The 72089-nt window shown below is 42.9% G+C and overlaps 4 protein-coding genes across 4 annotated transcripts; all 4 read right to left on the bottom strand.

Annotated features, from left to right (window-relative positions):
* Positions 1 to 24320: 24320 nt before the first annotated feature.
* On the bottom strand, positions 24321 to 54993 carry LOC309560608 (myosin heavy chain, skeletal muscle-like; the record flags this gene model as incomplete). The annotated part of the gene is made up of 17 exons (XM_082264233.1): positions 24321 to 24338; positions 24430 to 24564; positions 24709 to 24804; positions 24948 to 25052; positions 25142 to 25197; positions 51602 to 51776; positions 51864 to 51989; positions 52084 to 52287; positions 52394 to 52702; positions 52814 to 52938; positions 53054 to 53219; positions 53298 to 53481; positions 53614 to 53810; positions 53911 to 54029; positions 54237 to 54363; positions 54455 to 54810; positions 54969 to 54993. The coding sequence occupies 17 exons, from the start codon at positions 54991 to 54993 to the stop codon at positions 24321 to 24323; spliced, it is 2523 nt and encodes an 840-aa protein (XP_082120359.1).
* LOC309559846 (myosin heavy chain, skeletal muscle-like) lies at positions 25313 to 28538 on the bottom strand (the record flags this gene model as incomplete). Its single annotated transcript, XM_082263277.1, has 11 exons — positions 25313 to 25522; positions 25617 to 25820; positions 25927 to 26235; positions 26347 to 26471; positions 26587 to 26752; positions 26831 to 27014; positions 27147 to 27343; positions 27444 to 27562; positions 27782 to 27908; positions 28000 to 28355; positions 28514 to 28538. The coding sequence occupies 11 exons, from the start codon at positions 28536 to 28538 to the stop codon at positions 25367 to 25369; spliced, it is 1968 nt and encodes a 655-aa protein (XP_082119403.1). The 3' UTR covers positions 25313 to 25366.
* Positions 28662 to 35204, bottom strand: LOC309560711 (myosin-4-like; the record flags this gene model as incomplete). Its single annotated transcript, XM_082264337.1, has 22 exons — positions 28662 to 28811; positions 28895 to 29071; positions 29191 to 29433; positions 29533 to 29788; positions 29885 to 30021; positions 30106 to 30229; positions 30414 to 30531; positions 30627 to 30714; positions 30799 to 30869; positions 30969 to 31275; positions 31369 to 31539; positions 31618 to 31767; positions 31872 to 31990; positions 32089 to 32227; positions 32350 to 32453; positions 32561 to 32659; positions 32742 to 32805; positions 32901 to 32993; positions 34007 to 34146; positions 34235 to 34391; positions 34773 to 34916; positions 35004 to 35204. The coding sequence occupies 22 exons, from the start codon at positions 35202 to 35204 to the stop codon at positions 28662 to 28664; spliced, it is 3252 nt and encodes a 1083-aa protein (XP_082120463.1).
* A 124-nt stretch (positions 54994 to 55117) lies between the features above and the next one.
* LOC309560710 (myosin-4-like) lies at positions 55118 to 61666 on the bottom strand (the record flags this gene model as incomplete). The annotated part of the gene is made up of 22 exons (XM_082264336.1): positions 55118 to 55267; positions 55351 to 55527; positions 55647 to 55889; positions 55990 to 56245; positions 56342 to 56478; positions 56563 to 56686; positions 56871 to 56988; positions 57084 to 57171; positions 57260 to 57330; positions 57430 to 57736; positions 57830 to 58000; positions 58079 to 58228; positions 58333 to 58451; positions 58551 to 58689; positions 58812 to 58915; positions 59023 to 59121; positions 59204 to 59267; positions 59363 to 59455; positions 60469 to 60608; positions 60697 to 60853; positions 61235 to 61378; positions 61466 to 61666. 22 exons carry the CDS (start codon positions 61664 to 61666, stop codon positions 55118 to 55120), a joined length of 3252 nt encoding a protein of 1083 aa, XP_082120462.1.
* Between the last annotated feature and the right edge of the window lie 10423 nt (positions 61667 to 72089).

Below are 72089 nucleotides of genomic sequence, written 5' to 3'. Positions count from 1 at the left end.
TGTAATGTGCTTTGCTGTAATGTGCTGTGTGATGTTCTGTAATGTGCTGTGTGATGTTCTGTAATGTGCTGTGTGATGTTCTGTAATGTGCTGTGTGATGTGCTGTAAACATTTAACCTACTGATGCTTCAGTGTAATTTTATTGGTATCTATTTTTATTTTTAAAATTTACCAGTAGCTGCTGTATTTCCCACCCTAGGCTTATACTCGAGTCAATACGTTTTCCCACTTTTTTGTGGTAAAATTAGGGGTTATATTCGGCTAAATTAGGCTTATATTCGGGTCGGCTTATACTCGAGTATATACGGTATGTTTTTTCTACATTTTTCTTACTATTTAGTTAGGCCTTTGAAGTTCAGCTTAAAACTAACTAACTCTAAGTGCCGGTTCACACTGGTGTGATGCGGTAACCCTGCGATTCCACGGTGGGTTCCTGCATCGCACCCGACTCGCAGGCAGTTCATAGTGATCTATGCGAACTGCTGGGAGTGTCAATACAAAGTTAATGACACCCCCAGATTAGTTAGCATATCACAGTATGAACTATCAATTCTGACAGGAATCGGGTTGCATAGGTGTGAACACCCATGCGATCTAATTCTGGTGCGGACCAAAAAAAAGGGTCCTGCACGACTTTGGCCTGAATGCGATGCAAATTCAGCCATAAAACATGTTGACCCCTTGGCCTCTCTTGCTGTGTTGCCTGTGCTACACACAGTGACAACAGTTACTGGCCAATTATTTGTAGAACTGGTGTGATAGACCAGTGGCCCCCCAATACCACAGATTGAAGCGGGGTGTTATCTACCTTTTTGCAGATATACTGCGATTCTCTAGAGACTTTTGTCACAGGGTAATTAAAAAACATGACAGGCAGAGGAAGAGGCAGAGACGTATGCAGGGGTGGTTTCAAAAGCTGCGTGCAATTACGACAAAGGACGCACCAGACTTGGTTGAGTGGATCACTCAGCCTTCCTCTTCTGCACCCTCCTCATCCTCTCTATCTGCACCCTCTTCACGCTCTGCTGTGTGCACCCCCAAAGACACCACCAGCACATATCCTCCACTTGAGTCACTGGAATTATTTTCTGATCCATCACAAGAGGTTTGCGATGCGCAGCCATTGTTGGAATCGGATCAGGAAGAGGAGGTAGCAACAGCCGCCACTCAGCAGTCTGACGACAGTACCCAGATCAGCCCAAGGAGGTTGGTCCCCGCTGTTGCTACCTACTCCGAGATCTCGAATGTTAGTGGTGGGGAAGATGACGTGGATGATGATGAGTCTATGGACGTCACGTGGGAGTCCACAAGAGAGGAAGAGGAAGGGAGTTCAGAGGGAGAGACGGACCGGCAGATAGGGAGGAGAGGCAGGCAGAACTTGCATTGCACAAGAGGTAGAAAGCAGACTGCAAATGTATCAGGAGCGAGCCATCAACCATGTACAGTCACACCTGGCGCTCCCAGGACGCCGGCACATGGCTCTGCAGTGTGGGCTTTTTTTAATGTGTCAGTTGCTGACAACAGTGTTGCCATCTGCAGCCTTTGCAGTCAACGCGTAAGCCCAACACTCACCCAGGGACAACCGCCTTAAGAAGGCACCTAAACTCCCATCACCGAGCCCAGTGGGAGAAACACCGTCAGAACCCACAAAGCCACACTCCAGACTCTCACCGTCCAGCCCCTTCTCCTTCTGCTTCTCCTTCTCCTCTCTCCTCACATTTGCCCTCCACTCCACCTTCCATGATGCCGTCGTCACGTTGTTGAGATGGTTGTATGAGATCCTTCTTTCAGCCGAACAATCGACAGCTGTACTCCGGATCCAGCATGAGGGAACACCTAGACCGACAGGTGGACACTCTGAGGAGTGATGAACCCCTGGACTACTTGGTGGGCAGGCTTGACCTCTGGCCAGAGCTTGCACAATTTGCAATGGAACTGTTGGCTTGCCCACCGTCCAGTGTCCTGTCCGAAAGGACGTTCAGCGCAGCAGGGGGGATCGTGACTGTAAGAGAACGTTTGCTGTGCAAAGACGTGTTCCCGTTAGGAACCTGACAATGGCTAATCCGCAGCCACGCACCCACGTTCGTGAATACGTAACGTGCGTTAACACTGGCGCCAAATGGGCTATTTAAACCCAGCCCTTACACTGCTCCAGTGCTGCTTTGTCTTCAGCCTTGGATACCTGTTTACCTGCATCTTGTTCCTAGTTCCAGACCCAGCTTGTCCTGAGGATTCTCTGCTCTCCGCCTGTACCGACCTTGGCTTGTCCTGTGACCTCTCTTCCTGTCTGCTCCTACTGGCTTCTACGTTACCGATTGGCTCCTGACCCAGCTTGTCTTACCACGCTTCTGTCATTCCCAGATCCGTCTATCCTGCCCAGGAGGCTCATCAGGCCACTGAATTTAAAAAAAATGCTGCATGCACCTTTTTTCTGCGGAAAATGAGGGCATAGCAGCCCGTTCAAATCAATGGGCTGCTATGCCTGTGCAAATGTGGGCCGCCAACCCGCATACATGTGAACTGCCAACCCGCATACATGTGAACCAGGCCTAAAGCAATAGTAAAGTAATTTATAAATAACAACACCTCCTTCAGGTTTAACCACTTCTTGACCACAAGGATTTGCCCTCTTAATGACCAGGCCATCGGATCGGAGCCGAGCGCCAGGACCAGTTATCACCAGGTAGGCCAGACACTGCTTGATGACCTATTTTAGGCCTGGTTCACAGAGTCTGTACTGACTGACTATATAATAATGTGCATAAGTGAACCAAAACCCCTAAATTCAGCAATGAAATTCAAGTGAGGTAGAAATTTAATAATTTAAATTTAATAATTGAATACCGTGATAATACCGTATACCGTGGCAAAACCTTAATCAATTAATCGCAGCATGAAAATCCGATACCGTCACAAGCCTACCTTTGTTCATACCATATAAAAAGGAGAACCTAGATGTGAGACGACACATTACATTACACAACATACATTACACTTGCATCATACACACTACTACGTCCATCTATAGCAGGGGTGGGGAACCTACGGTTCGGGGGCCGTATGCGGCCCGCGAAGTCATCTGGTCCGGCCCCCTGTGCAGCTGAGTCTGTGTCTCTCAGCTGATCTGTCAGAACAGAGCCGATGCTTCCTGTATAGTTCCTGCTCCGTTATGACAGTCTGAGTGAGTAACAGGAGGAGTGATATCAAATGCACTCCGCCTGTGACCAATACAGGAAACATCACCTCTTCCTCCAGCATGGCGCTGCTACACTTCTCCTAGCCAGCATTTCCCGTCAGCAGCACACACAGCAGTACCAACAAGAGCCAGCAGTACCAGCCAGAAACAGCAGTACCAGCCAGAGCCAGCAGTACTCACAGCAGTACCAGCCAGAACCAGCAGTACACACAGAACTACCAGCCAGAACCAGCAGTACCCACAGCAGAACCAGAAGTAAAAGCCAGAGCCAGCAGTACCAGCCAGAGCCAGCAGTACCCACAGCAGTACCAGCCAGAGTATGCAGTACCCACAACAGTATCAGCCAGCAGTGCCTACAGCACAGTACCAGCCAGCAGTACCACCCTGAGCCAGCAGTACCCACAGCAATACCAGCCAGCAGTACCAGCCTGAGCCAACAGTACCAGCCTGAGCCAGCAGTACCCACCTGAGCCAGCAGTACCAGCCAGCAGTACTGTCACGGAACCATGAACCAAACGTACAACAACAGATAAGTGAAAATAAGAAGGCTTTATTGAAAATCAAGCTGTAAAGCAAAAGTCCAAACGGATGGAAACCGAAGCAGAGTCCTTGCGAAGCCAGAGGTCAGGATCCAGGAGGGTAGTCAGACGAAGCCGGAATCAGGAACCAGCAGGGTAGTCAGACGAAGCCAGGATCAGGAACCAGCAGGATAGTCAGACGAAGCCAGGATCAGGAACCAGCAGGGTAGTCAGACGAAACCAGGATCAGGAACCAGCAGCAGCAGCAGTCTTAGAAGCATGTGAACACAGGAGGACCAAGCAGGGAACTGAAGCCACAGACCACCAATATATATGAGCTAGGCATCCAGCTCCTCCCAGTGGGAAGGAGGAGCCGCAGGGTGGGAGGCTACAAGAAACCCAGAAACCAAGATGGCCGCCAGCACATGTCAAACGAAGGAGAACAGCAAGAAGGTAAGACCATGACAGTACCTCCCCCTCAAGGGCCCCTCCTCCGCGGAGTAAAGAACGGTTTCTGAGGGAAGCGTGCATGGAAGGCTCGGAGCAAGGCAGGAGCATGGACATCTGCGGAGGGAACCCAGGAACGCTCCTCTGGACCATAACCACGCCAATGAACCAAAAACTGCACCCGACCGCGGACCAGGCGTGAGTCCAGGATATTGCTCACCTCATACTCCTCTCGATTGCCCACTTGGACCGGACGAGGCCGAGGAACCGAGGAAGTGAAACGATTACACACCAGTGGCTTCAACAGGGAGACATGAAACACGTTGGAGATCCGCATGCCAGGAGGAAGCGCAAGGGCATAGGCTACCGGGTTTACCCTGCAAAGCACTCGGAAGGGACCAACAAAGCGAGGCGCCAGCTTGGGAGTGGGCACTCGAAGGTTGAGGTTGCGGGTGGACAACCATACACGGTCTCCGGCCTGGTAGGAAGGAGCAGGCGCTCGTCTGCGATCAGCCTGGAGTCGCTGGCGCTGCGCAGAGGCCTCAAGGGACTTCTGGATCTGTACCCAAGAAGCACGTAGGACGGAAAGGTGATCCTCCACAGCCGGAATATCCTGGGGAGAGAATACCTCCGGTAACACGGCAGGTTGGAACCCATAGTTGGCCATGAAGGGAGACGTCCCAGAGGAAGAGTTCACCGCCGTGTTCCTGGCAAACTCAGCCCAAGGCAGGAGGTCAACCCAATTGTCTTGGTGATCGGAGACATAGCAACGAAGGAATTGCTCCAAGGCCTGATTGGATCGTTCTGCGGCCCCATTGGAGGGTGGTAGGCCGAGGAGAAGGAGAGATGAATCCCCAACTGGGAGCAAAAGGCGCGCCAGAACCTGGACACAAACTGACTCCCCCGATCCGACACAATCTCCTTGGGCAAACCGTGCAACCGGAAGACCTCCCTGGCAAAAATCGTGGCCAACTCCTGTGCAGAGGGTAACTTCCTGAGAGGAACACAGTGGCACATTTTGGAAAACCGATCCACAATCATGAGAATGACCGTATGGCCTCGGGATGCAGGGAGGTCCACAATGAAATCCATCCCCAGGTGTGACCATGGGCGCTCCCCGGTGGCTAAGGGTTGCAGAAGGCCCAACGGAAGGTGCCGAGGGGACTTACTCTGGGCACAAACGGAGCATGCCGCTACATATGCGGCGATGTCGGAACGTAGGGAAGGCCACCAGAACAGACGTGAAACAGCCCAGGACAGCTGATTCTTTCCAGGATGCCCCGCGGTCTTGGAGTTATGGTAGGTTTGCAACAACCGAGTGCGCAACTCCTCAGGCACAAAACATCTGCCGTTGGGGCACCCAGAGGGAGCACCAGATTGAGCCGCCAAAATCTGCTCACCCAGGGGAGAGGTCAGGCTGGTGCGAATGGCGGCCAGGATCTGATTCGGAGGTATGACCGAAGTCGGAATCGACTCTTCCCTGGACAGGTCGGAGTACTGCCGTGATAAGGCATCCGCCCTGATGTTCTTGGAACCGGGTAGGTAGGAGACCACGTAATTAAAACGTGACAAGAACAGGGCCCATCTGGCCTGATGTGGTGTCAATCTCTTGGCCTCAGAAAGGTAGGTTAGATTCTTGTGGTCCGTCAGGATGAGGACCGGAACCACCGAACCCTCGAGCAAGTGCCTCCATTCTTTAAGAGCCTGCACGATGGCCAATAACTCCCTGTCACCAATCTGGTAGTTGCACTCCGCGGAAGACAGTTTCCGGGAGTAAAACCCACAAGGAAGCAGAGGACCCTCTGGTGTTCTACGCTGAGACAGAAGGGCGCCTACTCCCATCTCAGACGCGTCCACCTCGAGGACAAAGGGCAACCCAGGGTTGGGATGCGACAGAATCGGAGCCGACACAAAGGCGGACTTTAGAGCCTCAAAAGCTCGGATGGCCTCGGGCGGCCAGACCTGGGAATTACTGCCCTTCCTGGTCAGATCCGTGAGAGGCTTGGCTAGCATGGAAAAGTCCCTGATGAACTTCCGATAATAATTGGCGAAGCCCAAAAAGCGCTGCAGGGAGCGAAGACCACTGGGCTGGGGCCACTGTAAGACAGCCGAAACCTTCTCAGGATCCATGGAGAACCCCTCAGCGGAAATGATGTAACCTAAGAAGGTTACCTGGGATCGGTGAAATTCGCATTTCTCAAGCTTACCGAACAGCTTGTTCTCTCGTAACCGTTGCAACACTCGTTTGACATCCAGAATGTGGGTCTCCATGGACTCAGAGTATACCAAGATGTCATCCAAATAGACCACCACACACTGCTGCAACAGGTCACGGAAAACATTGTTGATGAATTCCTGAAAGACTGCGGGCGCATTGCACAGCCCAAAGGGCATAACCAAGGATTCATAATGACCGGTCCTGGTGTTAAACGCGGTCTTCCACTCATCGCCCGCCTTGATCCTTACGAGGTTATATGCCGCCCTCAGGTCGAGTTTGGTAAAGACCGTGGCCCCTTTAAGGCGATCGAACAGCTCGGAAATCAAGGGTATTGGGTAAGCGTTCTTGATCGTGATGCGATTGAGACCCCTGTAATCGATGCAAGGCCTCAACTCACCGCCCTTCTTTTTCACAAAGAAAAATCCAGCCCCTGCCGGGGACGAGGATTTGCGAATGTGTCCGCGTGAAAGCGCCTCCTTCACGTACTCCTCCATGGCCTCATTCTCCGCTACCGACAGTGGATAGACTTTGCCACGAGGAGGAACGGCACCAGGTTGTAACTCGATGGCACAATCGTATGGGCGGTGCGGAGGTAGGGCAACCGCGCGCACCTTATCGAATACATCCCGGTACTCCTCGTATTCAGGAGGCAACAGAGAGTCCGAGGAAGTACACAGCAACTTGACAGGCCCATGGATGCAACTAGCCCCACACTGCGGTGACCACGAGAGGATCTCGGCCGATCTCCAATCGAAAATCGGATTATGCTTCTGGAGCCAGGGGTACCCCAAGACCACCGAGTAGTGTGGAGACGAAATAACCTGGAAGCAGACCGACTCTCTGTGGACGGCACCAATGGCTAACCCCACTGGAAGGGTCTCATGAGTCACGTGTGGCGGCAGAAGGGGTCTGCCGTCTATCGCCTCAAGAGCCAGAGGAGAACCTCGAGCCTGCAGAGGAATGGAATTGGCGGCAGCGAACACACTATCAATGAACAAACCACCAGCACCAGAGTCCACCAACGCCTGGGTCGTCACCGAGCCCCCGACCCAGGAGAGGACAACAGTGATCAGTGGTTTGTCAACACGGGAAACCGGGGACGAGGAGACTCCACCCAAGATCTGCCCCCGACAGGATCTCAGGTGCGAGCGTTTCCCGGACGGTTCGGACATGCCAACCGAAAATGCCCACTGAGACCACAGTACATGCATCGGCCCTCGCGTCTCCGGAGTACCCTCTCCCCCTCGGACAGGCGAGCAAACCCCAGCTGCATGGGTTCACCCCCAGACAAGTCATCCCCAGGAGGCGTGGGAGGAGAGGGAGGCACGGGTGGGACAGCAAAGGTAGGCGCCAATCTGTTAGGAGGCCTCCGCAGACTCTCCTTAAAGGAAGGTCTCTCCCTGAGTCTGGTGTCAATCAAAATCAGGAAAGAAATAAGAGACTCAAGCTCCACTGGTAGGTCCTTAGCTGCAACCTCATCCTTCAAGGCATCCGAGAGACCATGAGAGAAAGCAGCGACCAGAGCCTCATTATTCCAGCCCACCTCTGCTGCCAGGGTACGAAACTCAATGGCGTATTCAGCTACGGATCGTGAACCCTGTCTGATGGACATAAGGAGCTTCGCAGCAGAGGCAGCACGAGCCGGCACATCGAATACCTTCCGAAGAGAAGCAACAAAACCGGAAAACTCGGCAACCACCGGATTGTTGTTCTCCCATAAAGGGCTGGCCCAGGCCAAGGCCTTGTCCGAGAGCAGAGAGATTAAGAAGCCCACCTTTGATCTCTCAGTAGGAAAGGCATGTGGCAGCAACTCGAAATAAATGCCCACCTGGTTAAGGAAACCTCGGCACTGAGTTGGCTCTCCCCCAAAGCGCTGTGGAAGGGGGGCAGAACCGGACATACCCCGAAACACCGCAGGCGCCACAACAGGTGTCGGGGTAGACTCTGGAGCAACAACCGGAGCGGCAGTAGGAGCGGGCCCAGGAGCGACAACCGACCCATCGGCAACAGGAGCGGAATGAGCCGTGCGTTCAAGCAGGGTTTGCAACGCCACGGCGAACTGACCCAACAGGTGATCCTGCTGATCAAGTCTGGCAACCAGCGTGGGTAGTGAGGATGGCCCTGTACCGTCAGAATTCATGGCCTGTGGTACCGTGCGTTCAAGCAGGGTTTGCAACGCCACGGCGAACTGACCCAACAGGTGATCCTGCTGATCAAGTCTGGCAACCAGCGTGGGTAGTGAGGATGGCCCTGTACCGTCAGAATTCATGGCTTGGTCCTAATGTCACGGAACCATGAACCAAACGTACAACAACAGATAAGTGAAAATAAGAAGGCTTTATTGAAAATCAAGCTGTAAAGCAAAAGTCCAAACGGATGGAAACCGAAGCAGAGTCCTTGCGAAGCCAGAGGTCAGGATCCAGGAGGGTAGTCAGACGAAGGCGGAATCAGGAGCCAGCAGGGTAGTCAGACGAAGCCAGGATCAGGAACCAGCAGGATAGTCAGACGAAGCCAGGATCAGGAACCAGCAGGGTAGTCAGACGAAACCAGGATCAGGAACCAGCAGCAGCAGCAGTCTTAGAAGCATGTGAACACAGGAGGACCAAGCAGGGAACTGAAGCCACAGACCACCAATATATATGAGCTAGGCATCCAGCTCCTCCCAGTGGGAAGGAGGAGCCGCAGGGTGGGAGGCTACAAGAAACCCAGAAACCAAGATGGCCGCCAGCACATGTCAAATGAAGGAGAACAGCAAGAAGGTAAGACCATGACAAGTACCCACAGCACAGTACCAGCCATCAGTACCAGCAGTACCCACAGCAGTACCTACAGCACAGTACCAGCCTGAGTCAGCAGTACCCACAGCAGTACTAGCCTGAGCCAGCAGTACCTACAGCAGTACCAGCCAGCAGTACCCACAGCAGTACCAGCCTGAGCCAGCAGTACCAGCCAGCAGTACCCACAGCACAGTACAAGCCAGCAGTACCAGCCTGAGCCAGCAGTACCCACAGCAGTACCAGCCAGCTGTACCCACCAGCAGTACCAGCCAGCTATACCCACCAACAGTACCAACCAGCAGTACCTGCCAGCAGTTCTTTTCAAAACGTACCACCACAAAAAAGTCGACTGCATTCCAGACTGACCGACGCAAACCTGGAAAACCAGTTGCGAGTAGCAACATCATCAATACCAGCTAACATCACAAACCTCACCAAATAGAAGCAGTTGCAGCCATCACATTAGGGGTCAGTTAATTAAATGTTTGACCAAATATAACAGGCTAATTTTTAAGGTGATAATTTTGTACGGCCCCCCGAATGATTTTATAAATACCCAAATGGCCCTTGGCAGAAAAAAGGTTCCCCACCCCTGATCTATAGACTCATCTAGACATACTCCATCTTGCTCCATCATTTATCTGAAACTTGGAGGGAAGCCACCATCTTAAGAAAGGCATCCATCTTAAGGACTCTGGTAATGACCATTTGAAGCTAGCAGCCATCTTAAGTGTGGTAAATATAACTTTGCTGTGTTATTTGATATTATTCAATTGTTTATTTCCTTCCTTATATGTTTTATATTGCCTATTTAAGGGTAATAAGATTACAATCCCAGCCGTATAAACCATAGTAGATTTTTCTCTAAAAAGCTGATTTTTGTTTTTATACATTTTTATTAATATCAGATTTAGCGCATTATTGCAAATTTAGTCTTCCGTTTTGCATGGCTTATTCTCGCTCCATCTGCAGTGGAATGACTTTCGGCTGTGCGATTCCCAGACAATTGTGGTCTGTTTATATAGAACAATTACCTATGGTTTATGCTATACCTGGGGAAATGGTAATCTTGCTTTCACTTTCATTATTGAGCTAAACATCACATTGCATTGATTGTTTTAAGTCTGTATTTTATGTAGAGTTATCTTTTTGTGTCATTTCCCATTTTGATCATATATTGTGAATACATGTTTTGTGAATAAATATTTTATATATATTCCATACTGTAGACTGTACTCACTAAGATTGGTATATGCTTTTAAAAAGAAATTAATCAATTAAAAAGAATTTGCTACATATTTATTTGTGGAAATAAGTTGAGATTCTCCTACCTCATAGATCTTTGCTTATTAACCATAAATAAACACTGTTATATTCAGAGCAGTATAAATATTCTGACAGTACTAGACTAGTACTATGCCTGACTGCCAGTGCCAGGCCAGCCTATTCGCAAAATAAATCCTGATTTGAATTAAATTGTTGCTGCCAGTGCCAGCCTATTTGCAGAAGAAATCCTGATTTCTTTGAATAAAATTGTTGCTGCCAGTGCCAGCCCAGCCTATAGTTAGTGAGGTTGAAAAAAGACATCCGTCCATCCAGTTCAACCTATGATGTGTGTGTGTGTGTTTGCTGTTAACCGTACATTGTATACCCCTGTATGGTTGTGGTCTTTAAGGTGCCCATCTAATAGTTTTTTGAAACTATCAATGCTCCCTGCTGATACGACTGCTTGTGGAAGAGAATTCCACATCCTTACCGCTCTTACAGTGAAGAACCCCTTAAGCACTTTAAGGTTAAACCGCTTTTCCTCTACTTTTAGTGAGTGGCCACGTGTCTTATTGTATTTCCTTTCTCTGAATAGTTTGTTCCTTATGCTAGGGTCGCCAGTACAGTATTTGTACATTGATATCATATCCCCCCTCAATCGTCTCTTCTCCAGAGAAAATAAGTTCAGTGCTTGTAGTCTTTCCTCATAGCTGATGTCCTCCATTCCCCTAATTATTTTTGTTGCCCTTCTCTGGACTCTTTCCAGTTCCAGCACATCCTTCCTGAGGACCGGTGCCCAGAACTGGACAGCATACTCCAGATGTGGCCGGACCAGAGTCTTGTAGAGTGGGAGAATAATCTCTTTATTTCTGGAGTGAATCCCCTTTTTTATGCATCCCAGTATTCTGTTGGCTTTGCTTGCAGCGGCTATCTGCAAAAGAAATCCCTAAGTAGAAGTCACTCCTCTCTCCAGTCCTCCACTTACCTTGGGTGTGCTGTGCGATGTGGCTGCAGAGTGTTCCCGCTGGACATAGTACAGGAGATGGTCAGAGACTGCAAACATGATACAAGAGATGGTCAGAGACTACGGACCTGATACAAGAGATGGTCAGAGACTACGGACATGATACAGAAGATGGTCAGAGACTGAGGACATGATACAGGAGATGGTCAGAGGCTGAGGACATGATACAGGAGATGGTCAGAGACTGAGGACATGATACAGGAGATGGTCAGAGACTGAGGACATGATGCAAGAGATTGTCAGAGACTGAGGACATGATACAGGAGAAGGTCAGAGACTGAGGAAATGATACAGGAGATGGTCAGAGACTGAGGACACGATACAGGAGACGGTCAGAGACTAAGGACATGATACAGGAGATGGTCAGAGACTGAGGACATGATACAGGAGATGGTCAGAGACTGAGGACATGATACAGGAGATGGTCAGAGACTGAGGACATGATACAGGACATGGTCAGAGACTGAGGACATGATACAGGAGTTGGTCAGAGACGATACAAGAGATGGTCAGAGACTGCAGACGTGATACAAGAGATGGTCAGAGACTGCAGACGTGATACAAGAGATGGTCAGAGACTGCAGACATGATACAATAGATAGTCAGAGACTGCAGACATGATACAAGAGATGGTCAGAGACTGCAGACATGATATAAGAGATGGTCAGAGACTGCAGACATGATACAAGAGATGGTCAGAGACTGCAGACATGATACAGAAGATGGTCAGAGACTGCAGACATGATACAGGAGATGGTCAGAGACTGCAGACATGATACAGGAGATGGTCAGAGACTGCAGACATGATATAAGAGATGGTCAGAGACTGCAGACATGATACAAGAGATGGTCAGAGACTGCAGACATGATACAGAAGATGGTCAGAGACTGCAGACATGATACAGGAGATGGTCAGAGACTGCAGACATGATACAGGAGATGGTCAGATACTGCAGGCATAGTACAGGAGATGGTCAAGAGACTGCGGATGTGATACAAGAGAAGGTCAGAGACTGCAGACATGATAGAAGATCGAAGGACACTAGGGGGGCCGGAGAGCACAGGGAAAGCAGATAGCACTGGAGGAGCTGAAGGACAAGGGGGGGGGACTGGAGAGAATTAAGGGGGGGTTTGGAAAGCATTGCAGGGGGGTTGGAAGGTGCAGGGTGTGGATAGCACTGGGGGGGGGGGGGGCGGGCAGGGAAAACCAGGGGGATGGAGAGTATGGGGGGGGACTGGAGAGCACTGGGGGGGACTGGAAATCAGTAGGGGGGAGCACAGGGGGTGGAGAGCACTGGGGGAGCCAGAGAGCATAGGGGGAGATGAAAAGCACTGTGGGGGCTTGAAGAGCACGGGGGGGGTGGGCTAAGGAGCACAGGTGGGGGCTAAAGAGCACAGGGGGGTTAGGAACACTGGGGGGGGGGTTAAGAGCACTGGGGGAGGGGGGGCTAAGATCACTGGGGGGGAGAATGCCTGCAGAAGGGAGGAGAAGAATCAGGCATCCATCCAGTGGCAGCAGGAGCCAGAATAGGGAAACATCAAATCCTCTATATGAAGCCGCCCCATTCCCCTCCTATTCAGTACACACGGCCGGGGCTGCACAGCACTGCAGGCACTGGAGTCGCACTTACCTTCTCTTCCTGGCCCACCGCCGCTGCCGCCCCCCACGAGCAGCCCAGAGTCGGACTGAAGGAGCTGCCATCTGCAGCTGCTTGGATGCCGAATCTGCCGATGCTGCGGGCTGGGCTGCTGGCCGCGTCGGGCAGGACACCAGCGCGGCGGGAAGGAAAACACTGACTACTGTCTTGACTTCCAGCTCCGCGGCCAATCAGCCTTCTGCTCAGGGGGGTGTGACTCACACCCCCCCCGAGCAGAAGGCTGATTTGCCGCGGAGCCGGTGTAGCTGGCAAGTACACCGGCCGCCGCAGTGAGGGAAATGAACGTCTGACTTCTACTGTGAGTGAGGAGTCGGACTGAGTGAGAGTCGGCGCCGCGGCCCACCGGGAATATGCCCGGTCTGCCCGAGGGACACTTACTTCTGTATCCTGTGAATGCCTAATGTACCTTCAGCCACAGAATACTACATTCTTAGCTGTCAGGTAAACCCATGTGGGCTATTTTTGGTGCCTTTTATTGCCGACATTTACTTCTGTTACCTGTGAATGCCAAATGTACCTTCAGCCACAGAATACTACGTACTTAGCTGTCAGGTAAACCCATGTGGGCTAATGTTTGGGGCCTGGAATGGGCGACACTTACTTCTGTATCCTGTGAATGCCTAATGTACCTTCAGCCACAGAATTCTACATTTATAGCTGTCAGGTAAACCCATGTGGGCTATTTTTTGGTGCCTTTAATGGCCGACACTTACTTCTGTTACCTGTGAATGCCTAATGTACCTTCAGCCACAGAATACTACGTTCTTAGCTGTCAGGTAAACGCATGTGGGCTCATTTTTGGGGCCTGGAACGGCCGACACTTACTTCTTTATCCTGTGAATGCCACATTTTTCAGACTGGAAATGGAAAAACAATGGGTCTGTAAAGGTTCCGCCAAATTGTGGAATGGATGCGGACTCATTTTACAGATGTGTGAATGGACCCAATATGTTTTAGACAATGTATTTACCGGCTGCTGTCAGTTCTGGCTGATTTATGAAAAAAATATATACAGTATATATTTTGCTGTAAAAAAAAAAAAACAATTTAGGGCAACGTTTTCAAATGCAATACTTCTGTTATGACATTGTCCATGTGCTGGGACTATTTGTGCACAGATAGTATGTCTTTTGTGGCTGCAAATATGACAGGTTTTTAAAGTTCGCCTCCCATTAAAGTCAATGGGGCCCGCCGCGAACTCGCGGTTAGAGGACTTTTGAGAAAATTTGCGGCTGGCGTTCGCGAACCGCCCCGGCCGATGTTCGTCCATCACTACATGCGATGTCTGACATCGCTGTAGTGCAAATCAGCACTAAATCTACTTGCAGCAACATTCTAAGACTAACCTATCTAGCCCTGTAAAGAAGAAATAGCTATACATACCTTTTCTAAAGCCGATCCGGTCCAGTCCCACACTAAGCTGTCAGAAGCGGCTTCAGTGTGTGGGAGTGTGCAGGAGGGGCAGTTGAAAACGGTAACCCTATGGGTGACGTCGCTTCCCAGGCATTTTCCAGCTGTTGTCGGTTCTCTCCTGCACACTGCATCCGCAACTGGAGACTGGACCAGATTGCCTTCAGAAAAAGTATGTAAAGCGATTTTTGTTTTACAGAGCTAGATAGGTTGGTCTTAGAATGTGGCTGTGAGTAGATTTAGAGATAGTTAGTTTTAGGGTAAAACTGCTACTTTCATTTCTTTAAAAAAAAAAAAGGGTGAACAAAAAAGGGTACCACGCTCCAGTGACCTTTAAACTCTTTCATGTTGTTCGGGAACATCTCCACATCTCAATGGTTGCCCTCTGCTCCAGGGTGTTCAAAAGAATTAAAGAGGTATGACAACATGTGGACCAGTGGCGGCTGGTGAAGTTTTAAGATGGGGGGGCGCAAGACCCCGCCCTTCTATTTTGACCCCTCCCATTTATCAGAAGCCCCACCCCTTATAGACTCCACCCATTTTGTCCCCTATATTTTGCTTGCGTGAACAAATTCTCCCAATATATCACATATTAAGGGGTCTCTCAGTACTAGTATATCCCATAATAGGGAGCAGGGGCCCTATTATGGGATATACTGTGAGAGACACCCTATTATGGGATACACTGACTGAGAGTGGCACAAACCCCACAGTACAGACCCCACCAGCACAAACCCCACAGTACAGACCCCCTAGCACTAATCCCACAGTACAGGCCTCCTAGCACAAACCCCACAGTACAGGCCCCCTAGCACAAACCCCACAGTACAGACCCCCTAGCACTAATCCCACAGTACAGGCCTCCTAGCACAAACCCCACAGTACAGACCCCCCCCCAGCACAAACCCCACAGTACAGACCCCCTAGCACTAATCCCACAGTACAGGCCTCCTAGCACTAATCCCACAGTACAGGCCTCCTAGCACAAACCCCACAGTACAGGCCTCCTAGCACAAACCCCACAGTACAGACCCCGCCAGCACAAACCCCACAGTACAGACCCCCTAGCACTAATCCCACAGTACAGGCCTCCTAGCACAAACCCCACAGTACAGACCCCCCCCAGCACAAACCCCACAGTACAGACCCCCTAGCACTAATCCCACAGTACAGGCCTCCTAGCACAAACCCCACAGTACAGGCCTCCTAGCACAAACCCCACAGTACAGGCCCCCTAGCACAAACCCCACAGTACAGGCCCCCTAGCACAAACCCCACAGTACAGGCCCCCTAGCACAAACCCCACAGTACAGGCCCCCTAGCACTAATCCCACAGTACAGGCCCCCTAGCACTAATCCCACAGTACAGGCCCCCTAGCACTAATCCCACAGTACAGGCCCCCTAGCACTAATCCTACAGTACAGGCCCCCTAGCACTAACCCCACAGTACAGCCCCCCTAGCACTAACCCCACAGTACAGGCCCCCTAGCACTAATCCCACAGTACATGCCCCCTTTCAATGTAGTGACCAGCGTACATGCCCCCTTTCAATGTAGTGACCAGTGTGCATGCCCCCTTTCAATGTAGTGACCAGCGTACATGCCCCCTTTCAATGTAGTGACCAGCGTACATGCCCCCTTTCAATGTAGTGACCAGCGTACAGGCCCCTTTCAATGTAGTGACCAGCATACATGTCCCTTTCAATGCAGTGACCAGCGTACATGCCCCTTTCAATGTAGTGACCAGCATACATGTCCCTTTCAATGCAGTGACCAGCGTACATGCCCCCTTTCAATGTAGTGACCAGCGTACAGGCCCCTTTCAATGTAGTGACCAGCTTACATGTCCCTTTCAATGTAGTGACCAGCATACATGCCCCTTTCAATGTAGTGACCAGCATACATGCCCCTTTCAATGTAGTGACCAGCGTACAGGCCCCTTTCAATGTAGTGACCAGCATACATGCCCCCTTCAATGTAGTGACCAGCTTACATGCCCCCTTTCAATGTAGTGACCAGCGTACAGGCCCCTTTCAATGTAGTGACCAGCGTACATGCCCCCTTCAATGTAGTGACCAGCGTACATGCCCCCTTTCAATGTAGTGACCAGCGTACAGGCCCCTTTCAATGCAGTGACCAGCGTACATGCCCCTTTCAATGTAGTGACCAGCGTACATGCCCCCTTTCAATGTAGTGACCAGCATACATGCCCCTTTCAATGTAGTGACCAGCTTACATGTCCCTTTCAATGTAGTGACCAGCGTACATGCCCCCTTTCAATGTAGTGACCAGCGTACATGCCCCTTTCAATGTAGTGACCAGCTTACATGTCCCTTTCAATGTAGTGACCAGCATACATGTCCCTTTCAATGTAGTGACCAGCGTACATGCCCCCTTTCAATGCAGTGACCAGCGTACATGCCCCCTTTCAATGTAGTGACCAGCGTACATGCCCCCTTTCAATGTAGTGACCAGCGTACATGCCCCTTTCAATGTAGTGACCAGCGTACATGTCCCTTTCAATGTAGTGACCAGCGTACATGTCCCCTTTCAATGCAGAGACCAGCGTACATGTCCCCTTTCAATGTAGTGACCAGCATACATGTCCTGCCTGTACCTACCTGTTCTGGCATGGGTCTATCCATCCATCATGGATGAATGGACCCAAGCCAGGCCAGAACAGGTAGGTACAGGCAGGTCACCGTGCAAGATTTATCAAGTTACCCAGGCCGGGCCCAGACCAGAGTGTGCAGATATCATTATCATCATGGATGGATGGACCCAGGCCAGGCCAGAACAGGTAGGTACAGGCAGGTCACGGTGCAAGAATAATATCCCAAGCCAGGCCCAGACCAGAGTGTGCAGATATAATTATATATATCATCATGGATGGATGGATCATCCATCCATCCATGATGATATATATAATGATATCTGCACACTCTGGTCTGGGCCCGGCCTGGGTAACTTGATAAATCTTGCACCGTGACCTGCCTGTACCTACCTGTTCTGGCCTGGGTCCGTCCATCCATCCATCCATCCATCCATGATGATGATATCTGCAGCAGATATCATTATCATCATGGATGGCATGGCAGGCAATGGATGGCAATGGCATGGATGGCAGGCAATGGATGGCAATGGCATGGATGGCAGGCAATGGATGGCAATGGCATGGATGGCAGGCAATGGATGGCAATGGCATGGCATGGATGGCAGGCAATGGATGGCAATGGCATGGATGGCAGGCAATGGATGGCAATGGCATGGATGGCAGGCAATGGATGGCAATGACATGGATGGCAGGCAATGGATGGCAATGGCATGGCATGGATGGCAGGCAATGGCATGGCATGGATGGCAGGCAATGGCATGGCATGGATGGCAGGCAATGGATGGCAATGGCATGGATGGCAATGGCATGGATGGCAATGGCATGGATGGATGGCAGTGGCATGGATGGATGGATGGCAATGGCATGGATGGCAATGGCATGGATGACAATGGCATGGATGGATGGCAATGGCATGGATGGCAATGGCATGGATGGATGGCAATGGCATGGATGGATGGCAATGGCATGGATGGCAATGGCATGGATGGCAATGGCATGGATGGATGGCAATGGCATGGATGGCAATGGCATGGATGGCAATGGCAAGGATGGATGGCAATGGCATGGATGGCAATGGCATGGATGGCAATGGCATGGATGGCAATGGCATGGATGGATGGCTGGCAATGGCATGGATGGATGGCAATGGCATGGATGGCAATGGCATGAATGGATGGATGGCGATGGCAATGGCATGGATGGCAATGGCATGGATGGATGGCAATGGCATGGATGGCAATGGCATGGATGGATGGCAATGGCATGGATGGCAATGGCAAGGCATGCATTTTTTTGTGAGTGGACAGAGGCCTGAGGAGGAGGAGGACTGAGGACTTACCGGGCTGCTGCTGCACAGGGCTGGACTCTTCTCTCTCTTCCGACCTGAGGCCTGGATCCGTCCACGAAGAAGGCCCGCCGCCCGATCCGACTCCTGGTCTCCTCCTGGTCCTGCACTGGTCCTCCTGGTCAGGCGCCGACTCAGCGTCGGCGAGTGCTCTGAGCGGACGGGACTCGGGAGTCTTCTATCTTCTCTCAGCCGCGGCCCGGGAAGGAATGGAACCCGGAAGGCGGAAGCGGTGATCGTGACGCCGGGGCAGTGCACCGCCCCACGCGTCACATGACCAGATGATGTCCTTCTGTGATTGGTCCAGGCTGGAGTCTGGACCAATCACAGCCAGGTGGGGGTGGCCAAGCGCTCTTTTCTGCGCCCAGGTTACGCCCCAGAAGGCAGCCAATCGGCGCCTCTTCTGGGTCGTAAACCCCACCCCCCCTTTAGCCACCACATAAGCCGGTCAGGCCGGCGAACCCAATTTTTTTTTTTTCCTAACTTTATTGTTTTTTTTTTTTGTCTTTTTTTTTTTTCCCTTTTTTTTTTAGGGGGGGCGGCGCCCTGGCGCCCCCTATGCACGGGCCGCCACTGATGTGGACAGTTTCTCCAAAATCGTTTGAATGACCCTCTCAGTATGTTAATAAAGATCTGAAATAACTCTTTAGGGTCTTGGAGTGTATTGGCACATTGGAAACGGCGGGTGGTAGTGAGGGGCCCCAGGTCAAGTTTTGCATCAGTGCCCACAAACCTTAAGCCACGCCTCTGGGCTGGATGACTCAGAGAGGCAGGTGTCGCGCACATGGAGATGGAGCCTGGCGTGGAGAGGAAGGCGATCTCTTACACCTCCGGCCTGGTACCCCTGATAAAGTAAACAGGAGGCACAGAAGCCTGGAGTTGCATGAGTGCCTAGAAGTTTAGATGGTGAAGGCTGCAGATGTAAGGTATGTGCGTACTTGGATGCAGGCTGGATTGTGACACAGGGCAGCAGGTACTTGGCAGGCTGGCGGGTGGCAGACAGCAGGTACTTGGCAGACTGGCTGGTCACAGGCAGTAGATGCTTAGCAGCCTGGTAGGTCACAGGCAGCAGGCACTTGGCAGGCTAGCAGGTAGCAGACAGATATAAGGATGTCTGGACACACAGCTGGGTCAGGCAAGCCAGGTCGGTAACTAGCAGACACGTCAGGAACAGAGCAGCCCACTTGGCGCCACTTTAGTGGCGGGCCTGAACGCTGCTGCGTACACGCTATTGCGTATGTGCATGCGCGCACGTTCGCAAGTCATGTAAACGGGAGTTCTCTGTCCGTGGGTTTGGCTAATTGGTTTCTCCATCTATGCAACCACAGGAGCACATTGCTGAGGGTTTTTCAGGTTGTTCCTGTTCACCATTGCCCTGACCTTGCAGTCAAACAACAAAGTGTTGCAAGATGCCATTTCCAAAGCACAGCAAGACAGTAAAAACATTTTTGACAGGAAAAGGAGACAAGACCTATACCTCAAACAACGAGGCAAGGTTTGGCTATCCACCACTAACCTAAAACTGTCATGCCCATCCAAGAAACTGGGGCCTAGATTAGTGGTGCACCGAAATTTCGGCAACGGATTTTCGGAAATGGGTTAAAGATGCCGAAATTAGCGATGGCCGCCGCTGGTGCAGTGCAGGTTTCAAAAGTCCCGCCTCTGGCCGGTGGCCCGCCTCCCTGTTACTACTACAACTGTGTGCATGAATGAACTGACACTCCGGGCGGGCGGGCGAGTGACCGCTAATAGCTATAACTATGTGAGCTGTCAGGCGGGTATCTCCTCTGACACGGAAGTGAAGGGCTCACATAGTTATAGCTATTAGCGGTCGCTCGCCCGCCCGGAGTGTCAGTTCATTCATGCACACAGTTGTAGTAGTGACATCACAGGGAGGCCGGCCAGAGGCGGGACTTTTGAAAGGGTACACTGGAGGAGCGGGGGAGTTTGCCTGTGACATGGAGGTGCCGACAAGGGGGAGGGACGGGGGGGCTGAGGCAAGGTTACCATTGGTATTATGCAGCATGAGGGGTTAATGTATTGCCACTGCTGGTCACTGATGCATTAGTGACTGACCAGTTGCAGTTATTTAACCCCTTTGTGCTGCATTAGTGCAACCAGTGTCAATGCAACCAGAGTTAATTAACACTGATACTGGTTGCACTAATGCAACACAAAAGGTTTAATTAACTGCCACTGGTTGGTCACTAATGCATCAGTGACCAGCAGTGGCAATACATTAACCCCCTCATGCTGCATAATACAAATGCCATTGGTAATTAATTTAACCAGATATTACCAACAGTGCATGTCTAGAAAAAAATAATAATAAAGTATCTGTGGTGGGTGGTCTATTGGGTCATCAGAGTACATTGGAGAATTGTACACTGCACATACGGCGCTGTTCACAGACAACGTTATCTGGGTGCACAGGTCGGGGAGGCCGCTGATTGGCTGGAAGGAGAAACCCAGGACCACCCGGACGTGGACGGATGGGAACCCGCTGGACATCTATTACTAACCTCTACTGACCCACTTGCCGTAAGGTATTGGGGGTGAACACCTTATGGTGAATTGCCTGCACTATATTGCACTAGCACGGAGGGTGACACCACTACTGCACTATTGGAAATTCTCATCTGACCGTTTTTTTATTGGACTTTAATACTGTATTTGTTGCTTGGACACAGGTGTATGTCTCTGCCTGTTTGTGGCGTATGCCCCTGTTCTATCTATTTTAAAATAATTTGGGGGAAAAAAGTCATTTTCGGTTTTCGGCCAAGGGCATCCTGCATTTTCAGTTTCGGCCCAGAATTTTCATTTCGGTGCATCCCTAGCCTAGATATATATCAGTCCATTCCCTGTTAAGAGACAAATCAACCCAGCAGCTTATGAACTTTCACTCTCAGAAACATACAAAATGCACCCTGTCTTTCATGTATCCTTGCTAAAGCCTGCAAGATTAGATTATTTAACTGGCCGCGAGTCAGATCACCACCACCTGCAATAGTCGATGGCAAGGAGGAATACGAAGCCGAGAAAATTGTGGATTGTAGGAAAAAAGGAGTACTATCCAGTACTTGATTAAGTGGAAAGGCTATGGTACAGAAGAAAATTCATGGTAACCAGCATGCACACTTCTTCTTGTGCACACACTAACACCTGTTTGGGTCCAGCTGAACGTCTCTTACACATGTGCAACCAAAAATATTGTTTTTTATTTTCCTTGCGTGTCCCCTTCAGATCTACAGAAACTGCACTTCCAAGTGCACTTACAGTGAACTTGTAGTGCACAGTGGATTTGCCTTTAGTAAATAAAAGCCATTGTCTTCTACTTTAAATCATTACAATATAAAGCACTTCTTTATCAGAAACCAGACTGGTGCCCATTTACTGATACTGAATGATAACAGTGTGCAAAATATCTACTGTATCTCTAATCTCTTAACAGTAATACAGTGTATATTTGCTTAACCTGGTGTGTCATAGAGAATGAAGTTGTTTTTGGAGTCGAGGCACTGAACAGAGAACCCAGATTACTAAACGGCTCCTTCAGTGGTACCGTTACATTTGTATATTTGTATAAAACCGATACAAAAATACAGCCTAACATTGCGGTATATTTATAAAGTAGTAAAAATTACATTCACGTAGATGCCAGCTGTCCAGGATATGCCGGAACAATCCCTCATCTTGGTCCTCTATCCCGATATTGCTGTGTCCCAGGGTTGTGTCTATGCTCAGTAACTCAAGAGTATCATAGGTGCAAGTAGATAGTCCCTACATAATTAGGGGTGGGGCCACCTAGAAAGTGGCCATCATCTAGTCAAGGCCAACTGGAAAGTTAGTGTAATCTGGGCAAGCTGCCTGGGAGGTTGGAGTATCATTTGTGGGCCATGGGTGGGGGTGATTATGGATGGTCTCTACATATCTATGGGTGGCACCACCCAGCAAGTGTGCATGATCTAGGCAGGGTCATCTGGAAAGTGGGCGTAATCTGCGCAGAATTGCTTGGAAGGTGGGCGTAGCAAGTGTGGGCCATTGGCAGGGGTGACAATAGGTGGTCTCTACATTATTAAGGTTGGCACCACCCAGAAAGTGGGCATGATCTAGGCAGGGCCATCTAGAAAGTGGGCGTAATTTGGGCGGAACGTATCAAGCATGGGCCATGGTAAGTGTGGACTGGGACAAAGATGTTGGTAAATATGCATTCACCAAACATTCACTATATCTTCCTAAATCATGTATTTTGAATTTCAATAATTGATTTACCTGCAGTGAATATTTTGTTGACTATCTAAATGTACCCCATTGTGTTTGCTTTCTACATTTAATTTTGTTTGTTATGGGAAAGGGGTTTATCTTAGATTTTGCTTCTAAATTTTGAATGGCAGGATTACCCATATCTATAGGTATGGGCTAGGATGTTTTTGTGGATATTCATAAAGTGTCTACCCACAATTCTCATTGAATACAGTGATCAGCAAATATACACCATTGCATAAGTAGTTCCATTGGGTATAAACATCAAGGTATTGTTTTTTTGGTTAAATATTTATTTTATTACTTTTATGTAGTGTGGAACCCCCCTTAACACACACAATCTGGGCTTCTGTATATTAGTAGGGTTCCTTAAACAGATGCCCTATATTCATGTTCCTTTGTTGAACCAATTTGCTGATTTTTCATAGATTCTGCTTGGAGAACCTTTTAAGTGGTAGGATAGGCTTCCCATTAACCTTTATGGCCAGTAGCAATCCATGCCCACTGCTGTATTTGCCCTCAATCAGGTGTAAACCTATGCAAGTCACAGTGCTTTGCCATTTTGTCTTGGTTTTGGTGTCTCAGCATTGTTCTTAGCATATAGGTTATTTATAGGAATAATATCATACTGTGTATGAAGGAAATCTGTTAATGCTTGTGTTGGCCCAGAGTTATGTTTTAAGTAGCAATTGAAGTTTACCAGTCCTTTAAACATCACCATCAATTTACCAATGCCTTCTATAATCAGCTGATCAATGCCTGTATTTCGTCATAGGAATGTCCAGTTTCTATGAGTGTCAACCCAGCCTCTTCACGAGGAATTAGGGACAATTAAAACCAATGGTTAATGAACTGACTCCAATGTTGACTTGTGGACCAGTTTAGTACTTGATGTCAGCTGAAAAGTAAATGTAGACTGCACCAGTTGCCTTTTTGAAGTGCACTAATATACACCAAGGGCCAGGCAATCATAAAAGCTGAACTCCAGGCCAAATACAGCGATTACTTACTTATTACTTAGAGGTGTTTCACCTTCCAAGAGGTTTGTATTTTTGTCAATCTAGTCCTGAGCTTTACAGTGCCCCACCAGAATGTACAACCAGGCTGGTGACTTTTCACTGTTGCAGTTAAGCAATAAGGCTAGGTCACCTCCCTAGCCCCAGCCTAGGATAGGACAGAGAAGGAGTAGCAGCAGTTTGCCCAATTGCTCACACTGATCTCTCCTCCTGTTTGCATATGCGTGTGCAGCATGCTGATTCACTGCTAGTGCTGACCATCCCTCTACCAGTCTAGGGGAATGCTCTACAAGGAATTATACGATACTGATTTTAGGCCATATTCAGGTAATTACAGTAGCTGCAGAAAAGTCTTTATTATGTTTTAATGAGTTCACAACTGCATTCATTTCTGTGTTTACATCTACCATTAAAGTAGAAACCATTTAAAGTAGAAACCATTACATGAAAATTGTGTTTGATAGAATAAAAAGGCTACAACATATTTTAGGAACTTCAATAATTTATTTAAATATTAGCACAATATAATTTAAATACTCTTCATGTTTCTACAACCATTCGTAAGTATTTACTCTTCGCTCTCCTTCTGCAAAAGATAAAGAAAAAAAATGTAAGGTACAAGAAGTAATTTTAAAACAAATAAGGTGACATAACAGTTTAAAAAAATGCTTCCGTACCTTTCCTCCAATGTCACGGCTCTTGGCCCTGAGCTTGTTGACCTGGGACTCAGCAATGTCAGCTCTCTCTTCAGCTTCTTCAAGCTCATGCTGGACCTTCCTGAAGCGGCCCAGGTGAGCATTGGCTTGTTCCTCCTGAAGTACAAGGTTAATCAATTGTCAAATTGCAAGTTGTATCGAAAATTTGGTCTAAAGTCTAACTTGCTTATAATCAGCCTTATCTATGAAGAAAAGGCTTTTCCAAAATGTTTTTCTACAAGAAATGAAGTTTGCACTTACAGATTCCTCAGCCTGTCTCTTGTAGGCCTTGACCTTCAGCTGCAGTTTGTCTACCAGATCCTGCAACCTCAGGATGTTTTTCCTGTCTTCCTCAGTCTGCAAAAGAAAATGAATATAGAGCATTCAGAATATAAAAGTAATGTTTGTATCAAAAAGGTTTAGCCCAAGAACAACCTAAAAGCAAGCGGTCCTTAGGAATTTTCCATACTGAGTATGTACAGTATACTAAGTTATTTTACCTGGTAGGTCAGTTCCTTAACCCTCCTTTCATATTTGCGAACTCCTTTAATGGACTCAACTCCACGTTTCTGTTCATTGTCCAGCTCATTCTCCAGTTCTCGCACCTATGAGGAACATTTTCAGAAAATAAATATTGTTGGAATTTTTATATTTGTCCTCTAATCTTTATTACTTTTGCATTTAAAATACTTACTCTGGTTTCCAGTTTCTGGAGCTGCTTCTTGCCACCCTTCAATGCCAGCTGTTCAGCTTCATCCAGACGGTGCTGCAGGTCCTTCACAGTCTGTTCAAGGTTCTTCTTCATTCTCTCCAGATGGGCACTGGTGTCCTGCTCCTTCTTCAACTCTTCTGCCATCAGAGCAGCCTTGAGTAGTATGGAAAAACAGTCAGTGGGAATGTTGATTTGGTGTAATCTATGCTATGAGTTTGTAGAAGAATGGATACATACATCAGTGATGGCCTTTTTGGCTTTGTCTTCAGCATTTCTGGATTCCTGAACGGATTCCTCCACTTCATTTGTCAGCTGTGCAATGTCACTTTCTAATTTCTTCTTGCTGTTCAGTAGGCTAGTGTTCTAGCAAAACAAATATTTGGGAAATTTGTTAGCATTTATTGAAACAAGGTAACATTTACTGCTAAATCTAATGATATTTAGTAGAAGATTATACCTGTGAGTGCAGGAGCTGCAGACGTTCACTGGCATCTAGAAGTTCCTGTTCTGCGATCTTGCGAGACCTCTCTGTTTGTTCCAGAGCAGACCTAGACTCTTCAATCTCAGCTTGTTGCAGATTGTTTCTGCGTTCAATCACAGCAACCTGTTCCTTCAGGTCCTCCTGTCCTCTCAAGGCATCATCTAACTGCAGCTGGGCATCCTAGATGACAAAAATGTGTGATCATAAACCAACAATCGGACTACTTTCAATAGAATGAGACTAGAGCTTTGTATTTTATATGATTATTTGAACTTTTTTGGGATACCTTCAGCTGTCCTTGCACATTTCTGAGCTGTTTCTGTGCCTCTGAAGCCTGGCGGTTAGAATGGCTCAGTTGGATCTCAAGTTCATTCAAATCTCCTTCCATCTTCTTCTTCAGTCTCAGAGCATCATTTCTGCTTCTGATTTCAGAGTCCAGTGTGCTCTGCAGGGTGTCAATGGCTCTCTGGCTGTTTCTCTTCAGCTGTTCAATTTCCTCATCCTTCTCTGCAATCTTCCTGTCCACCTCAGATTTGATCTGGTTCAGGTCAAGCTGAACACGGAGGATCTTGGCTTCTTCATGTTCCAATGATCCCTTTAAAAAAGAAACACAATATTTAAAATTAAGTTGGTAGACTGGCACTCAGAAAAGTCATGCCAAAATAAAACCAGTCCATGTTATCAGTGTATTTTTCTAGTTGTATACCTCTGCCTCCTCCAGAGCAGCCTGAAGGTCACTCTTTTCCTGTTCAACCTGCTTCCTGGCCTTCTCCAGTTCATTGATGGACTTTCCAGACTCACCAATCTGTTCAGTCAGATCTGAGATCTCCTCTGGTGAAGAGATGGTCAAACAAATGTTACACATCTATTTAGTGCACATGCCATTCTCATCAATTAAAAGTTATAGAAATAAGTAAGCAAATTTTAAATGTAAGAAATCACATACGTTGCAAGTTCTTGTTCTCGCGTTTCAGGGATTCAACTTGTTCCAGTGCCTCTTCATAAGCATTCTTCAACTTGAAGATCTCAGTGCTCAGGCTGCGAGCCTCTTTCTGAGCAGCCTCCAGTTCAGCCTGACCCTCCTCATACTTCTGCTTCCATTCTGCCAGGACCTGAAAACACGGACATGTATAGGATATGTATCCAAATAATTGAAAGTTATTATAGTTGTATTATGCCTGCACTTTTACCTTATCAAAGTTTCTCTGTTTCTTGTCAAGAGAAGCTGCTGCACTATTCGCTCTCTCCACATCGACCATGAGGTCTTCAACCTCAGACTGCAATCTCTGCTTGGTCTTTTCCAGGGAGGCACACTTGGAGTTCACAGCCTCAACCTGTTCCTCAGCATCCTGCAAACGCTGAGCCAGCTTCTTCCTATAAAGCAAATAAAGAACAATGTTAAGTAATAGTACAATAAGAGTCTGTTGAAAACAAATCTCCCTTTTTTCTATTTTAAAATCAATAAAAATATAAAAATAAAAACACATTTCCTGAGTTTCAACTTACTTGGCCTCCTCCAGCTCCTCTGTGCGCTGAATGGCATCAGTTTCGTATTTGGTCCTCCACTGGGAAACTTCACCATTAGCCTTGGAAAGAGAACGTTGAAGCTCAGCCTTGGCTTCCTGTTCCTCCTCATATTGCTCGCGGAGCAAGTCATTGTCATGGCGAGCAGACTGCAGGGCATGGGCAAGGGCATTCTTGGCCTGGAATATGCAGATAAGAAATATGTGAAATATGTGTAATGACTTTGTCGGAAATGTACTGTTTTAATCTTTTTTGTTTAACTTAACATCACAATGTTACCTTTGACTCTTCTTCAAGCTGTCTCTTGAGTTCCTCAACCTGCTGAGTGAAGCCCTGTTTGCCTCTGGATAACTGAGAAATTAGAGACTCCTTCTCTTCAAGCTGGCGAGACAGCTCACCTAGAATTATATGAAAGCAATATCACATAGCATGAAAAACAATGCATTTAATAGACAGACACATCACATCTCATCAGTGCATGTTGTCAAGTATTTCTTCACTTTTGTGAATACTCTTTGATTTATGCCTTTGGTTTTCTTCAACATTTTATTATATACATATTTCATTATATTGTAAAATGTATTACTTCTATTGTATGAGTACAGTAATTAACCTACCAGTCTCAGTCTGCAGACGAGCCCTCTGGGTAGTGAGGTCATTAAGTAAACGCAGATGTTCATCATCCTTAGACTTAACTTCACTCAGTTGGTCCTCAAGCACACGGTTAACTTTTTCAAGGTTGGCCTACAAGAACATTTAGTAAAATCATTGTCTTCATTCCAGAATAAGAATTAAAAAAGAATAAAGAAACATGTATTTTCAAGAAATGACTTACCTTCCCTTTAGAGATGCTCTCCAGGTTGCTTGCAAGGTCATCAACCTCCATCTTCAGCTCACTCTTCTCTTTCTCCAGCTTCTGCTTAACACGCTGCAGGTTGTCAATCTGTTCCCCAAGCTCAGCAACACTGTCAGCATGCTTTTTGCGCAGAGCAGAAGCAGTGGCTTCATGTTGAAGAGTGGCTTCTTCCAGGTCACGTCTCAGTTTCTGGAATTCAGCTTCACGCTTCTTGTTCACCTCAATCTGGGCAGATGTTGCACCACCAGCTTCCTCAAGTCTTTCACTGATTTCTTCAAGTTCTCTGGAGAGATCAGCTCTCTGTTTCTCAACCTTGGCACGTGCTGCCCTCTCAGCTTCAATTTCCTCCTCAAGTTCTTCAATGCGAGCCTAAATAAAGCAGGTTATTATTATTGGGATTTTAAAATTCATAGTTAAATAATGAGAAATCAGTATAATGATATTAGGATCCTGTAATCCATCCTTTACCTGTAGTTCCTTTATTTTCTTCTGCAGTTGAGATCCAAGGGATTGTTCATCCTCAATCTTTCCCTGCAATTGGCTGACTTCAAAGTCCTTCCTGTGAATCAAGGTTAATACAAATTACCAAGGCTGATTGTATTTTCAGGTTTTTCTTAAAAAAAAATAGATGGGAGCACTCTTTACTTTTTTAGCTTTTCATCAGCTTGCTGCTTATCATTTTCAAGATCCACAACGGTTTCCTGGGACAGTTTTAGGTCACCTTCCAGCTTTCTCTTGGCCCTCTCCAGGTCAAGACGAAGTTTCTTCTCTTGTTCCAGGGAACCTTCCAGCTAGAAGTACATACATTTATTTGCATAATTTGGCCTCTTTTTAAATACACAATAGATTAGAAATTCTGTTTTAAGATACTCACATCATCTACTTGCTGTTCCAGCTTTGTCTTTGCTTTGGTCAAGGAGCTGACTTTGTCTTCCTCAGCTTGAAGGTCATCAAGAGTTTGCTGATGAGCCTCCTGAAGAGCTTTCTTTTCCTTGGTGAGTTTGGAGACATTTTCATCAAGAGATGCCAATTCTTCAGTAAGATTTTTAACCTATAAATAAGGGAACAAAGATTAAAATACATACCGATAATTTTATTGTATTAGGAAGTAGACTTTGCATTTGTGTATTTGAATCAGAAAGTGGACTTTACGTTTCTTGTTGCTTATACCTTATTTTCTGTTGCATGTTTTTCTTTTTCTACTTTTGCCAGAGTGAGTTCCAGGTCATCAATGTCTTTCTTTAGCTCTGAGGTTTCATCTTCCAGTTTCCTTTTCTTAGCTGTCAGTTCAGCGTTGCTTTCTTCTTCATCTTCAAGTCTCTCATTGAGCTCCTTGAGTTTTGATTCAAGTTGAATCTTGTTCTTGATGAGACCTTCACATCTCTCCTCAGCATCAGCCAGAGTCTCAGATTCCTGTTGAAAACAATTTTCTTTTAGGCAACTGGGAATTTTTTGGATGGGTATCACTAAAAATTGTTTTCTAACAGTGTTTTGCTATGTAATTCTACCTACCGACTGGACTTGGAGCTGTAAGTCATTCTTTTCCTGCAGCAAGGAAACCAGTTTCTCCTCTAGTTCCTTCTTCTTGGCCTCTGACTTAGCCAGAGCATCCTTGATCTTTTCAAACTCCTCCTTTATGTTGGCCATTTCCTTCTCAGTCTCAGCACTCTTCAGGAGAGGCTTAATCTTGAAGTACAGCTTCATCCATGGCCAGTGTTTGACATTCATGAATGATCTGACATTGTACTGGATGATAAAGATGGCTTCCCTGTGTAGAAAATAGGTAACATTTTTGGTTGTTTTCTTGCCTTACTAATGAAGGTAGATCTGTACTGCATTCAATTAAGGACATGATAAATGTTACCTTCTTTCCATCATCTTTTTGAACTCAATTCTCATCAAGAAACCTCTGCAGAGGGCCTGAGTACGAGTGATAAGTTCTGCCAGCTTTTCATCTCTCATCTCTTCCAGGGTACCCAGGAGACCAGCTTTGAAGAATACCTTCAGAAAAAAAATAGTCATTTTAAATTAAAATATTAGAAACTGTTAGATTTACCATTTTTTGGGAGTTTCTGTCTGTCATACCTTGGTGTGGCCAAATTTGTACTGAGTGTGGTCAACATCAATGGAGCCCAAGAGTTTTTCTGATGCCTTCTTGCTATCAATAAACTGACCATCTGGGATTGCACTGGCATTCAGGACCTTGTAACTTTAGAAAAAAGAACATTATGGAATGGTTAACGATTATTCTCAAAGTGTATAATAACCCATACATAGCCAAATAATGAAAACGTTCTATTTAACTCCCAAACCTAATGGCACTGTTCACCCCTAATAATTCAATAGTTTCTATAAGATATACAAGTATGTTTACAATGTGCATGAAAATTTACCGTTGCTTAAAGTCAGCATAAATAATTCTGCTGGGGAATCCCTTTCTGCAAATTCTGATACCTTCCAATACACCGTTACATCTCAGTTGGTGAATGATCAGGTGGTTATCCATAATACCTGTGAAAATCATAAATGTCAGTAGTGACCACAAAAACTATAGTGCCTTCCTAATATTTAGTGTTTGCCGCATGAAAAGGATAATAAAATTGTACCTGGAGTTTTGGTCTCATTGGGGATCAGACAACGCACAAAGTGAGGGTGAGTGCTTTTCAAGTTGGTCATAAGCTTGTTCAAGTTTTCCTATAACACACACAATATAAATTAGGATTTTCTGCTATGACAGAAATTACGTAAGTCTTTATGCAGATAAAAAGTAATACTTACTCTGAACAGAGCAGACACAGTCTGGAAGGAGCCTCCCTTCTTCTTCTTTCCTCCTTTGCCACTGCTAGCCTCTGTAAATAAAACACAATGGGAGAGTCATCACAGATCTTAATTTAAATGTAAAAGTACAAAAAAGCTTAAAGTAGGAAAGGAACAGACAAGTTACTCACCATCAGCAGCATTGATGGTGGAGTACAGCAAGGACAGCAGTTTCATTGAAGATTTCTGGTACAGCTGGATAACAGATTCATTCAATGGATCCTTATTCTTGTCAAGCCAGCCAGAGATGTTGTAATCCACAGTACCAGCATAGTGCACAAGAGAGAAGTGAGCCTCAGCCTTTCCTTTGCCAGGTTTGGGCTTCTCAAAGTTCTTGCACTTGCCAAGATGCTGCTCATACAGCTTGTTCTTAAAGGATGTGTCAGTGGCCTTGGGGAACATGCACTCCTCTTCAAGGATGGAGAAGATGCCCATAGGCTGATAATAAATGATCAGTGTTACTTTAAATCTGTCACAACACATAATTCTACATTTTTGGTTTCATAATAACTTTTCCACATGTGAAATTACCTTCTCAATAAGCTCAATGCAGGCAGCCAAGTCCATACCAAAGTCAATGAACTCCCAGTCAATACCTTCCTTCTTGTATTCCTCTTGCTCCAGGACGAACATGTGGTGGTTGAAGAACTGCTGTAACTTCTCATTGGTAAAGTTGATACAGAGCTGTTCCAAGCTGTTATACTGTATGTAAAATAAAGAAATGAGAAATGGTCCTTTGCTTTAAAAGGCATTCAAAGCTCAAACTGTTCAAGAACTTACATCAAAGATTTCAAATCCAGCAATATCCAGCACACCAATAAAGAACTGTCTTGGCTGTTTGGTGTCAAGCTGCTGGTTGATACGAGTGACCATCCACAAGAAGAGTTTTTCAAAAACGGACTTGCAGAGGGCACCAACAGAGTTGTTGACCTAAAGAGGAGAGCAAAAATCATGTGTTTCGTCACAATCATATATTATGGAAAACATAGTTATCTTTGAGAATGTATTTATTTTATTTCTTGATTTTATCATACCTGAGGTACAGTTTGTCCCTTGGTGACAAACTCATTGCCGACCTTTACTCTGGGGTAGCACAAAGCCTTCAGCAAATCAGCAGAGTTGTAACCCATCAGATAAGCAATCTTGTCAGCAACTGGAGATAAGACATATAGAATGAGATAAATCCTAAAATGACATGGGAAGATGAAAAAAAAAAAAATCATAAAATAATTTGAAAAACAAAGGACAAACCCTCAGTGCCATCTGGCTCGGCCTGCTCCTCCCTCTGCTTCTGCTTGAACTTCATGTTGCCGTGATGCATGACTGCACCAGTCAACTTGTAGATGCCGACCTTTTCTTCTGGGGTGAATCCAAGGATGTCAATGGCAGTCTGATGGAAAAATAGCTCTGGTTATTTAGTGCCTAGTAACAGATTCTGTACATCTGTGGAAATTGTACAATCTGTGTAAAACTGAAAAAAGTTTTTTTTGTTCCAAGATCTCAACAACTTACATCTGTGGCGATCAACTCCTCTTCATCATCAATACTCTTCACAACAATTTCACCCTGGCTGATTGAGGGGTAGTCGTATGGGTTGGTGGTAACAAGAAGCATCTCTGAACACAAACACATATAAAATGATAAGTTCTACATTCAATTACACATGCTTATGGTTTGCATTTCTCATTTCTTGTCTATTATCTGAATGGAAATATGAGCTTACCAACAACCTCTGGTTTCTTATTTGTCAAGATCTGGTAGAAGATGTGGTAGCTTCTTTCAGCTGACAGCTGGAATGTTACTCTGGACTTCTCCAGCAGATCTATAAAATTGCATAGTAGTAGTTATGTGAACATATGTGAGAAACTACAAAATGAGAAGAACTTGGAGGATTTCGTTCTTACATGTTTCAATATCAGCTGAAGACAGTTTTCCAGTGGTACCAAAGTGGATTCTGATGAATTTACCCTAAACATGACAAGAGAAGATTAGAAAGGAGTTCATGCAATATGAGTTCCTAGGGATGAGTAACTAATGAACATATAGATCTCATATATACTTACAAAACGAGAGGAGTTGTCATTTCTTACAGTCTTGGCATTACCGAAGGCTTCCAGCAAAGGGTTAGCCTGGATGATTTGATCTTCCAGATTACCCTAAAGATAAAGAAGTACAAAGATTTAGGAGACAAGTAAAACAGGTAAAAGTTATTAGAACAAGCAAAAAGGGAAAGAAAATCAGAAAACGCAAGTCCTATCTGGGGCTACTACATGTTGTACTTTGGTGCATTGATTATACAAGTACAAGGCCTTTTAAACCAGTCTGAGCAAGCAACTTTTTATGTAGTAAATAACATCCCAATTACATTAGCATTTTCACAGTCAGATACCAATATAGTTTGAGTACAGGATACATTAACTGTGAAGGACAGGACTGTAATCGGAGCATAGTTATACTTGTTGTCATACTTGGCTGTCATGAATCTCTGTGTGTTGACACTCAGCACATCTCCAAAATTACATAACTTTGTTAACACATATTTACTAAGTAATATAGTCCCTAAGCACGCAAAGAAAGCATCTAGAATTTTTAATATGAATACTATGACTTTAGTTTGTATTCCAACAAGAGGATGTAGCATGCTATTACTTAGGAGCATTCCACAACCTAACCATGTTGACCTTTAAAAACCCTTCCCAAATTAATAGTAAAATATTATTTTCCTGCTTTGCAGCTTTTTATTCCCTTTTCCTTTTCACAATCATGGTAGAAAATAATGATTTCACAATTTTTTTACATCGATTTTGGATATATCTATGAATTATTAATCACCTTTAACTTGTCTTTTTTCCAAATCGGACAAGTACAGTTTTTATTTTTAACCTTTCCTATCAGGGAGACCTGCCATGCTTTTTACTAATTTAGTTTAGATTGCCTTTGTACTCTCTCTAAATCTTTAAGGTCTTTATAATAGTACATTACCCAAAACTGTATTCCATACTCAAAATGTGATCTTAGTGATTTACGTGGGATAATACCTACATATAGCATGTGTTTTCATCTCATCTCTATACTGCTGCTTGCAATTGAGTGCATTTGTTTAGCTAACCAACTCCTTTTCCAAGATTTTTTTTTATTTTTTAATAATAGTTGAAAGCTGAGTACGCACCTTTATGCTGCTGGCGGAATCCTTCTTCTTAGTGTCGCCAATAGCTGCAATTGTTGCAAAGTACTGGATGACACGCTTGGTGTTGACAGTCTTTCCAGCACCAGATTCACCGGTAATCAGGACAGACTGATTTTCACGATCTGCAAAAAATGCAAATGTGGATTTAAATCATGTATGTGGCTCCTGAAAATATCAAATAAACATTCACAATAAGACAAGCCCAAGTACCTGTGAGCATAAACTGATAAGCGTTATCAGAGATGGAGAAGATGTGTGGTGGAGCTTCCATACGCTTCTTGCCTCTGTAGCCAGCAACCACCTTAGGGTCATACACTGGCAGCCACTTGTAGGGGTTGACAGTGACGCAGAAAAGCCCAGAGTATGTCTGTAATACATTATAAAGTATATGACGTTAGTTTGTAAAACAACTGTGATTTCTTAAAATGTCTTGTTACCTAAACTAAAAATTCATATTTTACCCCAAAATATAAAATCCATTGAAGCTAAGTATCAGAATTTCTTGTATTTTCTTTACATTTAGCAACCAGATTCATACTTTCAGATTAAAGCTGTTATTTTACAGAGTAGGTTTAACTTTATTAGGAAGTTTAAATGCCAGTCATCAACTAATGCAAAAAAAATAATTCTAAAGATTTTTAATATTTTTTTTATATAAATTAGTATGTATTATTAGGATTGTTGCAATAGCTCTTATCTACATTTTATTTTAACTCCTGTTTTTTTTTTTCTAGATATTGGGACTTACGTAGATCATCCAGGCTGCGTAACGTTCTTTGAGGTTATACAGCACAGATGCTTCATTCAGGTGAGTCATCATCGCCATGTCTTCAATTTTATCGTACTTGGGAGGATTCTGGGGGTAAACTTGGCCTTCTTTGACTGTTACAGTCTGAAATAGAAAATAATATGTTTAATACATAGTTTTTAATCATGTTTAGTACTTGATTTATTCAGAAGATTTTGTTATAATAGTTACCCTGCCATCATCAGTCTTCACAGTGATTTTTCCATCTTCGCGAGCGGTGACCAAACCCTTCACGTAAAGTTCCTTTTGGTCATCCACGTAACAGGTGTTCTTGGCATCAAAAGGCTTGTTCTGGGCTTCCAGTCTTTCTTTATCAGTCTTACGGAGGTACTGGGCGGCATCGCCGAAAACCGCCATTTCACCGTCACCCATGGCTGCTGGTTTCTGTGTGAAAATGTATTATTTTTAATAATGCTTTAAGTAAGGTTATTTGTACTGCCTGTTTTGTCCCCTGAAAGCTCGCACCACCGCCTTGAAATGCATGCAAATATAATTGAATAGATCACATTTGACAGGCAGTAATGCCCACTGAACATTTTTGATACGTCAACATGCAAAGCATCACAGTTGCAGCATGTGAATGCTCCGTACAACTGCCTTTACAACTTGGGGGGCCAGTTGGGAGGTGGTAAATTTGCACCTCATCTGCCCATTTTTACTGCCCACCCTTCCAAACTGCAAGTTTGAATTAGGCTGTACTGTCATTGCTAAAGTAAATTTTAAGTGCTTATTAGGGCTCAGCTGTGATAATTTCTCCTATTCCCCTGTGAAGCTATACCTTTGCCATACACTGTACAATTTTCTTTCCTTTAACCATGGGTTAAAGGAAAGAAAATTGCTCGATTTCCCTACCAACACGGTCAGTGTTCATGAGGGAATCCCTCCCACTGTATTGTATTCTGACAGCGGGAGGTTTCCCAACTCTCAGAATACAATGATCACTGCTGGCAGCTATAGGCACCACCAGTAATCAAGCAAAAAAAAAAAAACAGGTTAGTTGTACTTAAGTACCATCAGCTTGCCCATAGATGGAATGAAATACAGTCAGTTCAGCAGGAACCGGACGAATTTGGATCCGCCTATGGCCGGATCAGGAACAACTAGTAAGATTTGACTAGCAAGCCAAAGAGAGACACAAGTGAATCATTGTTGTTCTTGCCCAAACAATACAGTTGCTGGATAGGATGTATGTAAAGCCCGGTACACACAGCCTGATTATCGGGCGGCATCGGCCGGTTAAATAGAAACCGACTGACATTTGCCCTGTGTGTAATGCAGCTGGTCCAACAGAAAGGTCTGCCAACTGGCTCCTGATCAGCGCTCTCAGCCAATGGCTGAAAGCGATGACCGGAGTGTTCTGGTGTGAGAGCCGTCTCCCTGTCAGAACACAATAGAGCAGCTGAGTATATCGCTGTACTAACATCATATTGTTAGTACAGCGGCTCTAAACTGAGCTGTCAGTTTTTTCTTTTCATTCAGCCCACTGGTTTAAACGATAAAATAAAACTAGCCATGTGTACTAGGCTTTAGAACACTGAGTATATTAGGATTAATTTTTGAGGTGGGTACATTTTAGCACACCTTTATGGTCCACATCAGCCAGGAGGCCAGAGGGAACCACAAAACATAACATCAGTTGGGGTAACGGGGCAGTGTTAAAATGGTCATACACTATCAGGCGGAATGAAAAAAAAATCAGATTCCTCCATCCACTCTATACAAAATGAATGGCTGAACCCCCCCCTGACCCCGGTCACAATACCCAAACTGCCATAAACAGTCCTAAATTTTCTGCCTGACTCGCTCAATTTTTTAAAGGATGATGAAAGGGACAGTACCACCCACTATGCAAATTTCATCCAATTTATCAGGAACCAGCCCAAATTATTGCTTCTTTTCTCAGTTGACTTTTCCTTCCTGGTGACATTCAGGGCTTTGCATTACATAGTTAGCCAGCCTGGCTGAAAAAGACATAAGTCCATCTAGTTCAACCAGTGTTGAGCTGAACTGTTCCCCCTTAGGAGCACATTCCCAATATAAACCTATAAAGGTTCTTCTAGGATGCCATTAAAACTATCACCAGCCCTTTAAGCTAAACCTTTGCAAAGAAGGGAAGCAGAAAGTTCAGCTTATGGCAATATGGGGGGAGATTGCTGCACTAATATCTGATCATTAGTCTCCAACCGGACCTGACAGTTTGTTTCTTTTTTGTTTAACCCACTGGGTTGTACAAAAAAAAAGAACTTTTAGTGCGTACCAGGCTTTAGTCTAAAGTGTCCGTAAATCTAAAGTTAATCTATCCAGTGTTTGACCACTTACCTGTTAACACTGCCTAAGATGAAAAAAATACGATGGCCCCCTAAAAAGAGAAAAGAGAGAAAATTCAAACAAATTAATATTTACTACATTTTCATTTGCAAGATCCTGTATTCTACAAATTAATATTTACTACATTTTCATTTGCAAGATCCTATATTCTACAAATTAATATTTACTACATTTTCATTTGCAAGATCCTGTATTCTACAAATTAATATTTACTATATTTTCATTTGCAAGATCCTATATTCTACAAATTAATATTTACTACATTTTCATTTGCAAGATCCTGTATTCTACAAATTATTTTTACTATATTTTCATTTGCAAGATCCTGTATTCTACAAAATAATATTTACTACATTTTCATTTGCAAGATCCTGTATTCTACAAATTAATATTTACTATATTTTCATTTGCAAGATCCTGTATTCTACAAATTATTTTTACTATATTTTCATTTGCAAGATCCTGTATTCTACAAAATAATATTTACTACATTTTCATTTGCAAGATCCTGTATTCTACAAATTAATATTTACTACATTTTCATTTGCAAGATCCTGTATTCTACAAATTATTTTTACTATATTTTCATTTGCAAGATCCTGTATTCTACAAAATAATATTTACTACATTTTCATTTGCAAGATCCTGTATTCTACAAATTATTTTTACTATATTTTCATTTGCAAGATCCTGTATTCTACAAACTAATATTTACTATATTTTCATTTGCAAGATCCTATATTCTACAAATTAATATTTACTATATTTTCATTTGCAAGATCCTGTATTCTACAAAATAACTAACTGCTTGTCTTTACATATATAATCAAATGCATATTGCGAGCCTCCAAAGTGAGCCTCCAATTTTCATTTACAATGAATATCTATATTATGTTGTATAACTATCACTGATTGTGATGCACAGCCTAATTATTATAAACTGCTGGCATACTTTTTTTTTTCTAAGTGTAGGACTGAGATACAAGAACTGGTTCTTTAGTATACACAGACTCCTTGAAGACTACTCACCAGAGCTGAGAGGTAACGAGCCTAGGTTCCCAGGGAGGCTTATATAGGCCAGCCCCTGTGCATACTCAGCTTGCTCCTCATATGGAAGTGGGCTTTACTTTGCCTTAACTGAGCACTCAAACCCAAAGTTGTCTATTCATCACAAGTAAAAATAACCAACACAATTCAGCAGAGGACTCTTAAGGGCTCTGGTGTTGAAAGCCACATTTGGAGTCTACCATTTAGAGAGATGAGAGATGATGGTAGAATGCAGAGGATGGAGATGATGGTAGAATGCAGGTGATGGAAATGATGGTAGAATGCGGAGGATGAAGAGGTTGGTAGAATACAGAGGATTAGGAAGATGGTGGAATGCGGAGGATAAAGATGATGATAGAATAGAGGATGGAGATGATGGTAGAATGCAGAGAATGGAAATGATGGTAGAATGCAGAGGGTTGAATTCAGCCTGGCTGAAAAAGACACAAGTCTATCTAGTTCAACCAGCGTTGAGCTGAACTGTTCCCCCTTAGGAGCACATTCCCAATATAAACCTATAAAGGTTCTTCTAGGATGCCATTAAAACTATCACCAGCCCTTTAAGCTAAACCTTTGCAAAGAAGGGAAGCAGAAAGTTCAGCTTATGGCAATGTCACTGGGACAGCATACAAGGAGGATTTTCTTAGGGGAACCAACAGTTTTCAGTTAATCTATCTAAAGTTAAGCCAGGAACACATGGGCCGAATGTCGGGAGACATCGGCTGGTTAAAAAAAAAACGGCCAACATGCGGCCCGTGTGTATGTCAACAGAAGCTGACCGAATGGACGTGCATGCTGGAAAACCAGCAGCCGACCAGCTCCCGATCAGTGCCAATGGCAGAGAGCGCTGATCAGAGTGTTCTGGTGGGGGGGCTTCCCCCCTGTCAGAACACAACAGCTGAACGCGGGGGGGGGGGGATTGCTGCACTAATATCTGATCATTAGTCTACAACCGGACCTGACAGTTTGTTTCTTTTTTGTTCAACAAAAAAAAAAAAGAACTTGTAGTACGTACCAGGATTTGGTCTAAAGTGTCAGTAAATCTAAAGTTAATCTATCCAGTGTTTGACCACTTACCTGTTAACACTGCCTAAGATGAAAAAAATACGATGACCCCCTAAAAAGAGAAAAGAGAGAAAATTCAAACAAATTAATATTTACTACATTTTCATTTGCAAGATCCTGTATTCTACAAATTAATATTTACTATATTTTCATTTGCAAGATCCTGTATTCTACAAAATAACTAACGGCTTGTCTTTACATATATAATCAAATGCATATTGCGAGCCTCCAAAGTGAGCCTCCGATTTTCATTTACAATGAATATCTATATTATGTTGTATAACTATCACTGATTGTGATGCACAGCCTAATTTTTATAAACTGCTGGCATACTTTTTTTTTTTCTAAGTGTAGGACTGAGCTACAAGAACTGGTTCTTTAGTATACACAGACTGCATGAAGACTACTCACCAGAGCTGAGAGGTAACGCGAGCCTAGGTTCCCGGGGAGACTTATATAGGCCAGCCCCTGTGCATACTCAGCTTGCTCCTCATATGGAAGTGGGCTTTGAGCACTCGGACCCAAAGTTGTCTGTTCATCACAAGTAAAAATAACCAACACAATTCAGCAGAGGACTCGTAAGGGCTCTGTTGTTGAAAGCCACATTTAGAGTCTACCATTTAGAGAGATGAGAGATGATGGTAGAATGCAAAGGATAAAGATGATGGTAGAATGCGGAGGATGAAGAGGTTGGTATAATACAGAGGATTAGGAAGATGGTAAAATGCAGAGGATGGAGATGATGGTAGAACACAGAGGATGGAGATGATGGTAGAACACAGAGGATGGAGATGATGGTAGAACACAGAGGATGGAGATGATGGTAGAATGCAGAGAATGGAAATGATGGTAGAATGCAGAGGATGGAAATGATGGTAGAATGCAGAGGATGGAGATGATGGTAGAACGCAGAGGATGGAGATGATGGTAGAATGCGAAGGATAAAGATGATGGTAGAATGCAGAGGATGGAGATGGTGGTAGGATGCAGAGGATGGAGATGATGGTAGAATGCGAAGGATAAAGATGATGGTAGAATGCAGAGAATGGAGATGATGGTAGAATGCAGGTGATGGAAATGATGGTAGAATGCGGAGGATGAAGAGGTTGGTAGAATACAGAGGATTAGGAAGATGGTGGAATGCAGAGGATGGAGATGATGGTAGAATAGAGGATGGAGATGATGGTAGAATGCAGAGGATGGAGATGATGGTGGAATGCAGAGGATGGAGATGATGGTAGAATGCAGAGAATGGAAATGATGATAGAATACACAGGATGGAGATAATAGTAGAATGCAGAGGATGGAGATGATGGTGGAATGCAGAGGATGGAGATGATGGTAGAATGCAGAGAATGGAAATGATGATAGAATACACAGGATGGAGATAATAGTAGAATGCAGAGGATGGAGATGATAGCACAATGCAGAGGATGGAGATGAATGTAGAATGCACAGGATGGAGATGATGGTAGAATGCAAAGGATGAAGATGATGGTAAAATGCAGAGGATGGAGATGATGGTAGAATGCGAAGGATGAAGATGATGGTAAAATGCAGAGGATGGAGATGATGGTAGAATGCAGAGGATGGAGATGATGGTAAAATGCAGAGGATGGAGATTATGGTAGAATGCGAAGGATGAAGATGATGGTAAAATGCAGAGGATGGAGATGATGGTAGAATGCAGAGGTTCAAGGTGATGGTAGAATGCAGAGGATGGAGATAATGGTAGAACACAGAGGATAAAGGTGATGGTAGAATGCAGAGGATGGAGATGATAGTGGAATTTAGAGGATGAAGATGTTGGTAGAATACAGAGGATTTGGAAGCCGGTCGAATGCGGTGGATGGAGATGATGGTAGAAGGCAGAGGATTAAGATGATGGTAGAATACAAAGGTTGAAGGTGATGGTAAAATACAGAGGGTGAAGATGATCATGGAATGCAGATGATGGAAAATATGGTAGAATACAGAGGATTGAGATGGTGGTAGAATGCGGAGGATGGAGATGATGGAAGAATGCAGAGGATAGAGATGATGGTAGAATGCAGAGGATGGAGATGATAGTAGAAAGCAGAGGATGGAGATGATGGAAGAAAGCAGAGGATGGAGATGATGGTTGAATGTGGAGGATGGAGATGATGGAAGAATGCCCAGGATGAAGGTGATGGTAGAATGCAGAGGATAGAGATGGTGGTAGAATGCAGAGGATGGAGATGGTGGTAGAATGCAGAGGATGGAGATGATGGTAGAATACAAAGGATAAAGATGATGGTAAAATGAAGAGGATGAAAATGATGGTAAAATGCAGAGAATGAAGTTGATGGTAAAATACAGAGGATGGAGATGATGGTAGAATACAGAAGGTGAAGGTGATGGTAAAATGCAGAGGATAAAGATGATAGTAGAATGCAGACGATGAAGGTGGTGGTAGAATAGGGAGGATGAAGGTGATGGTAGAATGCAGAGGATAGAGATGATGGTGAAATGCAGAGGATGGAGATGGTGGTAGAGTACAGAGGATGAAGATGATGGTAGAATAGAGGATGAAGATGATTGTGGAATGCAGAGGATGGAGATAATGGTAGAATAAAGAGGATGGAGATGATGGTAGAATACGGAAGATGAAGAAGATGGTAGAATACAGAGAATGGTGATGATAGTACAATGCAGAGGATGGAGATAACTGTGAAATGCAGAGAATGGAGATGGTAAATTATAGAGGATGGAAATGACGATAGAATACAGGGAATGGAGATGATGATAGAATACAGGGAATGGAGATGATGGTAGAATACAGGGAATGGAGATTATGGTAGAATGCAGGGAATGGAGATTATGGTAGAATGCAGGGAATGGAGATGATAGTAGAATACAGAGGATGAAGCTGATGGTAAAATGCAGAGGATGGAGATGATGGTAGAATGCAGAGGATGGAGGTGATGGTAGAATGCAGAGGATGTAATTGATGATAGAATACAGAGGATGGAGATGATGGTAGAATACAGAGGAGGGAGATGATGAAATTACAGTATCTGCTGTACTGTATGAGAACAGGTTGGGTGTTGGAAGGTGTTTTAGGATATTTTAGTCATTTTTTTCTCCTTCTGTACTCTTCTTTGTTGGGGTGAGATGGGGGAGGGCAGACAAAGAGAAGGGAAGGTAGTGAAAGTCCATGGAGGAGAAGAGAGACCCCCAACTGATGGGAAGATGCCTTCTGACTGGTGAGTGTTGAAGGAGAGGGGTAAGTATAGAGATGAGTGGATGAATTGGAGTGGGGTGCAGGGATGAGTGATGTAATAGTGGGGGGGGGGGTTGAGTGTTTGAATTGGGGGGGGGGGTGCAGGGATGATTAATGTAATAATGTGGGAGGTGGGAGAGAGATGAGTGATGGAATGGAGGGGAGTGCAGAGATGAGTGATGGAATGGAGAGCACAGAGGACTACTGGACATGGACTCTGGAGGAGAACTTGGAGAAGAGGACAGAGGTGGTGATGAGAGGAGCCGCCCGAAGGACTGTGCCTCACTGCCCTGCACGCGAATCAGCAAAGGAGGAGGTCAGTGACAGGTAGCTCCAACCTCCAGTGGCCACACAAAGTCTGCGGTTGGGTCACTGACATAAGGGGGAATTAATACACTAAGGTAAGGGGGGGACACTGATATAAAGGTTCCCCCTTATATCATTTACTCTCTCTTACCTTAGTGTATTCACTCTGCGAAAGGTGGTCTGTTCCTGGCATTCCCCCTTACATCAGAGTCTGCAGGATTCCCCCTTACAGTGCATGGGAAAATTCTGTGGACCCTAATGTAAAGGGAGAACTTTGTGGTCTGTGATGTAAAGGGGAAAGTGGAGTCTGATGTTAAGAGGAGCTCTGTTGAATCTTATGTAAGGGAGGTCTCTGGTGACCAGAAACCCCCTTACATCAGAGTTTCCCTTTTACACCAGAGTCTGCAGCATTTCCCCTTTACATCATTGTTCTAAGAGTTCTCCGTTACATCAGGGGCTGCAGAGTTCTGTGATGTAAGGGGAAACTCTGTGCTGTGCTATATTACCTTTATGGAAATAGAGAATATGTGTTTTGCCTTTTGTTATACCTTAAACACATTGCTGATCACACAATATCGATGTTTGCTCTGTTTTGCCCTGAAAACGGTAATTGTATATACTTTTTTGACGTGTCAGTAAAAAAAAAAACTGTTTCTGTCAGTAAATTTAATGAGTTTTGACAGTAAAAAAATGGTGCTGTCAGCAATTTTTTGGCATTCTGTCAGTAAATTTCTTTTCAAGAGGTTGGCAACACTGGTACTCAACTTCCACTTTACCTTCTCCGCAATCCACACCTTTGGCTGGGGTGTTGTGAACCATTTGTGCCGTTTCCTGAGCGTAGTGGAGGACAGGCTGAGAGCCAGTGTTTGTGCCACTGTGCTGCTTTGTGCTGACAACTGGGGACGGGGAGCTGTCACACACAGCTGAGCGGGGCAGAAGGAGAAAAGCATCCCCTGATAGCCGGGGCAGGACCGCTGTCACTGAGGTAAGACACTGGTCTGGTCACGGGGTCTCACCTATAAGGGATTTCCCCGTACCCTCCACCCTGGGATGTCCACTCACCCAACAACACTGACAGCTGGGAACAGACACACTGCCCATCACAACACCTGCCAAAACTGACAGAAAAAATAACATAAAATCCCCAAACACCAACTGAGGGGCCAAAAGGGGCTGCAGCACTGGCGTAGCTAAATGTTACCCGGCCGCATGCTGCAGGGGACCCTGTGGCTCCCTTGTTGGATTTGGTTCTACACCTGGATAGGTGGGGGGGCAGGGGCGAAATATAAAGGAACCGATGCCCTCCTTTTTCCTCCTGCAGCCACTGAATGCCGGCAGGAGGGAGAGGAGGAGAATCTGGATTTCACCAGCTCTAGGAGGAAAATGAAGGGCATTGGTTCCTCTATATGCCACCACTCCTATCCAGGTTACTTGTTTCCTGCTGCCCCGAAGCCCCTGTGTGCTCCTCTGGTCTCCCCTCCCCCTATCGTCTCCCATCAGCTGCGGGGGATGTGTCAGGATGGAGAGCAGGGGAAGGGGCTACTAAATATGTATTTTACAAGTCCCATCCTTTTCTGAATGAACACAGTGAGTAATCAGTACTGATCGCACACTGTGTCCATTTACAATGAATGCATGGTAAACTGTGTTTACCATTCTTCAGTTTGTGAATGAACCGCAAGCTCTAAATAAAGCTATTCCTGTCCATTCATTCTGTGCAGCTAAGGCTGCAGAGATGGAGATTGAGGGCTGTGTCCTCAATCTCCTTTCTCTTTCTCAAAGGTGAAACATCAGAGGTCTGTTTAGACTCCTGATATCTTACCCAAACCCCATAATGGGGATCCTAAAGAAATTGTAAAAAAAATAATAAAAATAAAGTTGTAAAAATAAATAAAATTCTAAAAAATAATACAAAAACAAAAATTAAAAACTACTGACACTGTCCAATGCCTTACTGACACCGTCCATTACCTACTGACACCATCCACTTCCCTGGTAACGCTGTCCGCTGCTTTACTGACTGACAGAATTCATTGTCCTACTGACACCATCCACTGCCCTACTGACTGACACGTCCACTGCTCTACTGACTTAGATGTCCACTTTTAAGATAGACTAAGTTTATACTTTTATAGAGACATTTGTTTTATTATGTTTTTCTACATTTTTCTTACTATTTAGTTAGGCCTTAGAAGTTCAGCCTAAAACAAACTAAATCTAAGTGGCGGTTCACACTGGTGGAATGAGGGAACCCTGCGATTCCATGGTGGGTTCCTGCATCGCACCCGACTCGCAGGCAGTTCATACTGATCTATGCGAACTGCTGGGAGTGTCAATACAAAGTTAATGACACCCCCAGATTAGTTAGCATATCACAGTATGAATACTGTGAATACATAATGTATGGCTGAATTTGCATCGCACAGACATTGCATGTGATTTGCATAGCAGTGCGGTGCGAATCACATGCGATGTCTGACATCGCTGTGTGAATCAGCACTAAATCTACTTGCAGCAACATTCTAAGACTAACCTATCTAGCCCTGTAAAGAAGAAATAGCTATACATACCTTTTCTAAAGTCGATCGGTCCAGTCCCACACTAAGCTGTCAGAAGCGGCTTCAGTGTGTGGGAGTGTGCAGGAGGGGCAGTTGAAAACGGTAACCCTATGGGTGACGTCGCTTCCCAGGCATTTTCCAGCTGTTGTCGGTTCTCTCCTGCACACAGCATCCGCAACTGGAGACCAGATCGCCTTCAGAAAAAGTATGTAAAGCGATTTTTGTTTTACAGAGCTAGATAGGTTAGTCTTAGAATGTGGCTGTGAGTAGATTTAGAGATAGTTAGTTTTAGGGTAAAACTGCTACTTTCATTACTTAAAAAAAAAAAAGGTGAACAAAAAAGAGGTATGACAACACGTGGACAGTTTCTCCAAAATCGTTTGAATGACCCTCTCAGTATGTAAATAAATAAAGATCTGAAATAACTCTTTAGGGTCTTGGAGTATATTGGCACATTGGAAACGGCGGGTGGTAGTGAGGGGCCCCAGGTCAACTTTTGCATCAGCGCCCACAAACTTTAAGCCACGCCTCTGGACTGGATGACTCACAGAGGCAGGTGTCACATACCTGGAGATGGAGCCTGGCGTGGAGAGGAGAGGAAGGCGATCTCTTACACCTCCTGCCTGGTACCCCTGATAAAGTAAACAGGAGGCACAGAAGCCTGGAGTTGCATGAGTGCCTAGAAGTTTAGATGGTGAAGACTGCAGATGTAAGGTATGTGCGTACTTGGATGCAGGCTGGATTGTGACACAGGGCATCAGGTACTTGGCAGGCTGGCGGGTGGCAGACAGCAGGTACTTGGCAGACTGGCTGGTCACAGGCAGCAGATGCTTAGCAGCCTGGTAGGTCACAGGCAGCAGGCACTTGGCAGGCTAGCAGGTAGCAGACAGATATAAGGATGTCTGGACACACAGCTGGGTCAGGCAAGCCGGGTCGGTAACTAGCAGACACGTCAGAAACAGAGCAGCCCACTTGGCGCCACTTTAGTGGCGGGCCTGAACGTTGCTGCGTACACGCTTTTGCGTATGTGCATGCGCGCACGTTCGCAAGTCATGTAGACAGGAGTTCTCTGTCCGTGGGTTTGGCTAATAGGTTTCTCCTTCTATGCAACCACAGGAGCACATTGCTGAGGGTTTTTCAGCTTGTTCCTGTTCACCTGTGCCCTGACCTTGCAGTCAAACAATAAAGTGTTGCAAGATGCCATTTCCAAAGCACAGCAAAACAGTAAAATTTTTTGACAGGAAAAGGAGATGAGACCTATACCTCAAACGAGGAGGCAAGGTTTGGCTATCCACCACTAACCTAAAACTGTCATGCCCATCCAAGAAACTGGGGCCTATATATATATCAGTCCATTCCCTGTTAAGAGACAAATCAACTCAGCGGCTTATGAACTTTCACTTCCAGAAACATACAAAATGCACCCTGTCTTTCATGTATCCTTGCTAAAGCCAGATTCATTCCCTGGCCGTGAGTCAGATCACCACCACCTGCAATAGTTGATGGCAAGGAGGAATACGAAGCCGAGACAATTGTGGATTGTAGGAAAAGAAGGAGTACTATCCAGTACTTGATTAAAGCGGAGTTCCGGCCACAAAATCGGCATAGTCGATTTTGGGCCATCCGCTTGCTATAGGTCACCTGAAACAGAAATGGGTAGTTAGGATTTTATTTTTTTTTACTTACCTTGTAATTGAAGAAAGAAAATACTCACCTCTCTTCCACTTCCTCACTCGGCCGCACGGCCCGCGCCGTCACTTCCGCTTTGCAATGATTCCTGGGAGCTGAACGCCATCGCTCCCAGGAATCAATGCGACAGCACCGGCTCCCAGGAATCAATGCAACAGCACCGGCCCCGCTCGTCACTTCCAGTGCGACGCCGCACCGGAAGTGATGAGAGGGGCTGGTGCAGGCGCATTCTGGGAGAAGAAGACACGGAAGAGGACGCAGAAGAGGATCGCACTGGCTTCAGCTGCCCACAACAGAGATGGCAACGCTGGAGAAGAAATGTTAAAAGTGAGTATTTCTTCTAAAAGGTAAGTGCGAACCGGGACAGATCAGAGGCTAGCCATTGTGGAATGTACTAGCCCTGACTGTCCCGGGGGTATGTTCATTGAAATTTTTTTTCTGTGGCCGGAACTACACTATAAGTGGAAAGGCTATGGTCCACAAGAAAATTCATGGGAACCAGCATGCACACTTCTTCTTGTGCACACACTAACACCTGTTTGGGTCCAGCTGAACGTCTCTTACACATGTGCAAAAAAAAATGCTGTTTTTTATTTTCCTTGCATGTCCCCTTCAGATCTACAGAAACTGCACTTCCAAGTGTACTTACAGTGAACTTGTAGTGCACAGTGGATTTGCCTTTAGTAAATAAAAGCCATTGTCTTCTACTTTAAATCATTACAATATAAAGCACTTCTTTATCACAAACCAGACTGGTGCCCATTTACTGATACTGAATGATAACAGTAAGCAAAATATCTACTGTATCTCTAAGCTCTTAACAGTATTACAGTGTATATTTGCTTAACCTGGTGTGTCATAGAGAATGAAGTTGTTTTTGGAGTCGAGGCACTGAACAGAGAACCCAGATTACTAAACGGCTCCTTCAGGGGTACCGTTACATTTGTATATTTGTATGAAACCGCTACAAAAAATACAGCCCAACATTGCGGTATATTTATAAAGCAGTAAAAATTACATTCACGTAGATGCCAACTGTCCAGGATTTGCCGGAACAATCCCTCATCTTGGTCCTCTATCCCGATATTGCTGTGTCCCAGGGTCAGAGTTGTATAAAGTACTCAAAACCCATACTTGAGTAAAAGTACAAGTGCTCGATCAAAAAGTGACTTGAGTAGAAGTGGAAGTGCTCGATCAAAAAGTGACTTAAGTAGAAGTACTAAAGTATTCAACATTTTATGTATTGCAAGTAGTTTTTTGAAAAATTTTGCTACTCAAGTACTGAAAGTAAAAGTACCAGTAGTTTTGAAAAAAAAATTCGCTGATAATACACATGTTTTGAGCTTCATGAAACCTGCCATCTACTGTTCTGGCAGTGGTAATTTTTATAATTGCCACGAGTAACTATGCAGCACAAAAAAAAAAAATAGTAGAAGAAGAAGTATTGAAATCATCGAAAAAATGTAGTGAAGTAAAAGTGGAAGTAGGAGAAAAAAATTCTTCTCTAGGAAAGTACAGATACCGCCTTTCGGTACTTAAGTACAATAGTGAAGTAGTTCTACTTAGTTACTATACATCTCTGCCCAGGGTTGTGTCTATGCTCAGTAACTCAAAAGAGTATCATAGGTGCAAGTAGATAGTCCCTACATAATTACCTAGAAAGTGGGCATGATCTAGGCAAGGCCAACTGGAAAGTTAGTGTAATCTGGGCAAGCTGCCTGTGAGGTTGGAGTATCAAGTGTGGGCCATGGGTGGGGGTGATTATGGATGGTCTCTACATATCTATGGGTGGCACCACCCAGCAAGTGTGCATGATCTAGGCAGGGTCATCTGGAAAGTGGGCGTAATCTGGGCAGAATTGCTTGGAAGGTGGGCGTAGCAAGTGTGGGCCATTGGCAGGGGTGACAATAGGTGGTCTCTACATAATTAAGGGTGGCACCACCCAGAAAGTGGGCATGATCTAGGCAGGGCCATCTAGAAAGTGGGCGTAATTTGGGTGGAACGTATCATGTATGGGCCATGGTAAGTGTCGACTGGGACAAAGATGTTGGTAAATATGCATTTACCAAACATTCACTATAGGTATATCTTCCTGATTCATGTATTTTAAATTTCAATAATTGATTTACCTGCAGTGAATCTTTTGTTGACTATCTAAATGTACCCCATTGTGTTTGCTTTCTATATTTAATTTTATTTGTTATGGGAAAGGGGTTTATCTTAGATTTTGCTTCTAAATTTTGAATGGCAGGATTACCCATATCTATAGGTATGGGCAAGGATGTTTTTGTGGATATTCATAAAGAGTCTACCCACAATTCTCATTGAATACAGTGATCAGCAAATATACACCATTGCATAAGTAGTTCCATTGGGTATAATCATCAAGGTCTTGGTTTTTTGGTTAAATATTTATTTTATTACTTTTATGTAGTGTGGAAGCCTCCTTAACACACACACTCTGGGCTTCTGTATATTAGTAGGGTTCCTTAAACAGATGCCCTATATTCATGTTCCTTTGTTGAACCAATTTGCTGATTTTTCATAGACTTTTAAGTGGTAGGATAGGCTTCCCATTAACCTTTATGGCCAGCAGCAATCCATGCACACTGCTGTATTTGCCCTCAATCAGGTGTAAACCTATGCAAGTCACAGTGCCTTGCCATTTTGTCTTGGGTGTTTTGGTGTCTCAGCATTGTTCTTAGCATATAGGTTATTTATAGGAATAATATCATACTGTGTATGAAGGAAATCTGTTAATGCTTGTGTTGGCCCAGAGTTATGTTTTAAGTAGCAATTGAAGTTTACCAGTCCTTTAAACATCGCCATCAATTTACCAATGCCTTCTATAATAAGCTGATCAATGCCTGTATTTCGTCATAGGAATGTCCAGTTTCTATGAGTGTCAACCCAGCCTCTTCACGAGGAATTAGGGACAATTAAAACCAATGGTTAATGAACTGACTCCAATGTTGACTTGTGGACCAGTTTAGTACTTGATGTCAGCTGAAAAGTAAATGTAGACTGCACCAGTTGCTTTTTCGAAGTGCACTAATATACACCTTAGGTTTTTTGAAAAGCCACAAGTGGGAGATTTCCATTAAGGGCCAGGCAATCATAAAAGCTGAACTCCAGGCCAAATACAGCGATTAATTACTTATTACTTAGAGGTATTTCACCTTCCAAGAGGTTTGTATTTTTTGTCAATCTAGTCCTGAGCTTTACAGAGCCCCACCAGAATGTACAACCAGGCTGGTGACTTTTCACTGTTGCAGTTAAACAATAAGGCTAGGTCACCTCCCTAGCCCCAGCCTAGGATAGGACAGAGAAGGAGTAGCAGCAGTTTGCCCAATTGCTCAGACTGATCTCTCCTCGTGTTTGCATATGCTGATTCACTGCTGATTCACTGCTAGTACTGACCAACCCTCTGCCAGGGGAATGCTCTACAAGGAATTATACGATACTGATTTTAGGCCATATTCAGGTAATTACAGTAACTGCAGAAAAGTCTTTATTATGTTTTAATGAGTTCATAACTGCATTCATTTCTGTGTTTACATCTACCATTAAAGTAGAAACCATTTAAAGTAGAAACCATTACAAGAAAATTGTGTTTGATAGAATAAAAAGGCCACAACATATTTTAGGAACTTCAATAATTTATTTAAATATTAGCACAATATAATTTAAATACTCTTCATGTTTCTACAACCATTCGTAAGTATTTACTCTTCGCTCTCCTTCTGCAAAAGATAAAGAAAAAAAATGTAAGGTACAAGAAGTAATTTAAAACAAATAAGGTGACATAACATTTAAAAAAAATGCTTCCATACCTTTCCTCCAATGTCACGGCTCTTGGCCCTGAGCTTGTTGACCTGGGACTCAGCAATGTCAGCTCTCTCTTCAGCTTCTTCAAGCTCATGCTGGACCTTCCTGAAGCGGCCCAGGTGAGCATTGGCTTGTTCCTCCTGAAGTACAAGGTTAATCAATTGTCAAATTGCAAGTTGAATTGAAAATTTGGTCTAAAGTCTAACTTGCTTATAATCAGCCTTATCTATGAAGAAAAGGCTTTTCCAAAATGTTTTTCTACAAGAAATGAAGTTTGCACTTACAGATTCCTCAGCCTGTCTCTTGTAAGCCTTGACCTTCAGCTGCAGTTTGTCTACCAAATCCTGCAACCTCAGGATGTTTTTCCTGTCTTCCTCAGTCTGCAAAATAAAAAACATTCAGAATATAAAAGTAATGTTTGTATCAAAAAGGTTTAGCCCAAGAACTACCTAAAAGCAAGCGGTCCTTAGGAATTTTCCATACTGAGTATGTACAGTATACTAAGTTATTTTACCTGGTAGGTCAGTTCCTTAACCCTCCTTTCATATTTGCGAACTCCTTTAATGGACTCAACTCCACGTTTCTGTTCATTGTCCAGCTCATTCTCCAGTTCACGCACCTATGAGGAACATTTTCAGAAAATAAATATTGTTGGAATTTTTATATTTGTCCTCTAATCTTTATTACTTTTGTATTTAAAATACTTACTCTGGTTTCCAGTTTCTGGAGCTGCTTCTTGCCACCCTTCAATGCCAGCTGTTCAGCTTCATCCAGACGGTGCTGCAGGTCCTTCACAGTCTGTTCAAGGTTCTTCTTCATTCTCTCCAGATGGGCACTGGTGTCCTGCTCCTTCTTCAACTCTTCTGCCATCAGAGCAGCCTTGAGTAGTATGGAAAAACAGTCAGTGGGAATGTTGATTTGAGGAGGTAATCTATGCTATGAGTTTGTAGAAGAATGGATACATACATCAGTGATGGCCTTTTTGGCTTTGTCTTCAGCATTTCTGGATTCCTGAACAGATTCCTCCACTTCATTTGTCAGCTGTGCAATGTCACTTTCTAATTTCTTCTTGCTGTTCAGAAGGCTGGTGTTCTAGAAAAACAAATATTTGGGGAATTAGTTAGCATTTATTGAAACAAGGAAACATTTACTGCTAAATGTAATGATATTTATGAGTAGATTATACCTGGGAGTGCAGGAGCTGCAGACGTTCACTGGCATCTAGAAGTTCCTGTTCTGCGATCTTGCGAGACCTCTCTGTTTGTTCCAGAGCAGACCTAGACTCTTCAATCTCAGCTTGTTGCAGATTGTTTCTGCGTTCAATCACAGCAACCTGTTCCTTCAGGTCCTCCTGTCCTCTCAAGGCATCATCTAACTGCAGCTGGGCATCCTATATGACAAAAATGTGTTATCATAAACCAACAATCGGACTACTTTCAATAGAATGAGACTAGAGCTTTGTATTTTATATGATTATTTGAACTTTTTTGGGATACCTTCAGCTGTCCTTGCACATTTCTGAGCTGTTTCTGTGCCTCTGAAGCCTGGCGGTTGGAATGGCTCAGTTGGATTTCAAGTTCATTCAAATCTCCTTCCATCTTCTTCTTCAGTCTCAGAGCATCATTTCTGCTTCTGATTTCAGAGTCCAGTGTGCTCTGCAGGGTGTCGACGGCTCTCTGGCTGTTTCTCTTCAGCTGTTCAATTTCCTCATCCTTCTCTGCAATCTTCCTGTCCACCTCAGATTTGATCTGGTTCAGCTCAAGCTGAACACGGAGGATCTTGGCTTCTTCATGTTCCAATGATCCCTTTAAAAAAGGAACACAATATTTAAAATTAAGTTGGTAGACTGGCACTCAGAAAAGTCATGCCAAAATAAAACCAGTCCATGTTATCTGTATATTTTTCTAGTTGTATACCTCAGCTTCCTCCAGAGCAGCCTGAAGGTCACTCTTTTCCTGTTCAACCTGCTTCCTGGCCTTCTCCAGTTCATTGATGGACTTTCCAGACTCACCAATCTGTTCAGTCAGATCTGAGATCTCCTCTGGTGAAGAGATGGTCAAACAAATGTTACACATCTATTTAGTGCACGTGCCATTCTCATCAATTAAAAGTTATAGAAATAAGTAAGCAAATTTTAAATGTAAGAAATCACATACGTTGCAAGTTCTTGTTCTCGCGTTTCAGGGATTCAACTTGTTCCAGTGCCTCTTCATAAGCATTCTTCAACTTGAAGATCTCAGTGCTCAGGCTGCGAGCCTCTTTCTGAGCAGCCTCCAGTTCAGCCTGACCCTCCTCATACTTCTGCTTCCATTCTGCCAGGACCTGAAAACACGGACATGTATAGGATATGTATCCAAATAATTGAAAGTTATTATAGTTGTATTATGCCTGCACTTTTACCTTATCAAAGTTTCTCTGTTTCTTGTCAAGAGAAGCTGCTGCACTATTCGCTCTCTCCACATCGACCATGAGGTCTTCAACCTCAGACTGCAATCTCTGCTTGGTCTTTTCCAGGGAGGCACACTTGGAGTTCACAGCCTCAACCTGTTCCTCAGCATCCTGCAAACGCTGAGCCAGCTTCTTCCTATAAAGCAAATAAAGAACAATGTTAAGTAATAGTACAATAAGAGTCTGTTGAAAACAAATCTCCCTTTTTTCTATTTTAAAATCAATAAAAATATAAAAATAAAAACACATTTCCTGAGTTTCAACTTACTTGGCCTCCTCCAGCTCCTCTGTGCGCTGAATGGCATCAGTTTCGTATTTGGTCCTCCACTGGGAAACTTCACCATTAGCCTTGGAAAGAGAACGTTGAAGCTCAGCCTTGGCTTCCTGTTCCTCCTCATATTGCTCGCGGAGCAAGTCATTGTCATGGCGAGCAGACTGCAGGGCATGGGCAAGGGCATTCTTGGCCTGGAATATGCAGATAAGAAATATGTGAAATACATGTAATGACATTGTAGGAAATGTACTGTTTTAATCTTTTTTGTTTAACTTAACATCACAATGTTACCTTTGACTCTTCTTCAAGCTGTCTCTTGAGTTCCTCAACCTGCTGAGTGAAGCCCTGTTTGCCTCTGGATAACTGAGAAATTAGAGACTCCTTCTCTTCAAGCTGGCGAGACAGCTCACCTAGAATTATATGAAAGCAATATCACATAGTATGAAAAACAATGCATTTAATAGACAGACACATCAGTGCATGTTGTCAAGTATTTCTTCACTTTTGTGAATTCTCTTTAGTTTATGCCTTTGGTTTTCTTCAACATTTTATTATATATATTTCATTATATTGTTAAATATATTACTTCTATTGTATGAGTACAGTAATTAACCTACCAGTCTCAGTCTGCAGACGAGCCCTCTGGGTAGTGAGGTCATTAAGTAAACGCAGATGTTCATCATCCTTAGACTTAACTTCACTCAGTTGGTCCTCAAGCACACGGTTAACTTTTTCAAGGTTGGCCTACAAGAACATTTAGTAAAATCATTGTCTTCATTCCAGAATAAGAATTAAAAAAGAATAAAGAAACATGTATTTTCAAGAAATGACTTACCTTCCCTTTAGAGATGCTCTCCAGGTTGCTTGCAAGGTCATCAACCTCCATCTTCAGCTCACTCTTCTCTTTCTCCAGCTTCTGCTTAACACGCTGCAGGTTGTCAATCTGTTCCCCAAGCTCAGCAACACTGTCAGCATGCTTTTTGCGCAGAGCAGAAGCAGTGGCTTCATGTTGAAGAGTGGCTTCTTCCAGGTCACGTCTCAGTTTCTGGAATTCAGCTTCACGCTTCTTGTTCACCTCAATCTGGGCAGATGTTGCACCACCAGCTTCCTCAAGTCTTTCACTGATTTCTTCAAGTTCTCTGGAGAGATCAGCTCTCTGTTTCTCAACCTTGGCACGTGCTGCCCTCTCAGCTTCAATTTCCTCCTCAAGTTCTTCAATGCGAGCCTAAATAAAGCAGGTTATTATTATTGGGATTTTAAAATTCATAGTTAAATAATAAGAAATCAGTATAATGATATTAGGATCCTGTAATCCATCCTTTACCTGTAGTTCCTTTATTTTCTTCTGCAGTTGAGATCCAAGGGATTGTTCATCCTCAATCTTTCCCTGCAATTGGCTGACTTCAAAGTCCTTCCTGTGAATCAAGGTTAATACAAATTACCAAGGCTGATTGTATTTTCAGGTTTTTCTTAAAAAAAAAATAGATGGGAGCACTCCTTACTTTTTTAGCTTTTCATCAGCTTGCTGCTTATCATTTTCAAGATCCACAACGGTTTCCTGGGACAGTTTTAGGTCACCTTCCAGCTTTCTCTTGGCCCTCTCCAGGTCAAGACGAAGTTTCTTCTCTTGTTCCAGGGAACCTTCCAGCTAGAAGTACATACATTTATTTGCATAATTTGGCCTCTTTTTAAATACACAATAGATTAGAAATTCTGTTTTAAGATACTCACATCATCTACTTGCTGTTCCAGCTTTGTCTTTGCTTTGGTCAAGGAGCTGACTTTGTCTTCCTCAGCTTGAAGGTCATCAAGAGTTTGCTGATGAGCCTCCTGAAGAGCTTTCTTTTCCTTGGTGAGTTTGGAGACATTTTCATCAAGAGATGCCAATTCTTCAGTAAGATTTTTAACCTATAAATAAGGGAACAAAGATTAAAATACATACCGATAATTTTATTGTATTAGGAAGTAGACTTTGCATTTGTGTATTTGAATCAGAAAGTGGACTTTACGTTTCTTGTTGCTTATACCTTATTTTCTGTTGCATGTTTTTCTTTTTCTACTTTTGCCAGAGTGAGTTCCAGGTCATCAATGTCTTTCTTTAGCTCTGAGGTTTCATCTTCCAGTTTCCTTTTCTTAGCTGTCAGTTCAGCGTTGCTTTCTTCTTCATCTTCAAGTCTCTCATTGAGCTCCTTGAGTTTTGATTCAAGTTGAATCTTGTTCTTGATGAGACCTTCACATCTCTCCTCAGCATCAGCCAGAGTCTCAGATTCCTGTTGAAAACAATTTTCTTTTAGGCAACTGGGAATTTTTTGGATGGGTATCACTAAAAATTGTTTTTCTAACAGTGTTTTGCTATGTAATTCTACCTACCGACTGGACTTGGAGCTGTAAGTCATTCTTTTCCTGCAGCAAGGAAACCAGTTTCTCCTCTAGTTCCTTCTTCTTGGCCTCTGACTTAGCCAGAGCATCCTTGATCTTTTCAAACTCCTCCTTTATGTTGGCCATTTCCTTCTCAGTCTCAGCACTCTTCAGGAGAGGCTTAATCTTGAAGTACAGCTTCATCCATGGCCAGTGTTTGACATTCATGAATGATCTGACATTGTACTGGATGATAAAGATGGCTTCCCTGTGTAGAAAATAGGTAACATTTTTGGTTGTTTTCTTGCCTTACTAATGAAGGTAGATCTGTACTGCATTCAATTAAGGACATGATAAATGTTACCTTCTTTCCATCATCTTTTTGAACTCAATTCTCATCAAGAAACCTCTGCAGAGGGCCTGAGTACGAGTGATAAGTTCTGCCAGCTTTTCATCTCTCATCTCTTCCAGGGTACCCAGGAGACCAGCTTTGAAGAATACCTTCAGAAAAAAAATAGTCATTTTAAATTAAAATATTAGAAACTGTTAGATTTACCATTTTTTGGGAGTTTCTGTCTGTCATACCTTGGTGTGGCCAAATTTGTACTGAGTGTGGTCAACATCAATGGAGCCCAAGAGTTTTTCTGATGCCTTCTTGCTATCAATAAACTGACCATCTGGGATTGCACTGGCATTCAGGACCTTGTAACTTTAGAAAAAAGAACATTATGGAATGGTTAACGATTATTCTCAAAGTGTATAATAACCCATACATAGCCAAATAATGAAAACGTTCTATTTAACTCCCAAACCTAATGGCACTGTTCACCCCTAATAATTCAATAGTTTCTATAAGATATACAAGTATGTTTACAATGTGCATGAAAATTTACCGTTGCTTAAAGTCAGCATAAATAATTCTGCTGGGGAATCCCTTTCTGCAAATTCTGATACCTTCCAATACACCGTTACATCTCAGTTGGTGAATGATCAGGTGGTTATCCATAATACCTGTGAAAATCATAAATGTCAGTAGTGACCACAAAAACTATAGTGCCTTCCTAATATTTAGTGTTTGCAGCATGAAAAGGATAATAAAATTGTACCTGGAGTTTTGGTCTCATTGGGGATCAGACAACGCACAAAGTGAGGGTGAGTGCTTTTCAAGTTGGTCATAAGCTTGTTCAAGTTTTCCTATAACACACACACACAATATAAATTAGGATTTTCTGCTATGACAGAAATTACGTAAGTCTTTATGCAGATAAAAAGTAATACTTACTCTGAACAGAGCAGACACAGTCTGGAAGGAGCCTCCCTTCTTCTTCTTTCCTCCTTTGCCACTGCTAGCCTCTGTAAATAAAACACAATGGGAGAGTCATCACAGATATGAATTTAAATGTAAAAGTACAAAAAAGCTTAAAGTAGGAAAGGAACAGGCAAGCTACTCACCATCAGCAGCATTGATGGTGGAGTAGAGCAAGGACAGCAGTTTCATTGAAGATTTCTGGTACAGCTGGATAACAGATTCATTCAATGGATCCTTATTCTTGTCAAGCCAGCCAGAGATGTTGTAATCCACAGTACCAGCATAGTGCACAAGAGAGAAGTGAGCCTCAGCCTTTCCTTTGCCAGGTTTGGGCTTCTCAAAGTTCTTGCACTTGCCAAGATGCTGCTCATACAGCTTGTTCTTAAAGGATGTGTCAGTGGCCTTGGGGAACATGCACTCCTCTTCAAGGATGGAGAAGATGCCCATAGGCTGATAATAAATGATCAGTGTTACTTTAAATCTGTCACAACACATAATTCTACATTTTTGGTTTCATAATAACTTTTCCACATGTGAAATTACCTTCTCAATAAGCTCAATGCAGGCAGCCAAGTCCATACCAAAGTCAATGAACTCCCAGTCAATACCTTCCTTCTTGTATTCCTCTTGCTCCAGGACGAACATGTGGTGGTTGAAGAACTGCTGTAACTTCTCATTGGTAAAGTTGATACAGAGCTGTTCCAAGCTGTTATACTGTATGTAAAATAAAGAAATGAGAAATGGTCCTTTGCTTTAAAAGGCATTCAAAGCTCAAACTGTTCAAGAACTTACATCAAAGATTTCAAATCCAGCAATATCCAGCACACCAATAAAGAACTGTCTTGGCTGTTTGGTGTCAAGCTGCTGGTTGATACGAGTGACCATCCACAAGAAGAGTTTTTCAAAAACGGACTTGCAGAGGGCACCAACAGAGTTGTTGACCTAAAGAGGAGAGCAAAAATCATGTGTTTCGTCACAATCATATATTATGGAAAACATAGTTATCTTTGAGAATGTATTTATTTTATTTCTTGATTTTATCATACCTGAGGTACAGTTTGTCCCTTGGTGACAAACTCATTGCCGACCTTTACTCTGGGGTAGCACAAAGCCTTCAGCAAATCAGCAGAGTTGTAACCCATCAGATAAGCAATCTTGTCAGCAACTGGAGATAAGACATATAGAATGAGATAAATCCTAAAATGACATGGGAAGATGAAAAAAAAAAAAAATCATAAAATAATTTGAAAAACAAAAGACAAACCCTCAGTGCCATCTGGCTCGGCCTGCTCCTCCCTCTGCTTCTGCTTGAACTTCATGTTGCCGTGATGCATGACTGCACCAGTCAACTTGTAGATGCCGACCTTTTCTTCTGGGGTGAATCCAAGGATGTCAATGGCAGTCTGATGGAAAAATAGCTCTGGTTATTTAGTGCCTAGTAACAGATTCTGTACATCTGTGGAAATTGTACAATCTGTGTAAAACTGAAAAAAGTTTTTTTTGTTCCAAGATTTCAACAACTTACATCTGTGGCGATCAACTCCTCTTCATCATCAATACTCTTCACAACAATTTCACCCTGGCTGATTGAGGGGTAGTCGTATGGGTTGGTGGTAACAAGAAGCATCTCTGAACACAAACACATATAAAATGATAAGTTCTATATTCAATTACACATGCTTATGGTTTGCATTTCTCATTTCTTGTCTATTATCTGAATGGAAATATGAGCTTACCAACAACCTCTGGTTTCTTATTTGTCAAGATCTGGTAGAAGATGTGGTAGCTTCTTTCAGCTGACAGCTGGAATGTTACTCTGGACTTCTCCAGCAGATCTATAAAATTGCATAGTAGTAGTTATGTGAACATATGTGAGAAACTACAAAATGAGAAGAACTTGGAGGATTTCGTTCTTACATGTTTCAATATCAGCTGAAGACAGTTTTCCAGTGGTACCAAAGTGGATTCTGATGAATTTACCCTAAACATGACAAGAGAAGATTAGAAAGGAGTTCATGCAATATGAGTTCCTAGGGATGAGTAACTAATGAACATATAGATCTCATATATACTTACAAAACGAGAGGAGTTGTCATTTCTTACAGTCTTGGCATTACCGAAGGCTTCCAGCAGAGGGTTAGCCTGGATGATTTGATCTTCCAGATTACCCTAAAGATAAAGAAGTACAAAGATTTAGGAGACAAGTAAAACAGGTAAAAGTTATTAGAACAAGCAAAAAGGGAAAGAAAATCAGAAAACGCAAGTCCTATCTGGGGCTACTACATGTTGTACTTTGGTGCATTGATTATACAAGTACAAGGCCTTTTAAACCAGTCTGAGCAAGCAACTTTTTATGTAGTAAATAACATCCCAATTACATTAGCATTTTCACAGTCAGATACCAATATAGTTTGAGTACAGGATACATTAACTGTGAAGGACAGGACTGTAATCGGAGCATAGTTATACTTGTTGTCATACTTGGCTGTCATGAATCTCTGTGCGTTGACACTCAGCACATCTCTAAAATTACATAACTTTGTTAACACATATTTACTAAGTAAAATAGTCCCTAAGCACGCAAAGAAAGCATCTAGAATTTTTAATATGAATACTATGACTTTAGTTTGTATTCCAACAAGAGGATGTAGCATGCTATTACTTAGGAGCATTCCACAACCTAACCATGTTGACCTTTAAAAACCCTTCCCAAATTAATTGTAAAATATTATTTTCCTGCTATGCAGCTTTTTATTCCCTTTTCCTTTTCACAATCATGGTAGAAAATAATGATTTCACAATTTTTTTACATCGATTTTGGATATATCTATGAATTATTAATCACCTTTAACTTGTCTTTTTTCCAAATCGGACAAGTACAGTTTTTATTTTTAACCTTTCCTATCAGGGAGACCTGCCATGCTTTTTACTAATTTAGTTTAGATTGCCTTTGTACTCTCTCTAAATCTTTAAGGTCTTTATAATAGTACATTACCCAAAACTGTATTCCATACTCAAAATGTGATCTTAGTGATTTACGTGGGATAATACCTACATATAGCATGTGTTTTCATCTCATCTCTATACTGCTGCTTGCAATTGAGTGCATTTGTTTAGCTAACCAACTCCTTTTCCAAGATTTTTTTTTATTTTTTAATAATAGTTGAAAGCTTAGTACGCACCTTTATGCTGCTGGCGGAATCCTTCTTCTTAGTGTCGCCAATAGCTGCAATTGTTGCAAAGTACTGGATGACACGCTTGGTGTTGACAGTCTTTCCAGCACCAGATTCACCGGTAATCAGGACAGACTGATTTTCACGATCTGCAAAAAATGCAAATGTGGATTTAAATCATGTATGTGGCTCCTGAAAATATCAAATAAACATTCACAATAAGACAAGCCCAAGTACCTGTGAGCATAAACTGATAAGCGTTATCAGAGATGGAGAAGATGTGTGGTGGAGCTTCCATACGCTTCTTGCCTCTGTAGCCAGCAACCACCTTAGGGTCATACACTGGCAGCCACTTGTAGGGGTTGACAGTGACGCAGAAAAGCCCAGAGTATGTCTGTAATACATTATAAAGTATATGATGTTAGTTTGAAAAACAACTGTGGTTTCTTAAAATGTCTCGTTACCTAAACTAAAAATTCATATTTTACCCCAAAATATAAAATCCATTGAAGCCAAGTATAAGGATTTCTTGTATTTTCTTTACATTTAGCAACCAGATTCATACTTTCAGATTAAAGCTGTTATTTTACAGAGTAGGTTTAACTTTATTAGGAAGTTTAGATGCCAGTCATCAACTAATGCAAAAAAAAAAATTCTAAAGATTTTTAATATTTTTTTTTATATAAATTAGTATGTATTATTAGGATTGTTGCAATAGCTCTTATCTACATTTTATTTGAACTCCTGTTTTTTTTTTCTAGATATTGGGACTTACGTAGATCATCCAGGCTGCGTAACGTTCTTTGAGGTTATACAGCACAGAAGCTTCATTCAGGTGAGTCATCATCGCCATGTCTTCAATTTTATCGTACTTGGGAGGATTCTGGGGGTAAACTTGGCCTTCTTTGACTGTTACAGTCTGAAATAGAAAATAATATGTTTAATACATAGTTTTTAATCATGTTTAGTACTTGATTTATTCAGAAAATTTTGTTATAATAGTTACCCTGCCATCATCAGTCTTCACAGTGATTTTTCCATCTTCGCGAGCGGTGACCAAACCCTTCACGTAAAGTTCCTTTTGGTCATCCACGTAACAGGTGTTCTTGGCATCAAAAGGCTTGTTCTGGGCTTCCAGTCTTTCTTTATCAGTCTTACGGAGGTACTGGGCGGCATCGCCGAAAACCGCCATTTCACCGTCACCCATGGCTGCTGGTTTCTGTGTGAAAATTTATTATTTTTAATAATGCTTTAAGTAAGGTTATTTGTCACCTCCACACTGCCTGTTTTGTCCCTTGAAAGCCCCCACACTGCCTTGAATGCATGCAAATATAATTGAACAGATCACATTTGACTGGCAGTAATGCCCACTGAACATGACAGCGGGAACATTTTTGATACATCAAGATGCAAAGCATCACAGTTGCAGCATGTGAATGCTCCGTATAACTGCCTTTACAACTTGGGGGGCAAGTTGGGAGGTGGTAAATTTGCACCTCATCTGCCCGTTTTTACTGCCCACCCTTCCAAACTGCAAGTTTGAATTAGGCTGTACTGTCATTGCTCAAGTAAATTTTAAGTGCTTATTAGGGCTCAGCTGTGATAATTACTCCTAAACTCCTGTGAAGCTATACCTTTGCCATACACTGTACAATTTTCTTTCCTTTAACCATGGGTTAAAGGAAAGAAAATTGTTTGATTTCCCCACCAACACCGTCAGTGTTCATGAGGAAATCCCTCCCATTGTATTGTATTCTGACAGCGGGAGGTTTCCCAACTCTCAGAATACAATGATCACTGCTGGCAGCTATAGGCCCCACCAGTAATCACGCAAAAAAAAAAAAACAGGCTAGTTTTACTTCAGTACCATCAGCTTGCCCATAGATGAAATGAAATTCAGCCAGTTCAGCAGGAACCGGACAAATTTAGATTTGCCTATGGAAACAACTGGAACATCTGGTAAGATTTGACTAGCATGCCAAAAAGAGACACAATTGAATCCTTGTTGTTTTTGTCCAAACAATACAGGGAACTTAGTTGCTGGACAGGATGTGTGGAAAAGCCCGGTACACATGGCCTGAATGTCAGGCAGCATCGGCCGGTTCAATAGAAATTGACCGACATTTAGCCTGTGTGTACTGCAGCTGCAAAGGTCTGCCGACTGGCTCCTGATCAGCGCTCTCAGCCAATGGCTGAAAGTGCTGACCGGAGTGTTCTGGCATGGGGGCCATCTCCCTGTTAGAACACAATAGAGCAGCTGGGGAGATTGCTGTACTAACATTAGAGTGTTAGTACAACGGCTCTAAAATCTTATGGGATTCTCTTAGGGGAACCAACAGTTTTAAGTTAATCTATCTAAAGTTAAGCCGGGAACACATGGGCCGAATGTCGGGAGACATCGGTCGGTTCAAAACAAAATGACCAACATGCGACCCGTGTGTATGTCAACAGAAGCTGACCGAATGGACGTGCATGCTGGAAAACCAGCAGCCGACCAACTCCAGATCAGTGCCAATGGCAGAGAGCGCTGATCAGAGTGTTCTGGTGGGGGGGGGGGGGGGCTGCCCCCCTGTCAGAACACAACAGCTCAGCGGGGGAGATTGCTGCACGAATATCTGATCATTAGTCTCCAACCGGACCTGACAATTTTTTTTTATGTTCAACCCACTGGGTTGTACAAAAAAAAAAGAACTTGTAGTGAGTACCAGGCTTTAGTCTAAAGTGTCAGTGAATCTAAAGTTAATCTATCCAGTGTTTGACCACTTACCTGTTAACACTGCCTAAGATGAAAAAAATATGATGGCCCCCTAAAAAGAGAAAAGAGAGAAAATTCAAACAAATTAATATTTACTACATTTTCATTTGCAAGATCCTAAATTCTACAAATTATTATTTACTACATTTTCATTTGCAAGATCCTGTATTCTACAAATTAATATTTACTATATTTTCATTTGCAGGATCCTGTATTCTGCAAATTATTATTTACTACATTTTCATTTGCAAGATCCTGTATTCTACAAATTAATATTTACTACATTTTCATTTGCAAGATCCTGTATTCTACAAAATAACTAACGGCTTGTCTTTACATATATGATCAAATGCATATTGCGAGCCTCCAAAGTGAGCCTCCAATTTTCATTTACAATGAATATCTATATTATGTTGTATAACTATCACTGATTGTGATGCACAGCCTAATTATTATAAACTGCTGGCATACTTTTTTTTTTCTAAGTGTAGGACTGAGCTACAAGAACTGGTTCTTTAGTATACACAGACTGCATGAAGACTACTCACCAGAGCTGAGAGGTAACGAGCCTACGTTCTCGGGGAGGCTTATATAGGCCAGCCCCTGTGCATACTCAGCTTACTCCTCATATGGAAGTGGGCTTTACTTTGCCTTAACTGAGCACTCGGACCCAAAGTTGTCTGTTCATCACAAGTAAAAATAACCAACACAATTCAGCAGAGGACTCGTAAAGGCTCTGTTGTTGAAAGCCACATTTGGAGTCTACCATTTAGTAAAGGATTGTTTTACACTGAGCTAAGGAAGCTGTGAATGAAGGAAAACTCACAACTAAAATAGAATCTCTTATCTCCTAATGTAAATGACATGTATACTCTGCTTTGACTGTCATGAAAATGGAATAAAAAAAATTAAAAAAATAAGATAGACTTTATGTATTTTATCAATGAGCCTAGAGGTGTGATGATGACTGCTATGAAAAATATAGGGATAAAAATAATTAAATTAAATTAAAATCATAAAAGCGGCATTTGTTTTTAGATACCAGCTTTTCAAACAGACCCTGTAGAGTTAAAAAAATAATTATCTTTTAATTTAGAAAATATTAAAAGTTCAGGTTTTAAGCTTATAGCTTGAGGCTGGGTTCACACTAATGTGATAAAAGAGGAGGGAGGTTTGGGACTTTGAATGAAGCACACAGCTATAAAGTGATGTAAAAAATCAATGTATTTTTTTTTTTTTTGATTCACACTGATGTGGTCTACCACATCGCATGTCATTTGTACAGGAATCCGCACCGGAAAGTGAAATTTGAAATAAAGGTAAATATTAGAGATGTACCGAAATTTCAGCGGCTGAAACATATTGGCCGAAATAATAATGGTGCTGAAAACGCACGTGATTTTCCCAAGATTTTGCCGCAATTTTACTGCAATTTTGCTAATGGTGTGTTTTTCATAGGTCTTGTGATTTAAAAACCATATCAAAAACGTAACATAGGTGTGTTACTGATGCATTCTTGCTGCGTTTTACAATGCATTTCAATGGAGCGGTGCGTTTTTGGTGCACAAAAATGCAGCAAGCAAGATTTTTAACACCACGATGGAAGTGAGGCAGACCAGTGTGAAAACATACATAGGATTTAAAGGGATGCATTTTTCTTAAACTTTTCTCGCACTAAAGGTGCCGATAAGGACCGACAATAAATTCATATTCATTTAAATTCATGATATTCATTAAAATTATACATAAAATATATATATATATTTTTAAAACTATCTTTTTCAGTTTTGGCTTTCAGCCAAGTGCATCCTGCATTTTTGGAATTTCGATTTGATGCACCTCAAATAATTATATATTTTTTCCAGGATTTCCAGGATTTCACCAGAAGCAGTGTGGCATTATCCTCACCTAGGCGCTACGGGCAGAACATGAGGGTAAGGTAAGAATAAACCTAACTATTTTTTTTTGTATGCCAGTCATTTAGAATAGTACCTCAACACACAACAAGAACAGTAGGCAATGCATCCATGCTGCAGCGCAACACAAAACACATGACGTAAATTGTGGTGCATTGTGTGAGTTGTCGCACATGCTGTAAATTGTGGGCCCCCTTTAGACCCAACGTTATTGCACAGCAGTGTGTATTGCATTGAGTGCAAGTCATATAGAATAGTAAGCAATGGGCAACTCATCCATGCTGCAGGGCACCACAATGCATGTGCTGTAAAGGATCATGTACATTTTTTTAGGCCATTGCATGTAAAAGCAATTCATGGTAATATGGTAGTGCTTCACAGAAGACTTCAGGGCTGGTTCACACCACTCGCAGTGCAGGAACGTTTGTTAGAATGCATGGAAAGGCATTGCCCTCTACAGATTAGTTAAGAATTAATGGCACCCGTGACCCCCATACATCTAGTAAATGCAGTTGTATTCAGTTTGGTGGAGTGCAATTTTAAAAATCATGTCTGCAGTACTTTGTGTGCATTCCCATATGTTTGGCAGCCCATTGGCTTTCCTAAACATGCTGTGCAAGAATACGCAAAAACAGGCATGCTCCGATGCCCTTTTTTTCGGTTCAATCCAGTCCTAAAAGATCTGAAGTGGGCCTGATAATGAAAATGTAAAGATTTAGGCTGGGGTCACACATATGTCCTTATATCTTCATATATTTTCTCATGCATTTTTCAACGTGCCTTTTCACCAAATGTTTTCTTGAATTATATGATCACAAGAAGTTGTGAGAAGAGCCTCCCATATTACTAATGTAGTATGGCCAAAAGGTCATGGTCTGTTCCCTGGGGAGGACCACAGTACCCATGCATTTCCAGCTTATGGAATCGCATGGATAATACGTTTTCATGCAATCCACTGGACTTCTATGACCACATCGATCGATGAAAAAAAAAACACTTGAACTATTTTCCATGACAAGCCACAGCGCAACACAAGCAGTATATGCTAATCAGATCCGTTTTTAAAAATGGGATACCAAGGAAAACACATTTTGATGCATCATAACATGTGCATTACAGCGCAAAGGCGTGAAAAGAGCCTTAAAGTCTATTTGATGACTTTATGTGGATTGAATGATGTTCCACAAGGTCTGAACAGTTCGGCTCACGTAAAATTCTATACAAAGGTGTCCATAAGCATACACAAACACCCATTTTGTTTGTATCCTTATACTGTGAATACACAGAGCTGTCGTACTCCTCCTCAAGGTGGGGGGCTCATGACACCCTGCATTTACAGAATATCCCTTGGTATCATACAACCCCAAAAACTGAGGACATCTAATGGCGGAAACTGTTAACTGCAAGGGACAGCTCCACATACATGTATAAAAGGCACAGAGGGCAAACCTAATTTTATTGGCAGTGTGCAGAGATTAGACTGTAAGGGCAATAATAAAAGTAATCAGCAGTGATGTTTTGAGAAACTAGAGGATGAGAAGGAGCTCCTTAATATCTTTAATGCACATCCCTGTATTTTCACACCAGCTACTCAGGGATAAACTAATACATGTCACATCTAAATCTACCACAGCCTACCCTATTAACATTCTTATGCCAACAATCAATCAAGACAAGAACCTAAATGCACCAAGCAGATGACTGCAAGTGTCAGTATATGTGATCATCATAGCTCTGCTTTGTCTTACAGTTTGGACTATGTTTAAAATCATCCCTTACTAAGTTCAAAAGACTTCCAGAATAGAAGGTTTGCGTAAACTGGTCATAACTTATGATTTACATCAGCCTTTTTCAACCAGTGGGCTCAGGCCCCCTGGGGTGCCTTGAGATGTCTTCAGGGGCGCCTTGGAAAAATGGCTAAAAATTGCCCAAAAATTGTTTTCAAAAAAAGGTTTTCATTGTGCACAATTACAACCTTCTAACTGCTGGCATCCTAACCACCATTGGCATAATCAGTTGATAAGGAGCATGTCAGTCGCCTGCATAGCATCCTTGTTTGACCCTCCCCTGCCCCTCACATTAGCTAAATGATAGAGAAAAACTGAGGGAGAAGAGAAACATTGGAATACTAGTCAGTACCAGTTTATAAAAGTGTATTTGCTTTGGAAGAATAAATCACCTCTAACGCTGGGTGTCCTACTTGGAATTGTGGATGTTGTTGCAGTATGTAAGACTATTATTATAGTTTTTACATTTTAGAATGGGGCGCCTTGAGACTGTCCATAATTTTTAAAGGGTGCCTTGACTGAGAAAAGGTTGAGAAACTTTGATTTACATCATTGTTTCCCAACCCCAGAGGAACCCCTAAAATCATTTTCAGGTTTCAGTGAACCCTTACTTAAACAAATTAGGGAGAAAAAAACAACCACATCTCTTAGTAAAAGCAGCACACATTACACATTGTTAGGCACACAGTCAACCCATCGATTGCCCCTAGACATGAACCCCTTCCCAGCCAGTGTCATTAGTGATGTGACAGTGCATAGTATTAGCACTAATTACTGTATTAATGTCACTGTATATAATAATATATATATATAAGATATATAATAATAATTATTAGAACTTGGTAATATCTGAGAGTATAGAGAGACAATATCGAAATTGAAAATTGATTTGTAGGTTACTGGGAGGGGATGGGCTTGGATTGGATAGGGAGGAGCGGAATGGAGGGTTCCTGGGGAATAATTTATACTGTTAATTTTTTGTGAGATATATGTTTATGTCTTCTTGGTTTTATTGTTAACAGTATTTTGGAAAACCAATAAAATATTTATAAATAATTAATGTCACTGGTGATGTGTCAGTTCCCACCCAGTGTCAGTTAGTGTCCGCTGAACTATCACAGTCTCTCTATAAGTTACTGATCACTGCCATTACTAGTGTGTGTGTATATATATATATATATATATATATATATATATATATATATATATATATATATATATATATATATATATATATATATATATATATATATATATATATATATATATATATATATATATATATATATATATATATATATATATATATATATATATATATATAAATGAATAGAAATTCCATATATATATAAATATACCATTATTTGTAGATGCTATAACTTTCATGCAAACCAATCAATATACACTTATTGGGACTTTTTTTTTTTTTTACCAAAGACATGAAGCAGAATACATTTTGGCCTATATTTTTGGAAGAAATTAACATTTTCGGTCTTTTTTGGTTTATACAATAAAAAATAAATAAAAAACCCAGTGGTTATCAAATACCACCAAAACAACGCTCTATTCGTGTGAAAAAAATGATATAAATTGAATTTGCATACAGTGTAGCATGACTGCGCATTTGCCATTTTAAAATAGCGCAGTGCCGAATAGCAAAAAATGTTCTGGTCATAAAGGGGGTAAAACCTTCCAGAGCTTAAGTGGTTAATTTGAAGCCAAGATCAAGAACACGGGGATATGACCTCAAACTTTCTGGGGGAAAGTTCAAAACCAATCTTAGAAAGCATTATTTTACCAAACGGGTAGTTGATGTTTGGAACAGACTTCCAGCAGAGGTAGTGAGTCAATAAACAGTAAGCGGATTCAAACATGCTTAGAACAAACTTAGATCTATACTCAGACAAAAAAGTTAACAAAAAAAAAAAATTACAAAAACGTGTAAATTAAAGAAAAAAGGGCAGACTCGATGGACCACTTTTGTCTGTGGTCACTTTTCTATGTGTCTGTGATTCTTGGTTTCTATGAATTAGAGTTGAAGACTTTTTTACTAAAGATGTAGTCAATCCAAAACAATTTTTTACCATTTGGTCATAATATGCTGGAGAATTAAAGTAAACCTAACATGAGCAAAATGAGGGGGGCTGGCATTTCTAAGCTCCTTTCTTTTCTTGCAATTTTGCTGTTCCGCCAGCTTTAATACAATCCAAGTCAAAGTATACAGGTTAAAAAAAAAAAGAAAAAAAAAGTCAGAGAAATTAGAAAAATTGTTATCTGCATTCTGTAATTGTTTTCATTCAGTGTCATGAATAATTAAATCCAGAGGCTTGGCATGATGGCCAGGTAGCTAGCATTGTATGGAGGAGAGCTCCACTATACAGCCTTCATATTTCTCTTATTGGCAGGTTTCGTTTTTTTTTTTTTTTTTTTTTTTTTTTAGAATATTCTATTGTCACTCAGGGACTCTGATGACATCTCTTTGTTTGAGCTTCCAGGACCAAACCCATTAGGAAAATATGTAATTATTTTAAATTAGGGAGAACACAACAGGATGAGTAGGAACATCCCAAGGTGTGTAGGACCAAACAAAACTCATGGGCAGGAACCAAACCAACAACGTTGGCAGGGACATTATTTCTTTGGATCACTAAAAAGATAGTGACCAACACCCTCTTCAACTTCAAATCGCATTGAAAGGGGCTAACATTTAACATTTTGCAACACACGTGACATAACAGCATTAAACTGAAGGTGGTATTGAAGACAGCAATATTTTAGATGGTCAAATTTAAAACAGCGCTAGCATATCTAAATTAGCAAGCAGTAAAATTAATATATATAGACAAATTGAATTTTAATTCAATTTGTCTATATATACAGTATTAATTTTACTGCTTGCTATTTTAGATATGCTAGCGCTGTTTTAAATTTGACCATCTACTTTTATCTAAGTTTTTACTTTGTGACACAGCAGCTGCATACATGGTATATTTATTCATTTAAATTTTATTATATTGACACATTTTTATATTTTTCACTACACATCATAAAGCGCGGGTTTTAATTTTTTATTTACAGCAATATTTTAGGACACATTTTTTGGCAGCATTTTTTGCCTATAGGGCACCTATCATAGAGCAGTGCGCTGCAAGACAAAGTTACATAAAGATCAGCTATCTCTGTTATTATATTTCATCCACACTTAGGGTTCTTAAAGGTTTCATGGTTAAATTGTAAGTGACCATGAGGGCTTGAGAATGAAACAGAAAGACATTCCCAGTGATGGTTATTATTACTTTGACCCATACCCCTTCTGATCGCTGGAGTGTCTCAGAATATTCACCTTTGCTGCCCTATTTCTTCTATTTTGTGCCTGATAAGATGTTAAGTTATATGATCCCATGCCTTTTTTGGTGGTGCTAAACCTGACCATAATCAATATCGTTCCAGCCTCGAGTCTACATGGACAGCTGTACAAATTATCTCGGCATTTGGGAGATAGCTATTTACAGCTTCTTAGCCAAGAAACTAACTGTACCTTCTGCAGCCACCTGGCTTATTACTGTCCCATTCCCAGTGTGGGTCCTTGACCACCACCCTTTTCACTTTGGTTGACAGGTGGTTAACAGTGTGTGGCCTGGAGGCCTGGCTTAGACCTCAACAGATCTCTCTTGATTATGAATTCTGGGGTAGATCAATGATAGATAGATAGATAGATAGATAGATAGATAGATAGATAGATAGATAGATAGATAGATAGATAGATAGATAGATAGATAGATAGATAGATAGATAGATAGATAGATAGATAGATAGATAGATAGATAGATAGATAGATAGAGACACAAAGAAGAAAAAAAAGAAAGTAAAGAATAGGTACTAGCCAAATTTATCTGCGTTCAATTTGCGGGAAGTTCACCAAATAGCTCACAAGTTCAAATGTTAATCCAAACCCTAGTGATCTGCGCTTGGGGACATGTACAGTACTAATGCAATTTTTTTTACATAATACCATTTGGCAGTGATCAGCAACATTAAAAATGCAAAATTCCCTTAAATACCATGTTTAGGAGATGCCCTTAACCTGTCTGCAAAGTGGCTTACTAGTTCAGTGTATACAATGTACTACAGCATTGACATTTACAGGGAAAAAAACTCTTTAAATTGCCAGTAGATGACATCTCCCTGCCAGCTTGGTTTTCTTTGTAAAAAAATGGCATGGGGAACCCCTTCCCCAAAATACATACCAGATCCTTTGTTAGGTCCCCATGCTGTTTAACCACTTAAGCCCCGGAGGATTTGGCTGCTCAAAGACCAGGGGCTATTTTGCGATTCAGCACTGCGTGACTTTAACAGACAATTGCGCGGTCGTGCGACGCTGTACCAAAATGAAATTGCCGTCCTTTTTTTCCCACAAACAGAGCTTTCTTTTGGTGGTATTTGATTACCTGTGCGATTTTTACTTTTTGCGCTATAAACAAAAAAAGAGCGACAATTTTGAAAAAATAACAATATTTTTCACATTTTTTATATGAAATTCCCCCAAAGAAATGTAAAAATCAAAATTTTTTAACATTTTTGGCCAATTTGTTTTCTGCTACATATGTTTGGTAAAAAAAATCGCAATAAGCGTATTTTGATCGGTTTGCGCAAAAGTTATTGCGTTTACTAACTAAGGGAAAGATTTTTGTCATTTTTATTGTTTTTTTTTTAAACAAGTAATGGCGGCGATCTGTGATTTTTTTTTGCGGGACTGCGACATTGCGGCGGACAGATCGGACCCTTGACTGACTTTTTTGACACTTTTGGGGGTACCAGTGACATTACTACAGTAATCCGTGCTATACATATGCACTGTTACACTGGCAGGGAAGGGGTTAACTTTATCGGAGAGGCAGGGGTTAAATGTGTCCCTAGGGGCGTGTTTCTTACTGTAAAGGGGCGTGGCTTTTCATGTAACCACAGAGACATACAATCCTAAATAGCAGGATCTCTGCAGTTACACCAGGGAGAATGACAGGCGGTTGCCTTTCTCCCTCTGCAACGGATGATCGCGGGTGGCCAGCAGACATCCGAGCCGCCGGTCACTCACGCGGGGAACACAGTGAATGAGCGTGGGCAGGAGCGTACCTCTGGCGTCGCGCGCTCGCCCCCTATTGGCTCGTGGGCGAG

Source organism: Pelophylax lessonae, assembly GCF_965119305.1.
Source record: "Pelophylax lessonae genome assembly, chromosome: 7".
NCBI classification, from domain to species: Eukaryota; Metazoa; Chordata; class Amphibia; order Anura; family Ranidae; genus Pelophylax; species Pelophylax lessonae.
This window is presented reverse-complemented; position numbering and strand designations above follow the sequence as displayed.